Raw genomic sequence first — 72,089 nt, 5'->3', positions numbered from 1 at the left:
TTAGTGTTTGGGGAGGAATATCGGAACTACGGGGACACAGAAAGCCCTAAGTGTGCGGTAAACAGGTACTTCCAGTGGTGACACTGGCAGGAACCTAAACAGCTTAAGCAAAACCAGAAATCTATCGGTTCGTGGAATTGAATGAAACACCAGATGAACAGATCAACAACAAATACGTGAAATAAGAACATGGGAGTGCGGGTGGTAATTCCACAGGCTTCTTCAGCGCGGGGTGATCCCTGCTCCTGATTTCTGCCTCTCCTTTGTCCTTCCCTGCAGGCTGACTGCCTTCACACCGCACGAGACACGGCCCCCGACAGCTCCTGAGTTCGGCTTCTTTCTGCTCAGTCCCCAGTACAGGTTTAAGGCACAGACCTCCAATGCCAACTCTGAATGACAGCGATTGCTGTACCAACTCTGGCTGGGATGACCCCGAGATTTTCCTGCCATCTCATTAAAGACTTCTGGGGCACGTGCGACCTATATTTTACATCATTACCCTTATTTGATTCTTGTGCTAGTTAATATAAAGACAAGATCTATTCTTATATATTGGATTTTACTCATGTTTTATGCCCTTTGGCATAAACCAAATGGAATCAAATGTTTGATTATAAGTTGAATGTTTCAAATCTTGTTAACGTCACATAGAGATAAATAATATCATATTGTTTGTTTTTCTATAATATTGTATTTTCTATTTTTATGTAATAATATAATACGGATTTACTTTTTTTTTAGTGTTTATTATTGAAAGAGAGAGAGCAGGGGAGGGACAGAGATTTGAAGCAGGCTCTGTTCTGGCCGCAGAGAGCCTGATGTGGGGCTCCAACTCACTAACCATGAGATCATGACCTGGACCAAAGTCAGAGGTTTAACCAACCAAGCCACCCAGGGGCCTAATATGGATTTACTTTTTAACTGAAAAGCTTATTTAGAGAATGTGAGATTTCAGCATCCCTTAATGTTTCTTTTTTCTCTCATTGCCAATAAAGAAGTCATTAAAAGTAAAGAGAAGATCATTTTTTTCAGTTTATATGTTCAATAGTAAAATAGACTTTGTACTGTACCCAAGATCTGGTTTCCTTTTTTTTGTTGATGAGTCTCAAGTGAAATTTAAGTCAATGGGACCTTTGGAGATTGGGGTTGAAGTTAATGTTGACTTGGTGTTGGTGTTGACTTGGTTGTATTCTGGAACTTCTGTATTCTAACAAAGCTATACTGGTAATCATAATCACGAGAAGAATTATATTCATGTGATTTAAGTCAACAAATACACTCTTCAAGCTTACTCTTCAAGGCCTCCCCACCTCGAATTTCCTACTCACTTCTTGGTGATCTAACTTTGCAGAAAACCATCAAGGAGCCTATCAATCATTACATGTCCACATCTAGAATTTTCATTTCTAGGGAAAAATAATGCAGATTTCTGACTACTCTTAAGGGAATCACTTTATTAGTTTCTCTACTAATTTTTCTTAAATAAAAAATTACAAGAGGGAGGAAAGAAAACGGACTAAAATATCCAAGCTTTGTTTGGTATTAAGCTTCTAAAAGATTCATTCATGTTGTATATGTTTATAGGAGTTTAATTCAATCAAGGTCATAGATATCTCAATAAATTGTGCTTTGAGAGTTGAATAGTCTCAAATCATATGAGAAACTGATTACCTACCAGACTCCCAAAGGGTCAAAGAGCACACGTGGAGACCACAAACGGAGCGGGCATCTTCTCATTGCTTCTCACCTCAGACAGGAGGATGGTTTTACTGCTACAGAAAAAGAAACCTACTGGCCAAACACAGATAGATTCAAGAACATGCATCTTTTTATAATGCACACATGTGTTTTCTTTTCCAGTTCTATCTACCTCCCTCCTACCTGAATGCAGCTCCATCATTCTTACGGGAACATAGACACATTTCATGGGAAATGATGGAAATAAATCAACATTTTTTTTTAAATCAACAATTTTTCAAAGGACATCAAAAATGGTACCTCTCAGTGGTTTCTTTTGTTTTTGTTTTTCTTGTTTTTAAGTTTTAGCTGTACTAAGGTATGACTGACAAAAGTGTAAAATACTTAAAGTATACATCATGGTGATTCAACATTTATATATATGCCATACATATAATATATAATAATATAATATTATAATATATACAATAATACAATATATAATACAATAATATAATATATTACTATATATTATATACAATATGTTATGTATATGTAATATACAATGTATATGTATATGTAATGTGTAATATGTAATTTATAATGTATATACAATATATAATGTACAATGTATATGTCATATATAATATACAATATAATACAATACAATACAAATATATATATATATGTGGTAAAAAGATTCTTCCATCCAGTTAACACATCTGTTACGTCGTGTTCCATTTTTTTTCTGGAAATACTAATGGGTAAGAGCTCTGGCCAATCAACCTTACTTGGCTGGTACTCTCCACTTGCTCTGAGTCAAGTCAAAAGAACGCATGTGTTAGGCATCTTTTGGGTAGAAATAGCAAAGAGATCCCCACTTTTAGGAGAATCTGTCAGCTGAAAACAAAACCTTCATAGGTGCCCAAAGATCATCGTATGGATTTTCTCTCTAGTGGAATACATTTCAACATTCTTCTGAAAGACAAAAAGGATTTTCCAGATTTGTTATTAAATTGTTTTTATAATTTTATCTTTTTAGTGTTTATTTAGTTTGAGAGAGAGAGAAAGCAAGCAGGGGAGGGGCAGAGAGAGAGGGAGAGAATCCCAAGCAGGCTTCTCGATGTCAGCCCAGAGCCCTCATGGGACTCGATCTCATGAACTGTGAGATCATGACCTGAGCCAAAATCAAGTGTCCGATCCTTAACCGACTGAGCCACCCAGGTGCCCTGTCATAAAATTCGGTTTTAATGAAACATTATTCTGAAAGATCAAAGTTTTGCCCAAGACGTTATTACAAAATCAACTCGTGAAAATGTTATGGCAACAGCAATGCCAATGAATGTACCACGATGACTCGGGAAAAGATACAATCAATTCCTATGTTGAATGCCTGTTTTGAAATGCAAATTTTGTTCTGCCGCAATTAACGTGTTGGGGTAAAATTTGAGCACAGCAAGAATCTTGAATTTCATCTTGTGGTTTGCTTGTGGTTTCATCTGCAAGAAGCCCTAGGTGAACGTGGCAAATACAACTAAGCTAAACTGAGCTGAGTAGAAATACAGCAGACTCGCCAACAAGAGCATTTATCAGCTACCTCAGTCCACTCACACGTTAGGAGTCACGCCCGTCCACATGGGATGTCAACCTTCCCGTGACTCCAGAGTCACTGCTCTCCCACCACGTCATGACACGCAAGCTGTAGCAAGCCCACAAGCAAACTTCAGATTAAAGAGCCATATTTATTGTCTTTATGTATTGTATATGCATTTCTGTATTTCTTAATCCTTTAGGATATACAAGAGTATGCTACCTGCTTGATTCAGTTGCCATCCTTTTACGTGTCAATGACAAAGGTTTTGAGTGTTAAACACCTAAGCCTGCTTTTGCCCACACACTCTTTTAGTTTACGTGATTCTGCATACCAGGGTGACTTTTAAGAACATGAATGCCATGTTACAGCAGAACTGACTGTACTTGGGGGCACCTGGGTGGCTCGGTCAGTTAAGCATCGGACTCTTGGTTTTGGCTCAGGTCATGATCTCGTGATTTCTTGGGTTCCAGCCCCATGTTGGGCTCTGTGCTGACAGTGCGCAGCCTGCTTGGGATTCTTTCTCCCTCTCTCTGCCCCTCTTCCACTCATACTGTCTCTGTCTCTCCAAATAAATTAACTTAAAAAAAAAAAAAAAAGAACTGGTTGTACCTGTACTTTTCATAAGGAAGGAAAGTTTAACAAGATAAAAAAAATCGAACGACCCAACAACATGCTATAGACCACTCACTTATCTGACTAAGAGATCTTGTTCTATGATGATCATATGAAAAGTAGATCCATAGCTTGAGCCCAGACACATGTTACAGCAAGACTCACATGTAGCCCTAAATGTCACTGTGTTTTTCACGATCGAGGTAAGTCTTGTGCTTTCCCGAAGAACCTCCTTGAGAAAGAATTTGTACTACAAACATCAGGATAGGAGCAGAAGGGTGGATTGGTGAAAACAAAGGCTTAAAATCAATTTAAGGCCACTAAAATGAAATGAAATGGCTTGATTCACATTTGATCACTGGCCAAAACAGAGCCATTTGCAAATAGCCCATTCTCATATATTTGCAGAATTCAGTGCCCCAAATCACATTGTATGCAACACAGCACTGTTAAAGGACTTAGGCATTGGAACTGCTTCTATCACTGTAATGTTTTGGGAAGTGGGGGCAGTTTGTTTTTGTTTTGTATTCTTTGCTTCTTTATCTTGGGTACAAGAGAAAAAAAAAAACCTGGCAAACTAAACAACTAGTCTATTTCTTGTCTTGCTGAGAACTTAGTGTTTTGGTTTGAATTTACAAGGCAATGGTTTACTGTTACGGTAGGACAAAATTTGGGTTTGTGAACAAAATCTATCAGAAGCCAGTGATACAGCCACTCTAAAAGCTAATTATGTTTTTATCTTTGTTTGAGTGGGGCAGTGTAGTGCTTTTCAAAATACATTAAATTTTGTTCTAACTGTCAGAATATGGCAGAAAAAAAGAAAAATGCCAACATGCCTATCAGTTGAGATTGTCGTTAAACCTTTAGAAGAAAAATGTTTCCATCTTCCAATTTGCTCCCTTAATATTAGAAAGAAGGGTGGACTAGACAACGAGAAGTAAAGGGAAAGTTTCATCTTCTCTGCCGGTTCCATCGACTAGGATAAGACTGGGTTTTCCGGAAAGAATTATCAGAATCCATTATATGTGTCTGCTCTTTTCTCCAAGCCTTAGGCATCCAGGTCTTTAGTTTGTATTAGGTCTCACTCACACTGTCTTGTTCTGAGCAGAGCAGACCTATCACCCATTTGCCTTTGCATTTGCCCCAGACTGTGGATTGAGTTACAATGTGTATTGAAGCAAACTCCTTGTACCAATAGGCCACCAGTATACGACACCCATCCCAGTTGGATCAACACCAGCGAACTCCTCCCTAAGTCCTCCCCCTCCAGACTCAGTCTGGGTTTTCCTGTGACTAGAAACCTGTCTTGATTTCCAACGTCTTTCTTGAAGACCTTGTCATTCAATAGACCAAAGTACCCGGTCATGCCACCACAGCCGCCACCACCACCAATGACTAGGATCTGTCTCCTTGTTTTCCACAAGCAAAAATTAAGTAATCGTGAATGAAGCAGGAAAAGAAGAAAATACGACTATTTCCAAGAAGTCATCACATTTTGTAGGATCACATTAAAGGCCTAAACCTTGGAGATCTGATGACGAACTGATAGAGTTCATTCAGAAATCCAAAACAATATGACGCTCCAAAGTGGGCTCGGTAAGTTACAGAAGCTGTAAAGAAGAGACCAAAAGGTGTACATAAGCTACGCATCAAAGCGTTTTGAACAGGCAACAAGCCTAGCCAGCAGACCCAGAATAATATAGTCCATTGTCAGGATCTTTCTTGTGTTGGTGAAAAACAACAGACTAATTTAGCCTCTCACCAGGAAACACTGCAATACATCAAACTAAAGCCCTGTGTTCTGATGCAAGTTTCCTGATCAGAATTTGACTTCCCTTATGGGCTGACCCATAGAAGCCCATAGAAGGTACTGGTGCTGAGGTTTTGAGTACTCTGGTTCCTAGGACAGTTACAGCCTCCCTGGAAAATGTATAAATTTGCATTCTATGTCCATACGTCAGCCTCAGGGTCAATTAATATGAGCCTGAGCCTTAGAGATAGAAGATTGTCAACTGCCTGACAAAACCAAGCTTCCAAGTCTGTAGGCCTAGGCACCTTAATGACTCTCTAGGGTAATGCCTCCCTGGCAGGTATTAGCAAAAAAGAGTGCAGACATAAAGTTGTTTGAATGCGTGAGTTGTTTCTTATTGAGATTTCTAAATTCCAACCAGCTCATTCGTAGGATCCATATTGCCCTTGACTCACCTGACTTTGTACAGGAAGGGCCATTTGAATTTTCTGCTGTATAGACATCTAATTATTACCACTACCACCATCACCATGTTTGAGTTCTCAGTCACCCGTATCTTCTGAAATCAAATATAAATATATTTGTTGATATAACAGAAATGTATTCCTACTTGAGAATGTCCCCTGCAACAGGGTTGGTTCTCGCTTCTTCACCTGATCCCAACCCTCCTCTTTTGGTAAAATTCTACAAAGGATGCCCATACAGGAATAAATGGCATTTGTCTTCTTTTTGGGGGGGAGGGTGACATCAGCAGAAGAGGGGCAGAGGGCGAGAAAAAGGAAATCTTGAGCAGGATCCATGACCAGCACGGAGCCCTGTGCGGGGCTCAATCCCACGACACTGAGATCGTGACCTGAGCCAAAATCAAGAGCTCGATGCGAAACCAACTGAGCCATCCAGGTGTCCCTAAATAGCGTTAAGACAAAATTCTCAAAGATGTGTTGCCCACCTGCCTGTAGCCCTTTCTAGGTGGAAAAATATTGACTCTACTAATCATAATGTGTACCCCATTAGTGTCTGTAGAATAGTACCTATAGAACATTATAAACATGACAAATAACTTAAATGGGAAGGTCAAGTTCATTAAGCATGATAACTGTGGCAATGGAATACACTCTAAGTATATCAGACTCAAGTTCCTCCCAAGGGGCTGGTGATTATTGTCAGCCTGCTAGAGATAACAAAAATGTTCCGGAACAGCCTGGAAGTTTTCAGTGTATCCCTTATTACACTAGTCCTGGGACTATCTACCACTTGCTTCAGGAAGTTTATTAAAAAGTCTTAGACATACTAATATACCTGATTAAAAATTACTTTTTAGAAGGGAATATTTACCCACAAACTTTAATGGAAGGCTTTGCTTCTCTCTAACATGATCACTCAATGTTAGCTTTGGCTTTACCAACCTGTTTCTAAAACCCAAATAATTCCTGTTCCTTTATTTCATTCTCTTTCCTATTAAGGTTTTCTCACACCCAATCAAGTTTCCCCTTTGGGATTAGCATCCCTTTTACAGAACAGACACAGTACTGGGCTGTCTATAATGGTAAAAAGAAGTAAAAAGTTAAACCATGCCTTCAGTGACCTTCCAGTACACAGGGATATCAGGCAGAGTCATCTAAAACAATTCTATCTCGAAAGAGGAAATAAGTCAGTGCCAGGAGATTAGTAATACATAAAATGTATCTGTAGTAGAAGAGATAGATTATTTTCAAGTAGAAAGGCACTTAAATTTTCTTGGAAAAGAAAAGTTTGATTTGCAACTCAAAGGATGTGTAGGTTTTAGATGAACAAAGATAAAGGTGAAGGAATAGTGGGGGCAAAGGGGAGGTTGAGTGGGGTGGCAGGGAAATGGGATATGTCAGACATGTATGAGATGTGGCAAAAATGACTGCCAGAATCCATTTGTTGGTAGCCCCCTCGTGAATTCTCTGATTTTGGCAACATACCAACTCTGACACAGACACAGATTCATGCATTGCCAAAAAAGACTCCATTCTTCCCAAATGCATTGCTGAGCAAGGTAAAGTTAGCTGGAGATTTTGTAGGGAAGATAGGGAGTGAGGCATAGTGGTTTCCGTGATATAATCATGACTAGACCTCTATTCAAATGGTTTCTTCTCTGGGAAATTTTACTGCCAGAGAAGCCAAGATTCTTTCTTCCTCAGACTGTACCCCTGGGGCTCTGCCTTATGGCACCTTTTTCCTCTGTCTTTTCTTTGTTATGTAGAGGAACTTCCCTCTTTCTCTTACTATCTGTCTTCCTAAGGATCACTTCTCCCTTTGGGGAGGACTCACCAAGACCGCATCTTCAAACACTGTGCCATTTTGCTTTCAGATGCTAAAAAAATGGATTTCCCCTGTGTATCCCCATTAAGTAGGAAGGGAAAGCATTTACTTAGTGGAAGCATGAAAAGGAGGAATGGAAAGTCAGATTTTGGCCAAAAGGTAGAGCGTTCTTGGAATTCAAACACTACTCGGGACCCTTCTGAAATGGATAAGCAGGGTCACGTGATGAAAAGAGTGTTTTGTGGAAATTAATTCATGGGCTGGGGCCAGCTTCATGGGTATGCTGCCTGTGCTATCAGCCTCACAGGTCCTGGGCCCAGAGAGCCCCACACATGCTCTAATGCCCTGTTCTTGCCAGGTTAAAATTCTTTATTATTTCTGAACTGGGGGCGCGGAGCCTTTTCATTTCACACTGGGTCCCTCAAACATGTAGCTTTTTCTGCCACAGATAGGCTGACAGCCAGCCTCTAGCAAAACACCTGGTGCCTATAGTTACATATTTGCTAAATGAAAGAACTATATTTTTTCAATACATTGTGCGCAGGAAATTGAAAAGGGAACAGAATGCAGAGGTGTTCTGCAGATGTCCCAGTAGAGGGTAATGTGTGCTGAGAGGAGGCCACATAGAACACAGGTCCAGGTAGAGACCTGAGTATCAGACCCAGGCTCGAAGGTAAATGTCTTACTATAATCCAGGTCGGCTTTCTGAGCTTTGATTTCTCACGGGTAGCTAGGATGACCTCCAGACTCGCTGGGGACTTTTCTCTTCTTCTTCTTCTTTTTTTTTTTTAAGTTTATTTATTTATCGAGAGACAGAGAGAGAGAGCGAGAGAGAGAGGGAGAGAGAGCAAGTGGGGAGGGGCAGAGAGAGAGGGATACAGAGAGAATCCCAAGCAGGCTCCATGCTGTCAGCACAGAGCCTGACATGGGACTCGATCCCATGAACCCACGAGATTATGACCTGAGCCAAAAACCAAGTCAATGCATTTGGGAAGCATGGCCGCTCCCAAAGCGGCCTTGAAGTTGGCGAAGTGTCCGCCTCTGCCTTGAGTCTTGATTCACGTCCAAAGTAATAAATATTAATATATATTCAGCAAAATTTTACCGTAGAGGAGATATTGAATTCGGTCTGTGGGGTTGGAGCCATACGCCTTATTAAAGCAACCGAAATACCAACGTTGGTACCTACTCCAAGTGCAGTTCTCTGCCCCTGTTAAATGCACGGTTGACAGCAGAAACCCAAATGCAAACATACGGTTCCTAGTCTGGCTATTGAATCAAATCCTGACACCCCCATGTTTGGTTCCTCTCAAAATACACATTCACAACTACTAATATACTGTCGATATCACCGGTCTACCCACTGTGCTCCATAACTGGTTTGGAAACTGGCAGTAAGTTTTACTACAAACATTTTAATCTGTCGCTATCATTATTTATTACAGTGAAAGTTATTAGCTTCATACAATCAGATCAAACCTCAAAAGTACAAGAACATCCAGAGTCTCTTAAGCCCCCAAATAGGAAGTGTCCCAAGTAGCCAATTATCATGTTTTCTGCATGCCAGTGAAATGCCATTTCCAATAAAAAAAAAAAAAAAATACCCAAACTCTGTTTATTCCAGATCACGAATCCAGTATTAAATATCAGCCCATCTGTGCATTATGTTATTGTTTGTATATTTCTAATGAGCGGCACTGCTTTACTTACCTATTTATGCCCGTGTCTGGTCATTCTGTTTTTAACTTCATTTCCAAAATATTCTCTGTGTTGGTACCATTTCAAAATGTCCTAACTAATGCTACTTGCTTCTGCATCTTCCTCATTAAAATGAATAGAGACGTGAGGTTCAAGATCAGGACTAGAGAAGGCAATTTGGCAGATAATTTTCCCCAAATGGCAATTTCTTTTGCCTGTCAATGTAAAAGAGACCTTGCTCTTCCTCCCACATTATCCTTCCCCTTTTGCGGGCCACAGCGTCCTGTGCACTTATAAAGAAGTCATACATAACTTTGGTTTTCTTGGCAACATCACCTTCTGTGACCATTCCATTCTGAGGAATGAAACCTGGTTTGGTCGATCTCTCTCTCCTTTCAAGTAACTGGGAAAATATTTAGAAGCCAAGAATCGGTGAGTACGGCCACAAACATGATGAGTTTAGAAGGGCCAGGGGGCTTTCTAACCTCTGCTTCTGTCACTTTCCGGTCACTAATGATTGCAATCACTTTAAGAAAGGAACGCGCTTGTATTCAACAGGAAGGTGAAAGCTTACATTTTACTGCTCTGGAAAGGAACAGCGCCAGTGCCTTAACTCGCGGGAGAGAGATTACTACGCGCGCCCATATACGTATGGTGCCAGGTTCCATCACTCTAGCGGAAAACGAAACGCACCCATCACAAAGGAGCTAATTTAGAAAATTATGCACCCCCCCCCCCCCCAAACCTGGCTGGTTTTGGCAAAAGCCAGCCCTCAGAACGAATACACCGTTCGACCGGAACCCAGATAAATGGACCTGGTCTTATGGCATTCGCTACTGTGATACCCGTCCCCGAGGCCCCCTGGTCACCACAAGCTGCATCAGCGTCACTGTGCTCAGAGCAACCTGCTGCATCATGGGAATCGCCAGGCTCGTCAAGCTCTCCATAGGCCGCAACTGAAAAGAATATTCTATATGCTCCATTCTGAATTCACATGCCCCAATGGACAACAATATGATTCAGTGTTCCATGCACCACTGCAAGTGTGAGGCCATTAAACAACAAAACCTTAGTGAAGCAGAAAACAGATGGCCTTTAATCTCAGCTCCCGGGGCCAATAGGATGTTTGATCTCCAGAGTGGGGGAGGCACCCCAGAGGACACAAAGCAATTGATGGGACTGGAAAGAGAAGAGCACGAGAACATCTAGTTTTAGTTTTATCTCGACCCTTGAAAATTCTGTTACCTTCAAAAATTCTTTTTGTAACGTACACAGTAATACATGCATTATATATACATATATATGTATATAATAACTATATATGTATATGTACATACATGTATGTGCAGGCTATAGATGTGCATGATGGTTAGGTTTGGGGCCCATGCCCACGGCATAAGAGTCCGAGGGCAAACGTCGACCCAAACCTCTTTTCCCATCAAAATTCAAGACGTTGGCAAACCCGCTCCCACCACAATATTTCAGGGCACTTAGGCACATTTGGGGGGAGGCATTCTGTGCCAATTGTTTTTTTGTTTGTTTGTTTTGTTTCTTGGTTTTTTTCCAGAGCAGTTCTCAGGGAGACTATGTCAGGTTAGAAAAGGACGACACTCCCAGCTTCGCACAGGATTTTGAACTGGCAAACAAGAACAAAAATGGAGCCGTGTGAAAGCAGTTAGTGGACGACTGTATCAAGAGGAAGGTACGACGGAAGAGGGAGGGGGAGCAAATTCAACCTCTGGGTCATTGTAACCAGAGAAAAAATATGTTGCTATCAAGCTGATATCAATAGTACCAGGAATCTACCAGATAAATGTGGGACACAGACACAGCCAAGGTGTATCAGCGAATGATTCAAACAAGCAAAACAACCACACACACACACACACACACACACACACACACAGACCAGGTCAAAATCAGCACAAATATCCTAACCTAGACATCCTTTTCAGGGCCGCTCAACACTAACCTACGTACAGTGCTATCAGAATATCACGCCCTCGTTCCCCGCAGCACTCGTAGGGGGTCCACGTTGACGTTATTAGGCCCATCACCTGTGACTCGTTTTCCAGTAATATCCGTTCAGATAAAAAAAAAAATGTGGTCAGATTCAGAAGAAATTTCAAGTGCAATTAAAAGATATTTGAGCCTGTTGGCCCCCAGTCACATTCTTAGACACGGGGCATTTCTTGGTGAATACTGACGGAGGTTCATCAACATGTGACAGAGTCACATCTTAGAGAGCAGCCATGAAGCTTGAAGAAATGTCATTTTAAAAATGTGTTTTGCTCTACTGTGTCATTCTGTACTCTGTGATGCGAGGCTGGTGTACGTATTATTGATTTTTGTCATAATTAGGCCACATGCAACCCTAGAGTTTTGTCATCTCACGTCATCATTGTTTTTTAGTTCAAATTCAAGTCAGTTAACATACAGTGTATTCTTGCTTTCGGGACACTTGAACATTTCTTCATGATCTAAACCAGGGGGTTGACAAACCAACCTGCAAGCCAATGCTGTTCTGCCACCGGTGTTCATATGGCCTGCAAAGGAAGAATGGTTTTTACATTTTTTAAAGTTTATTTATGAATTTTAAGAAAGAGAGAGAGAGCGAGAGAGTTCACGTGCGAGCAGGGGAGGGGCAGAGAGAGAAGGACGTGAGAATCCGAAGCAGGCTCTGCACGGTCTGCACGGAGCCCAACGCGGGGCTTGATCCCATGAATCGTGAGATCATGACCTGAGTCGAAATCAAGAGTCGGAGGTTTAACCGACTGAGCCACCCAGGTGCCCCAGTTTTTACATGTTTAAATGGCTTGGGGAAGAAAAAGCAAAAGAAAAGTATGTTATGATGTGTAAAAACTATATAAAATTAAAATTGGCCAGGGCCCATTAATAAAGTTTTATTCGACACAGTTGTGCCCTGTACTTTGCACAATATCTATGAATTCTTTCACATTACAACAGCTGAGCTGAATTCCTGTAATACAGACTGATGGCCCCCAAGCCTAAAATATTTACTCCTTGGCTTCTTACTGAAAAAGCCTGCTGACCCCCAGACTAAGTGGACTGAAATCTGAGATCATGATTTTTCACCTCTTATTTCAAGTCTGGCTGCACCGGCCTTTTTAAAGCCTATCTGAGTCTTTTAATAATTTTTCAAAGGAGATATATTCAGAATGGCTTTCCTGTGATCAGGCGGGAAAAGTAAGGTAGATTTATCTTATATATCTAGATCTATTCTAATTGCCCATGTGGGTCATTTGTTCTAATGCCTGCCATTACTTTAATTAATCTTAGTGGGTAATTAGGATGCTAATTTATCCCACAATTGTGACCCTGCAGCACTTTATCTGATACGTCCACGAATGTACCTGAGCCAGACCTGCTGATTTAAGTCTTATCCAAATGAGCTTAAGGACATGTTAAAATAGAATTAGATTGGCAGAGGAGATATTTTGCCCCCCTCTGAACACTGGTGCGTCTGTCTCCCTTTTCCAAAATAGTATTCACAGGGGCACCTGGGTGGCTCAGTCAGTTAAGCCTCTGACTTCGACTCAGGTCATGATCTCATGGTTGGTGAGTGTGAGCCCCGCGTCAGACTCTGTGCTGATAGCTCAGAGCCTGGAGCCTGCTTCGGATTCTGTGTCTCCCTCTCTCTCTTCCTCTCTTCTGCTCACACTCTGTCTCTCAAAAATAAATAAACATTAAAACAATAGTATTCACACAAGGGCTGGGAAGTCCTAGATCAAGGGCACCTTCAGAAATACTAATAGCATGAAATTATTCCAGAAAAAAACATGGCTCTTCACTTTGCACATTACCTAAGGGGACAGCAGACTGTCACACAGCAACTCTATCTTCTTAAAAAAAAAAAAAAAAAAAAAAATCACAAGGGACAAAAAATGGCAACAAAACAAACAAGATGCGATTAAACATGTAGCATAGATGTGGGATTTGTGTCTTTCCTCTTTATGATTCCCGTCTCGCCTTTGATTTTTCCCTTCCTGGAATGTCCTCTTCTCTTTCTCTCCCAGCCAAGTGCTGCTTCAGGCCAGAGCTCACGTCACTGCCATAAAGATGTCTTTTCTCTGTCATACTGAAGCACACTGCATATGTCCCTATGAAAACACTTGTCACAGGATATTTCAGCTACTTTTTGCTGTGTTGCCTTTTTAATTTTTCTGTATCTTTAGTTGGATGATTAGCTTTTTAGAAGAGGACCCATGTGTTCTCAATACCAGCCCAGTGTCAGGTGCATAAGTGCTCAGTAAAAAGCAGTCAAAGTGTTGGGGCGCCTGGGTGGCTCTGTCGGTTTAGCGTCCGACTTCCGCTCGGGTCATGATCTCATAGTCTGTGGGTTCGAGCCCCAGGTCGGGGTCTGTGCTGACAGCTCAGAGTCTGGAGCCCGCTTTGGATTCTGTGTCTCCCTTTCTCTGTGCCCCTCCCCTGCTCATGCTCTGTGTCTCTCTGTCTCAAAAATAAAAAAAAATAAAATAAAAACATTAAAAAAAAGTAGTCAAAGCGATTTAACTTTTTTCTCTTTTACAATCTTAAATATTTCTTTCCATGATCAGCCATTCCTCATTATCATTCCCACTGGTGACACATTGATTTGACCCTACACAAGGCAAATATTCAGGCATAAAATGGAAAAACTGATGTGTTTCAATGAAGTAATTTATCATTAAAAGATGAAAATTCTACTTATAGTCCCACAGTGGTTAATTGTGAGAGGAAAACCATAGTGTTCTCTCTCTCTGCCCACCCAAAACCCCTGCTCGAAGTAAACACCTTGGTAGGAAAGCCTGAGACATCCGCGGCCCTTTCAGATACCACCTAGCGCTGCTTAGGAATGACAATGACCTCTCTCCTAGGTGCTATGTATCTGGGGAGAGGCTGTGCCCGCCCACCACAGAGGCGAGACTGTCGGCTCCCAGCCCCACACAGCCAGCGGAAGCTGAGAAGACCCTTCTCCTAAGCCCTTGACTCTCTAGGGAGTAGCACAGGATTTGAGGACGGAATGTAGACTGCTGGCCATCGTGGCTGTGTCTACACTGCTCCCGCCAGGTGACTCCGGCTGCAGTTCCAAATCCCAGAGTTGTGGCTTCTCCTGGTTCCTGGCCATTTTTCAGATCCAGACTTCCAGCCTTTCTCTGATTCCCTAGCAGTATTTGTCCAAAAAATTCCTGAGGTGACAGGTGCTGCCTTCTCTGGCTTACAAAAACAGTCCTGACCGATAGAGGTGGTATGAGACAAGGCTATGCAGGCTAAACTCGAGTCGAGCCAAGTACGGGAAAATGCCAATATATTTAGAGAAGGATAATAATAACAATTAATTTTTAATAGTTATTATTTATTATTTTGTATTTTATTATTATAGTTTATATATAGTAACCCTTTACTACGTGGCATTTAATCCTCACAAAAACCTTTTTTTTTTTTTTTTTTTTTTGAGAGAGAGAGAGAGCTCAAGGGAGCAAGGGGCAGGGAGAGAGAGATCGGGAGGGACAGAGAGAGAGAGAGAGAATCAGGGATCACCAGAAGTGGGGTTCATGTTTACCCGAAGTGGGACATGTGCTCACCCAACGTGGAGTACGAGTGCACCTAACGTGGAGCTCGAGCTCGCCTAATGTAGAACTTGAACTCACAAACCGCGAGATCATGACCTGAGCCAACGTCAGATGCCTAACAACCGAGCCACCCGGGTACCCAAATCCTCACCAAAACCCTTCGACGTGAAGTAATTCCCATCATTGTCATCTTCCGTGGATAAGAAAATGAAAGTCAAGCAGAGAAAGGATAAATCAGTGATGTAAGGTCATATGGCTCATAAGTGATGGAGGTTGGCTCCCAATCTACACAATCTGTCTTTATACTATTCATTCTTAATAATAATAATAATAATAAAATAATAATAAATATAACTATTAATATGAATACCTGAAATTTATTATGCATTTACCATGTATAAGCACTGATAATTTATTCTTCATGATCTTAAATACTTTATGAAGTCCCTTCTAATCTTATGAGGTATAATCCTTGTTTTACAGATAAGAACCCTGAAAAATAATAAGATTAATTGACTGGCCCAGTTTAGTAATTGGCAGAATCAAGGTCTGAGTCCAACCAGCCCCCACCCATACACACCCCCCGGCCATGAGGGACTCCCAGACAGCTTTGCCACTGCGAAGACGCAAGCTCGAAACCTACCCTTGGACGAACTAGCTATGTAACTTTGAATGTAATTTAGTTTCTTCACCTGTGAAATGGAAATCTCATTAACAACTAACATAACTTACAAGGTGTTTGTTTATGGAAGAACAATACGATGAGATTTTCAAGTGTTTTGAAAACTGCGATTGGTGTATACAGTTGTCGGATTTATTGTGACCCGTTCGTTTAGAACCCTGGAAAGCGTCGCCACGCTGTTTACTGTTGTTGGGTCGGGAGTACCAAAAAGATGCGTATGCATGGCGAGACCTATTTATGAAACATCACTGAGTGCATTTTAGAGAGCTAGAACATTCCAGAATGCCTCATAAAGCTCTCACAACAAAGAATTATCCTGCACAGAATGTCAATAGTGCCAAGTATGAGAATCCCTGGGTAAGCTCTTACATTGTTGTCATGTAGAACTTTGTTCCAAAAGAGATTTTTGGCTGAGAACAGTGCATTTCTGTTTTGCTCTGTGCTTTTTTTCCTGAAATGGCATCTGGAGATTTTAAAGGACACACAGCCACTTGAGCTGCATGCAGATAATTGCGAATTACCCAACATAATTGCTTTTATGCAGGACCTCTTGCCCAAATGACTAGATACACACGCTACAGATGAATCGCTTGATACACGATGTCAAATTTCAATCAGGCAAATTGAAAGGAAATTCAAGTGGGAAAATTATTGTGTCTTTCTGAGACATCAGAACAAACACCAAAATATTTCCTAATGACTCCAAGATGAAGGCTGGGGGGTGGGGGGTGGGGGGGAGGGAGTCAGGTGAAGGGAGAGGAATGAAAATATTTCCCAACGTTATCCCTGAAAAGCAAGAGAGGAAAGTAAAGCTCGCTCAGTCAATGCTAAGATCCCACTCCTAACCCAAGAGCAACCGTTTTTGCTCCAACCCCCATTTTTTTCTCTCAGTGCACACATTACAAATGATCAACACTGCGACTGAAACTCAAGAGTGTGCATCACACTGACTTCCTCTTCTCAGCCCTACACGGGATACAGAACTGCTGTTGAGATACTGATGATGCCACCGCTGTCCTTGGTCCCGAGTCGCAGTTTCTCCATCCTCGTCCCCAGAGATAGGATTGGCCCCAAGGCCCGTTTCAGCCCTGATGTGTGTTAATGTCCACAACTACTTAGACCATTAGCAGTTACCTACTAAGGCTAGGTTCCCAGACGAGTTTCTGAGAATACATAGGATGGGCCCACAGTTCACTGGGTACCCATACCTCCGCTAAAAACATACAAAAGCAAAATAATTCGTCCATGTCTTAAAACCTGTAACTACGTCATGTAAATGTCAAGGTAAGCATCAACATAATGTGGAAGTTATGTCGGAGATGGACATTGCATGATTAACCTCCTCATTATCCATCTATAGCATATCATATTGTATACCTATAAGATGGGTTAAAATATCTTGAAGCCTTTCCTAAAAGAAGAACATGATATTCTCTTAAAGCAGTTAAATACTGACACTAACAAAATTTGTAATAGGAAAGATAGAGTATCATACAATATCTTAAATTTTATTTATTTGGAAATGTGGTTGTTAAAAAAATTTATTTCTTTTTTCTAAAGACGCTGCCAGCTTTATTGTCTGATATTAGCTTTCATGTAACTATTTCCTAGATCTGTGGAATCATTCTGTAGAATAATATGAAAATTAGTAATGGGGGCTCCTTGCAGAAGACTACCACCTTCCAAGCCTGGCTCTGACATTTCTTAGCTATGTGATCTTGGACTTTCCTTAATCTTCTCCATCTTAATTCTTGTATCTGCGAACTTGGGATAATAATAGCAATTCCTAGGTTGTCATGAGGATCCAGTGATTTGTGAAAAGTGATGAGAACCATGCCAGGCACATAGGATTTAATCATATAGTAGTCGTTGTAGTAGTGGTAACAGCATTATTACCATTCACATTAGCATTTATATTTTCCATTCCAGACACCTTTCCTTGCTGCCAGACCTTTGCCTCTGCCGCTCATACTTCTTATAAGATCATGCCCTTCAGACATTGTTGTCCATATCTAGTGAATGCTATAGGAATCGCTGTCTCTCCCATGTTGGTTTCAACCAACATGGAAACGGGCTCTTTTTCATTCCCTACTTACAAGGGAAAATAGGTGACAAATTTCAATAGGTTATGCTGGAGGTCAGAGACCATAGATGGGGGTACAGAGTAGGAGGGACAATTTATGGCTCAGAGACCGGGAAGCCTCCTTCACTTGAACAGTGATATCACTGCTCCCATTACACATCCAACATTCCCTTCACTGGATCTACTCCAGTGGATCAACTCTACTCTGGATCTACTCCAGACATCTTCATGCTTTAGAGCCTCATATCAGACTCACTCCTAATCCCTAAGTAAAGAGATGCTTCTCACCTCACCTCTGTTTTACGTCCTTCTCTCCAGTCCGTCTTTCAAAATGACTGGCAACAGAACATTAAGTGCCCATGGGTAGCCTGGTAGTGGAACGGCCTAACCCTATAAACTCAAAAACATAGGTAACATTTCCTGTTTAAACTACCACTCTCCGAATCTAGAATAGATTCAGATAAAACTGGCAAGATGGGTCAATTTAGAAGAAAGAAACACTTCACTTTCAAACTCTTGCTACTTGGTATCCAAGTCCGTTCAGGACACACAAAAAAATTGAAATAATTCACATTGGTCTGTGTTATCTGAACTTACTGCTGGAACTCTCACTATCTCACCTTAGAAACTGAATAGAGTTTATTTATTTTTTTTCATTTGAAACTGAATAGATTTTAATAGCAAGGGATAAATGCATCATAATAATAGAATAGTTTAAAAGTTGGTATATTTCCTTGAATCTGGATTTTTCATTCCTAGCTATGTTCTCTTCATTAAGGTAGACTATACAAATTCACTTAATGAAGCTTGTATGCTGTAATATACAACTTTAGAAAAAAAAAAAAAAAGAGCACACCAGGAGGGAGAGAGAAAAGGAGAGGAAATATAAAAAAGAATAGACCCCTAATGCTTGTTGTCTTTGGTTAAATGAGCATCATTTTGAATCGCTACTTCCTTGTGAATAAAAAGCTAAAAGTAATCAAATATGATATGTCATAATATATGCTCCCATTCTTTCAAATGCTTGTATTTCCTTCATGTCCTTAGGGAATAAAGATTGAAAACAACATCTGAAGCCAAAAAAAAATCGTTAGTTAAAAAATCTTTCTAGTTAATTTTATTTTTCGGATTATATGTTTCCGCAGGCTCTACCAAAATTAAGGTTTGGATTTACGCCATGTTTTGGATTCTTTCAGTGCAATTACAAAACTACGTCGATCTAAGAATGAATATGGAAGAGCCCCATTTTGTTGAAATTAGCTAAAACACACACCATTTAAATATTTTTTAATAATTCTTCCCAGTAGTTAAATCATAGAACTAATGTATATTCATGTGTGCATGAGCCATGGGACAAGGATAATTAGTAGTACCAGCAGAAACCATGGCCATCGCAAACCTTCTGCTCTCCTCTGAGCCAAGTGATGCTTAGGACTCAGCCCCTTGAGTAAGTGGGAGGATTGGGCAGCTTAAAGATAGTGAGTCAGATGGGAAATAAGGATTCACATCCCTAGGAAGGAGCACAAACCATGTAGAACAGATGCCCACACAGATGGAGGAATAGGGGACGGCCAGTGACCAAAGTATCCAAGGGGCTTTGGGGTCTCTTGGACACAGTAAGCTAATTGAACACAACATTAGAAAAATAAGCAACAGAGTAGAAGCGTAACACCTGTGCAACCGTAGACAGTTCATTTAACCCACACAATCCCATTTCTCACTAGTTCAGTAAGGAAGTTACACTAGATAAACTGTGACCCTCTTCTGAATTATAAAATTCAACAATCCTGTACAAAGCACTTCCTTTTACTCATTGGTGCAGAAAAGCTGTCAACTATATTGGTTAGTAGAGGAAAATGGTGAAATAAAAGATAAAAAATCACCTATAATGAGCTTTGATTGTCATCGTAGGGGGACATTGATGGCAATAACTTCCTATTATGTTTTAATGACACTGTATTGTGAATTAACAATTTCATGCCAAGGATGAATTGGAAAAGATAATAGGCAACCCAGAAACAAATGAGGAAGAGAAACTAAAAAGAATAAGCAAATCTATCTTTGCATAGCAGCCTTCTCATAAGTCATTATAAAAATCCATCAAATATGAGCTGCTTTATCTTGAGCCACTGACCTTTAAATGTTTTTAAACATTTATTTATTTTTGAAAGACAGAGAGAGACAGAGCACAAGGAGAGGAGGGGCAGAGAGAGAGGGAGACACAGATTCGGAAGCAGGCTTCAGGCTCTGAGCTGTCAGCCCAGAACCCCAAGTGGGGCTCAAACCCACAAACCATGAGATCATGACCTGAGCCGAAGTCGGATGCCTAACTGACTGAGCCACCCAGGCGCCCCAAGCCATTGACCTTTAGATGTTGCCCATTCTGTGTTGATAAAAATTCATTCATTTATAAATAAGCCAGTATTTCTTGAAGCATTCTGCCATTATTGCTTCATTAGCAATGAAGTGGAAATGAAGACAGTTGCTAAAAGGGTTTCATGTAAAAAGAAATACATAATGTTTTCTAAGTTCCCACAAATTCAATCGAAAGGTATAGTTTCAAGATCATAAAGGAAAGCTAGATGACATCAATTTAGGCCGATGAAAATTATTAGTATCATATCCATTTCTTTGAACTCCATTTATTATGTAACCAATATGTTATTAGTCTACTGATCTTCTGTCCTGAGGTCACAGAATGTGTTTGAATTTGTGCCATTTAAAGAACGGAGGTTGGTCTTTCCACTTTCAGAAAGGTTCCTGTAGAATTATTTGTTCTCTGAGTCTCCATTTGTTACCAATTCTTGAAAACAAGTTGGATTATGTCAGCTGTTGGTTTTCATTGGCTGTAACCAAACAAGTCATATAGAATGTGGGCTCCTTGTGGTACACTGCGATAAAAAAATAATTGCCTTTTGCTTTTTACTTTGTATAGAAATGCACACATTATTAATTGAACTACTTTGACATTGTACTTTACGTTACTTAAACTGTTATCATTTTGGCACACGGCCTTCTCCTGAGCTGGCTGCAAATGTGTTACGTGCAAGCCGTAGGTGCTAACAAAATTCATTTTCTGGAAGGAATGAAAGCACATGCAATACGTCATCGTTTCTTTACTGGTATTAGAGCCCGAGACGCATACCTGGGCGAGGGAAGGGAAGAAGGGCCAGGTGTAAGGCAAATAATTTCCTGGAAGCTCAGAGGGCTTCTTTCAAAATGTAAGGAAAAGGGCGAAAGTTCTGAGGAGACAAATACATTTCAACCAGGTCATTTTCTTCTGTTCTTTCTTCGGTGTCTGGATGACTTCACTAACAACTTTGTTTTTCTTGATCGGTTCCTTAGGATGCCTGCAGTGTTAACTTTACAGGTACTTGAAGCAAAATGTTCAGAGTTTCATAGAATTCTGCAAAATTTCATTTTACTTTGTCACCAAACAAGTGTCTACTGTGCATAGTTAGACCCCGAAAAGTCTTTCCAAATATCCTTCTCTGACTTTGCTCCCAGAGAAAAAAGTGTCACGGTAGACAAAGCAGAAAAAGAAAAATCCTTTTGAAAATTCTTCAAACGCCAAACACCGCTGACAAGTTTCATCTAAAGGTAAAGAAAAATAATTGGAGGCATAATACGTCAGTTTCTCCGATCCCGCTTCTATTTAGCAAAGTCCTTTCCCCTCTGGTGCTACCAAAGGAGAAAACTCCATTCAGTATTTGTTGATGCTGGATACGCTGGTGGGAGCTGATCAGAAGCCTTTCATGAATATCTTGAGTATCAGATTGTTTTTAAGACAGTGCTGGTCACCAACGGAAAGAGGCCGATGAGGGCTCCTGGGTTTCTCTCCTGCAATGCTACAATCACCAGACTGTTAACACTGAAAGAAGCTTCGGATTGAATTCAGCTCTGCATACAAGAAGGCAAAAATAGTTACACATCCATTCACACGTACAGTTGTGTACCTGCGCTGCAAACCAAATCAAGTCTTTGACCTTAAAGGCGCACAGACCCCCCTTTGCCTAGCGCGTTCATTCCAAGAAGATGTGACAATATCCTAGCAAGAGGATTCAGTGAATGAGCTAGGCAGAATCAAACTGCAAGAGCATCCACACACAGCTGCCAAGGACACGATGGGACTCCTCAGCCTACACCACTATCCGGCACATCGGTCAGGCTCGCTAGATTCTTACACCTCGTTCGCTTAAGAATGCTCATCACTGCATAATATTCCTATCAAAATTCCAATGGCATTTTTTTTTACAGAAATAAAAAAAACACACAATCTTAAAATTTGTGTTGAACCACAAAAGACGCTGAATAGCCAAATCAGTCCTGGGGGGGCGGGGTGGAGAACAGAGCTGAAAGCATCACGTTTCCTGTTTTCAATATATACTCCAAACCTAGAGCGATCAAAACAGTATGGTGCTGCCATAAAAATCGACACATGGGCCAATAGAACAGAATTAAGACCCAAGACATGAACCTCTGCATATACAGTCAACAATATTTGACAAATAAACCAAGAATACTCGGTAGGGAAAGGGTGGTCTCTTCAATGAATGGTGTTGGGAAAACTGGACAACCACAGGCAGAAAAGAGAAAAGGGACGCCTATCTTTCACCACTCACAAAAAATAATTCATAATGGAGTAAAGACTAAACACAGGACCTGACACCACAAAACCCCTAGAAGAAAATCAGGAGGAAAGTTCGTCGACCTTGATCTTGTCAATGATTTTTAGATATGACACCAAAAGTACAACCAACAAAGGAAAACAATAAGTAAGTGGAATTATGTCAAGCTAAAAAGCTTCTGCGCTGCAAAAGGAACAATCAATAAAACGAAAAGGCAATTACAGGATAGGACAAGCAAACCATGTATCTGATAAGGGGTTAATACGCCAAAAATATAAAGAACTCATACAACTCAGTAGAAAAAAAAAATTTAAAAATCCAGTGTAAAAATGGGCAGCACTAAGTAAACATTTGTATCCAAAGAATGACCAGCAGGTACATGAAAAGATGCTCCACACCTATAATTATCAGGACAATGCAAATCAAAACCACAATGAGATATCATCTCACACCTGTTAGAATGGCTGACATCCAAAGACAAGCAGTAACAAGTGTTGGCAAAGATGTGGGGAAAACCCTGAGCACTGTTGGTAGGAATGTAAACTGATGCAGCCACTATGCAAAACAGTATGGGAGTTTCTCAAAAACCTTAAAAATAAAACTACTATCTCATCCAGCCATCCCATTCATGGGTATTTATCCAAAGGAAATGAAAACAGGATATCCAAGAGATATCTGCACTCCCATGTTTATTGCAGAACTATTCACAAAAGTCAAGGTACAGATACAAAATAAGTGTCCATCGACGTATTCATGGATAAAGAAAATGTGCGATATATGTCTACGTATATATGTGTATATATATATATATATATATATATATATATATATATATATACACACACATACATATATACACACACATATATACACAATGGGATATCATTCATCTATGAGAAAGAAGGAAATCCTGTCATTTGTGACAACATGGATGGACCTTGAAGGCATTATCCTAAACAAAATAAGTCAGATAGAGAAAGACAAATACTATATGGTAACCCTTACATGTGGAATCTCAAAAGCTGATTTCATAGAAATAAAGTGAAATAGTGGTTACCAGGGATTGGGGGTTATGGGGGGCGGGCAGGAATGGGGAGATATTGGTGAAAGGGTACAAATTTCTAGTTATAAGATGAATAAGTTCTAGGGATCTAATGCACAGCATTGTGATTACAGTTAATGATATACCATATTATATACTTAAATGTTGCTAAGAGAGTGATTTTAAATGTCCTCACCACAAAAGAGAAATGGTAATTATGTGATGTAATGTCTATGTTAGCTAACACTACAATGGCAATCACATTACAATAGATAATTATATTAAATCAACACATTATACCCCTTAAACTTACACAGGGTTATATGTCAATTATATTTCAATAGAGCTGGAAAAAATATTTCGAGCCAGCTCACATATTTTGAACATAATTATTTCTCCAACATCTACTATGCAAATTTTTAAACTTGCTAATATTGATGAGGAAAAAAGTTAGGGAGCATACTTTTATTTAGCCATCTCTGGAGACATCAGGCTTTGATTGGTTTTTCAAATGCTAACCAACTATTTCTGGAGTATGTATTTGTGGTTAGAATACTACAAATGTTAATTAATTGACCCGAGGGATAGAATATAGCCTGTATGTGTTTGTATATGTCTCACTGACTATGCCAAAGTATTTCAAAATAAATCACATTCAGTATAGTCATTTCCAGAGATTCAGAATGAATCCCTCACTCAGCACATGTTATGGATTCTCTGGACATTGCCCTATATCTGATCTGAGAGATGTGAATTAAGGGTCACTGAATTAGTCCCTTTTCCCCCAAAATCCACCACCCAATTACTGTAAATGCCACAGAGGAATAATCAAAAAACACTCCTTGAATTGAATTGAATTGAACTGAATTGACTTAGAAAGAACAGAGGAATTGAATTGAATTGAATTGAATTGAATTGAATTGAATTGAATTGATTTAGGAAGAACAGAGTCTCTCACACTTCTTTAGGCTGGAACTCCAGAAGAGCCAACGACCCTTATGAAGGGTGAAGATAGCCCTTATCCCAGGGCTCAGGCTTTCCTTTAAACAAGATTTCAGTTTTAGGAAATGCCATCAAATATTTTATGATTTTAAAGCTCTGAAGCTTTAAAGAAGAAATACCATGTATTTTTTTCTGCCTTATTTTTTTCTCTGCTCCTCCTTTAAAAAAAATGTTTAAAAAAAAAATTGCCAGGATTCTGCTAAGAAAAAAAAATGTTTTCCAAGGAGAAAAAAACTATTCACATTTGATAGCTCTTGCTGTAAGGATGTTCAAGAATCTGGAACAACCTCCCTCCAAAGCTCATTGACTTTTACTGCTGGCAGACAATTGGATGGTGACAGGTCCTTAGTATTTAGCTTAGTGGGACATTTCTGCTCAGCTCCCAAACTACGTGACTCCTGGGAAACCTGCCAAACTTGAATGTTTCCTGCCAGATCTAATCAATTTTACAACCAACCTCTTCTTAGTTGGAGCTGTATTTCTCATACCTGACTATTGAGAAGGGCCGTGGTGGAAGACAGAAGCTTCTTTAGTTGCTCACCGTCAGAAGGAAAAGAGATTAAATTCACCTCATCCTCTTGGTATTTAGCAGCAAAAGCAATTTAATTTCAAAATCAACATTCGCAGTGCATGGTGTTTAGTGTTACTGTCGATATTCAGATATGAGACAGGGATCACCTAACAGTGCTATACAAATCGGTAACCACCCTGCCTGTTTATGCCAACACTAGCTTCTTTCCTACCTTGCTTGAAAAGATCACCTTTAACCCTACTTCAGCTCACATCATTCTCTATACAGAACACGAGCATTAAATAACAATAATAAATGAAGCTGTAGTCAGATTGTTCATGTACGCTCATCTCTCCCACAAGCACACAATTTTTTTTAAACCAAAAGGTTCACAATTGTATCCTTAGCACTTAGCACTGTGCCTGGCATGTTGTCATACCCTTGACGGGTCCAGGAGACTTTGAACATCACACATTTATTCCTATCCCTGCTAGACAAGTTCTGAGTCCAACAGATTTACCCCGGAACTCCTTAGGTCCTAAGGATATAGTATCCAAGCAATGGGATAAATTCCTCACCAGCAGGAAAAAAAGTTGCTTCTCTCAGAGAAGATGAGCAGAAGAAAAGGGTTGGGTTTTTCCAATGGCCTGTATCGAAATGGCAAGAACACGCCTAGGTAGACTAGAAATGGCATGAGTTTGCAGCCAGGTTAAGAAAGGTGCCTGGCAATTTGGAGCAAGTAGGTCAATAAGAGGAGGAATGACACCAAGACAGGCTTCACTAAATGTCACATAATGTTTTCTGTTGGTTCTGGCATTCAGGTACCTTCAGGAAGAATGTGAAAGCAAACAAAATAAAGAACCAAAACAAAGACCCTGCTGTACCTTGTCTCCAATGTCATCGGGCTTCTAGATGTTGATCCCAATGACCAAGAGGAGGGTGGTGCCAATATTGACCTGTATTCCCAGAGGAAGGGTAAATGTGCAGCGATCAAAACCTCTACACGACAGACATACTCCCTGCCTGTGGTTGGGTTGGTGGATGCTGAAAAGCTAAAGCCCACAGACTTGGTAGGTGTGAACAAAGGCTCCTATCTGATCCTGGAGACCCTGCCTACAGAGTCTGACTCACGGGTAAAGGCCATAGAGGTGTATGAGAGACCCACAGAACAATACAGTGACATCGGGGGCCTGGGCACCTGCTCCCTGGTCTCACGCTGGTTACAGTTCATAATAAAGGAGGGCTTCGGGTCCCGGGGGGTACACACACACACACACACACAAAAAAAATAAAAACAAAAACAAAAACAAAAACAAAACAATGGCAAGTGAAAAATGTAACAAAATAAGATTCTCCTGATCTAAATAGAAAATGTAAATCACTACAGTTAATCCAGGACAATTTTCTTAACTCTGCCACTATTTGAATGCTAGATTAGCTATTAGCCAGCCAATTAATTATGCTACACATGTGAAATATGATAGATGACAGATGATAGATAGATAGATAGATAGATAGATAGACAGACAGACATATAGTCAGATAGATAATCTACCATGACTCCAAAACGCATGGTGGAGTCTAGAGAGTATTATCCTGAGTGAAATAAGTCAGTCACAGAAAGACAAACACCATATGAGTTTACTCATATGTGGAATTTAAGAAACAGAACAAATGAGTTAAGGGGAAAAGAGAGAGAGAGACAAACCAAAAAAAAAATAAAATAAAATAAAAACAGACTCTTAATTATAGAGAACAAACTGGTGGTTACAGGAGGGGACGTGGGTGGGGGATTAAGGAGCGCACTTGCGGTAATGAGCACTGGGTGTCGTATACAAGTGTTGAATATTGTACACCTGGAAGTAATATTACACTGTCTGTTAACTAACTGGAATTTGAAGAACAAGTTAAAATTGTAAAACAATCATTACGTGGACCACACGAGAACAGTTGCTTGAAATTAAGCACTTGAATGGATCATGAACAAGGTAACAAGCAACATCCAGCTGTGACGCGGAGACCTGATTTCATAGTTTGCTCTCAAGTGGCTTCCCTTTCAGTTCTTACCCGTCACAGGAATGAGATGAAAAGACGAAGGCTGACCCCTGGTAGCCTAATTTTGATGTGCTCAAAGTCCAGAGAAGGAAAGAAAGCACAATAGTAAGAGGACAGAAAAAGAGGCGCATACCCAATCAAAAGAAGCTGTTTGATTCGAAGACCTGAGAGTTAGCATTTAAAGACATTGACTGTTTGAAAAATCACTTCCCATTCAAGGCATTAGTACGTGATTTTCATTAATGTGCCGAGACCTAAGCATTGTGGCCATGACAACTAAGAGGATGGGAATGAACCTTCCCTAAACCATTGCGGCTTCAGAGTATAGAGTTAGTTGTCAGATAAAATTCAGGACTCAGCTAATTTAGTTTTTATGTTTTATTTTTTTTTAGAGACAGAAAGAGAGAGGGCACAAGTGGGAGAGAGGGACAGAGAGAGAGAGAGATTGAATCTTAAGCGGGTTCCACGCTGACCCCAGAGCCCATCACGGGGCTCAATCCCATGACCCTGGGATCATGAGTCTAAATCAAGAGTACTGATGCTCAACCCACTGAGCCACCCAGGTGCCCTGGACACTCAGTTGATTTTGAATTGCAGGTAAATAATGATTTTTTAGGATAAGTCTATCCTAAATATTTCATGGAGTATTCCTATGCTAAGAAATTATTTGTCATGTATCTAAAATTCAAGTTTTACCATGCACTCCACGTTTTCATTTGCTAAATCAAGTAACCCTACCTCTGTGCCAAGCTGTACCTGCATTTCTAAGCACAACAAAAATATCACGTAGCTTGTCACAAAATTACAGTCAAATGCTCAAATTCTGATGGATATTCAGAGGTCAGTATGTTTTCCCGTCATTTGGAGCAAAAACCAAACCAGGAACAGGGCCTGTATTTTAAATTCATAACCACAAAGAATATTTTAAAAAAGCAAACTCAGGATTCTTCTCTCCCTCCAGTACCTGAAGTCCTGGCCATGCGGTTTCCCTGGCTTTTCCCAGTGGGACAGCAATGAGGCATGAACTTGCTTCATATAATTCTAAGGCAGGGAACACGATGAGGAATGTGGGGTATTCGCCTGAGTGCAGAATTTAAGGGAAGGGACCAAAAAACTCAGTTGTCAAACTAAATACCTTTTTAATGAATCATTTTTAATGAAAGTCAATAGAAAAATTTCATGATGAATAAAGTATCAGAAATTTAAGTGAACGACAGAATCCGGCCTCACATGTTAATGATTTGGCCCCCCACTTGCCTCCCCCTGATCCCAGCCCTGGTTCTTAACCTTCAAGACACTGACAGTCGCCCATGTCTACCTCGAAGCTCTTCTTGGCTGTTCTGTTGATCGCGTTCTCTGCTCAGTGTCTGCGTTCCAGCTACATGTGTCGTTACTTTTGCAAGTTGCACTGAGATTCCCTGGAACCAGCCTGGGCCACTCGTACATCGTCAGGCTGTGCAGTTGCCCAGTGGGGCCTCATCTAACGGGACCCCATTTTCACTGTAGCCGGTACAGAGGAGGACAGTTTATTTGTGTTCTAATCTGTGCTCTACAGATAAACACTGATCCCAGTGTTTTTAACATCGAGTCTTAAGTTGTGATGCGAGTTTCACCTTTCCGCCAGAAAGTGCTGTCTTTCAATGTGCAAATACGGGCTGTCTGCTTACCCGCATGCCAAATGCAGATAGATCTGCTTTCCGCATGGTAGTGTCGACCACATAAACAGCGGTGCAAAGCGACATCATGCAAAGTGATCTTATGAATCAAGGTGAAGAATTACGATTGCTCCATAGCTTTAAAAAATTGTTGGCAAGATATTAAAAGTTTCTGGGGCGCCTGGGTGGCTCAGTCGGTTGAGCGTCCATCTTGAGGCTCAGGTCATGATCTCGTGGTTGGTGGGTTGGAGCCCCGTATTGGGCTCTGTGCTGACAGCTCAGAGCCTGGAGCCTGCTTCGGATTCTGTGTCTCCCTCTCTCTCTGCCCTTCCCCCGCTCGTGCTCTGTCTCTCAAAAATAAATAAATATTAAAAAAAATTTTAAGACATTAAGACTTCCTTACTGTTGGTTATACCTGTATAGAAATGAAAAAAGAGAGTAAAATTAATTTATTTAAAAACTGAATTTAATACGTCAGAAACATGGAAAATGAAAATTTTTTTCATTTCTTTGTTTAAAAAGAAAAAGTTACCGTGAGTAGTTTGAACAGCGTTTGCTTTGTCCTCGTCAGATGATCTACAATACAGAGTATTTTTCTGGTTTCTGCGAACTGTCGTTCTCTGTTCTGTTTGCATCTGCTTGCAACATTTTTTCCTTTACGCTTTTAAATGTTGTGAGACAGCGCCGAGAGTTCCTCTAACTCTGAAATTTTTGCTGGTGTCACTTCCTCTGAGACCTCACCTGCTTTCCTCATTTGGATGGGTACGTTCTCCACCACTAAGTCACTCTGGCCACTCCAGTTACTCTGGAGGCTCTCCACTGGTGAGGCATCAATGGTCCCACGGTCAGCCGGTCCTATACCTGCGCGTAACTCGCCATGGGAATTTCACTCTCAACATTATCGCTCTGTGTTTCGTCACTGAGCTTTCATCTTTGTGGGCCAATTTCCTCTACCCGCTATCTAGCTTTGTGAAATGTCATGTGGACGTATTCCTGAAGTCAAAGAGCGACACAACTACTACATCTTGGCTCCTGGTGTGTGCACCAAATAGCCGATGGCCAGTGGCCAGTCATCAACAGGCTCTGGAAGAAGGGACGTGGTCGGACACCGACCATGACATCCGTCGGTTGTGTATGCAGAGAGTTGTGAACTGCAGAGCAGGCAGTGAAGTTTCTACACTATGCGATCGCACACAGTTAATAGACTGTGGTAACTGAAACTCAAACCACACTGTAGTATTTAACTAGACTGTGGTAACTGAAATTCATGTATATTGGAACTATGCAAAGTAAGGACTGCCCATATTCTAATCTCTCTCTTAATACTCCTTCTAGAATTAAAATAGAATTGTCCAGGGGCGCCTGGGTGGCGCAGTCAGTTAAGCGTCCGACTTCAGCCAGGTCACGATCTCGCGGTCCGTGAGTTCGAGCCCCGCGTCGGGCTCTGGGCTGATGGCTCGGAGCCTGGAGGCTGTTTCCAATTCTGTGTCTCCCTCTCTCTCTCTGCCCCTCCCCCGTTCATGCTCTGTCTCTCTCTGTCCCAAAAATAAATAAAAAACGTTGAAAAAAAAATTAAAAAAAAAAAATAGAATTGTCTGGATATAAGCCAAGTTACATCGCTGAATTTAGCAGGCTTTTCTCCTATTCCCAATCAAAGTATGTTTTCCACGAAGTATATTTTCTAAGTTTCTCCACCACTTTCTTTGGAAATGATACATTCTCATCAGCTTGTCCCTACTAACATACTCATAGAGAAGGATAAAGGGGATTCCCAGGGCCCTGTCTCGCTCCCAGACAACATGTGCAGATTACTGTCCAACCTCTCAGCAACTAGGCTGAGACCATCCCCATTCCAACCTCCTTGCAAGACGGGGCCGAGAATTTCCGAGTCTCCCCTGAAGTGAGGATTCTGCACAAGAACCATCTACGAAGCAGACACAGCTGCTGCGCCTTGAAGTCAGTACGAAGAGCCTCACACCTGCCTGCCTGTGGTCTTCTGCGGTGTTAGCAGCAGAGGTTTCTAAAGGTTCAGTCCCTGGGGCACCGAGTGCCAAGAAGCGGCGACAGAGACAGCAGTAGATTTCCACTGGAAGAGACCCATGTCTGGATGCAGCACACGAGCTTGGTTATTTGGCACTCCTGGAAATTATATAAGCAGCCCTACATCCCATAGTAAATCCCTTTCTGCTTTAACTAGCTAGACTGGAAATTATTATCTGCAACAAGCATCCTGAGACCCAGGTGTTCATTTGCGGACTGGCTCGAATGATGCTACATAGCCAACTAACTGCTCTCTTTCCTGGGTAGATTTTCCAGAGATAAAAACAATTTAAGTGAGAGGCCAATTATCTCAGACAACAAAGAAAAATTTGTTCTACCCCAATCCAGGGAACTATATATATATATATATATATATATATATTCTAACTTTAGTTCATCAAACTTCTTTTTTTAATTTTTTTTTAATGTCTATTTATTTTTGAGAGAGAGAGCAAGTGGGGGAGGGGCAGAGAGCGAGGGAGACACAGAATCTGAAGGAGGCCCTAGGCTCCGAGCTGTCAGCACAGAGCCTGACTCGGGGCTCGAACCCACCAACTGAGAGGTCATGACCTGAGCTGAAGTCGGGCGCTTAACGACGGAGCTACCTAGGGGCCCTTCATCAAACTTCTAAAACTTAAATCACTGACCCAGAAAATTCAGACATCTTTAAGTTCAAAGGTGTTTTGGTTTTCTTATTTGACTAAAAATTGTCTTCCTAGGGGCACGTGGGTGGCTCTCTCGGTTGAACGTCTAACTTCAGCTCTGGTCCTGGTCTCACAGTTCGTGAGTTTGAGCCCCACATGGGGCTCTGTGCCGACAGCTCAGAGCCTGGAGCCTCCTTCGGACACTGTGTTTTCCTCTGTCTCTGCCCCTCCCCTGCTTGTGCTCTGTCTCTCTCTCTCTCTCTCTCTCTCAAAAATAAATAAACTTTAATTTTTTTTAATTGGTTTCCTGAACACCTAGATTTCCATTTCCTACCATGATGATTCCCTCTTAATACTAGGACCCGTATCTTCTGCTTGTTGCTTACTATACAAAGCAAGCAACTCAAAACAAGGAATGGAGGTGGAAAAGACAACAGTAAGAAACTGGCTAAGGGGCACCCGGGTGGCTCAGTCAGTTGGGTGACCGGCTTGGGCTCAGGTCATGATTTCACGGTCCATGAGTTCCGCTCCCACGTCGAGCTCTGTGCTGACGGCTCGGAGCCTGCTTCGGATTCTGTGTCTCCCTCTCTGTCTCTCTCTTCCCTTCCCCACTCGTGTGTGCGCTCTCTCTGTCTCTCTCTCAAAAGTGAATAAACATTAAACTTAAAAAAAGTTAAAAAGAAAAGAAAAGAAACTGGCTGGCCATAATTAGTTCCACAAGAGAAGATAATACATAAATAAATTTCTTTAAAAACGTCGTGGAGACCTTTACCTCCAGTAAAAGCTTAGGTGTATTTTTTTAGTCTAGAATATCGAAAGCGTCTTAGTCTTCACCATTCTCCCCATGGCCACGTTAACTAGTGCTTAAAATCAGAGTTAACCAATAGAAAGACCTACAATTTTATCCAAGTTTTTTTTATTTATTTTTTAACGTTTATTTATTTTTGAGACAGAGCATGAACGGGGGAGGGTCAGAGAGAGAGAGAGAGACGCAGAATCCGAAACAGGCTCCAGGCTCTGAGCGGTCAGCACACAGCCCGATGCGGGGCTCAAACTCACGGGCCACGAGATCATGACCTGAGCTGAAGTTGGACGCTTAACCGACTGAGCCCCCCAGGCGCCCCATTATCCAAGTTTTGATACCAATTACCTCCGTGCGTGTAGGTCAGTCATTGAACCCCGAATCTCAATTTCCCAATGTACAAAATGAGGACTATTGTATAAATGGCTTCCAAGGTTTCTTCCAGTGCTAACTTGGTTTGTTTCCATGATGCTGAATGTAAGATTTATATGAGCCAGAGCCAAAAAAAAATGTCATCGGGACTATGAACTTGTATGCCCGTCCATGAGAGAGAAAATAGATACCATAAGGACAGAAGCATTCAGTTCTCTATAGGATTTCTACTAATAGTATAGTTCATTCTGCATTATAAATTTAATCATGTTCTCTTTATCAAAAGCATGTGTTCAGTTACATGAGTTATTTTTAACTACTATTTGTTGGGTAATCGCTAGCTCTCGAACATTGTCAACACTCTATGCGTATGAAGTCATTTGTCACAACCCTATGGGGCATTGTCCATTTTTTACAGACGAAGCAACCAGAATAGAGAAAGTTGATGCAAGAAACAGAATTTCTGAGGAGAAAGTCTGGGACCTACCCCTCACAGTGAGACTCCAGAGTCCATGTGTTTAACGCCAACCCAAGATTCTTTATTCCTCACTAATGATAATGTATGAAATAATATAGAAACAAGTAAAATAAAAATTGTAGGTATGTGTAAAACTTTTTAAAGATCTTTGGCATGAAAGGCTAACATCTGTCACACGCTTTAGAATATAAGCTTTCTTTTTCCCTTTGAGACTCTAAAAGAAGATGTAAGATGACTTAGTCGAATCAGATAATTTCTGACATTCCTCTTAGCTTTAAATGTCTTTAGGCTAAGAACCCTTAATAGCCTTTCTTTACTTATTAATTTCCAGATTCTGTGGTTCCCTTCCTGTTAGAAAACACTTCCCATCTGACAAATTACCTTCTCATCTCGTCTTCATCTTACAGCCACTATGGTGACCAAGAGAAGCTTTTCCTTCATACAATGACAATCTTTAAACCCCCAAGTGACGTCTAATCAACCCTCTCCTTATACGTTACCTATTTGCCTGGAACAGAGATGACACAGTGGTAAAAACCACCCACGGCAAGCAACAAGACAGAAGGAGTGTGGCACCCTTACACCATAGGGCTCTCAATATGGCAGCACCAGACTCCCTTCCTTGGACCTTACGTGACGAAACAGTTTGTTCCATCTCGCTGAAGCCACCATAATTTGAGATTTTCTGCCACATGCAGTATAATTTAGCCTTAACTATACACAAATATTTACATATGTTTTTTAAATATTTGAGTAGTAGAAACTTTTGTGCTTCAAAGTAATAACGTACCTTGATGATATTTCCAGTACAAGAAATATAAAACTACTTCATTCTTTTTAATGGCTGCATCTGTTCAATTAATTAAAAAACCATGTAGAGAATGAACCACGTGCGCCCATTCAATGTTTTGTTTTGTTTTGTTTTGTTTTGTTTTGTTTTGTTTTAACCATTCCTCATTACAGAAGGTTATTTCCCAGCTTAGGCCATTATGAACAAAAGCCCCAGTCAACATCCTTGACCTTGCCTCTTTCTACACCTAGGAAAGCGTTTCACCAGCCACCAGTCTGTCCTGTAACTTCTGAGTCCAAAAACATTCACGTTTTCATTCCTCATAGAAGCTCCAAGTTGCCTTTCTAAACAACTTCCTAGTTCATTCTCCAACCGGAGGTATGCCGCGTACAGGTAGAAGTGATGTGTATCAGTCAGATCTGCCATTTTTAAATTGGATAGCCCCCCAAAGCTTGTCTTTTAAAGACTAAAACTTCCCTGTACCTTTTCTTTTACTGTGTGGCAATGTTTTCATACTTTCCGTTGTCAAGGTAGCTCACACCAATGTATCAATATCCTTTCAAACTATGCCAGACAAAACTGTTCATATTACCACAAATCAAGAGTTGACAGCCTTTTTTTATGAAGGTTCAGAGAGTAAACATTTTAGATTTTGTGGGCTAGATGATGTCTGTTACAACTGATCACCTCTGCTACCAGAGCACAAAGGCAGCCCTAGACACCATACAAAAAAATGAACGTCTACGTCCCAATAGAAGTTTATTGGAAAAAACAGGTAGTTGGCTAGATTTGACTCATGGGCTATGGCTCGTTATAAATTATGGTCTTACTGTAATTTACCTTGATCCAAAAAACAGAACGGATAGAGAGGAATTAGGTGTGCCTAGGGGGAAACGAGATTTAATATACAGCCTACCATACTGTGGCTGCGCACTGAATGTTTATTAAATAATAAATGGGACAGTTATGTATGAAGTCTGGGAGTAGTCCTACACCTAACAGAAAAGGAGAATACGTCTGAAAAAAAATACCGCAGGAGAAAAAATTAGTAAGAGAATATCTTCTCAGTGTTCTCACTAAGATGCAAGAATAGATGTGTTATATAAAACTGAAGTGGGAATTCATAGAAGAAAATATGTTGAGATGAACACAAAGATGAAGAGGAAGCTGGTTAAAGAACTCAAAATGCAATCACAAAATGTAGGTCTACTTTCAAGGCAATAAGGCACAAAAGGGGATGTATCCGATCACAGAATTCTGCATTTTGTGATTACAGTTGAGGTTGATCCTTTTCTTCCTAAGTGAACATTTCCTTCTGGTTTCCCAAAGATTAATATGGACTCAGAAAAGCTTAAAGTGAGTGCCTGCCATATGCCAGACACAGGAATAAGGAACTCTCTGTCATTGTATCGTTGAATTGCGACAACCAGATGAATTCTGGAGGGTGTTTTCTCCATTGACCGAATCACAACATGAGAGCTGAGGGGAGTTCAGAGAATTGTCACAAAGCAAGTGTACTACTTAGAGTGGTGCTCACTGCTCCAAAAAAAAAAAAAAAAAAGGACTCAAAACCCTTTTGATGCATATTAAAAACCATTTTATATTCTCCCATGCTTTTGTAAGTTGACTGGCAGGTTCCCCTGCCTCCCATGATCATTACTGAGGCTACAATTGTCTGAGGACTTGACTGAGCGGGAACTTTCACCTGCTGCAAATTTGCCCTGGCTCTTGCATGGGAGGTGAGCTGACGCTCTCAACCAGAAAGACACAGTTCTTCTCCTTGTGGAGTCTCTATGCTGCATGAGCTTCTCCCAGTAGGGCACCTGGGTCCCAAGTAACAGAAAGTGAAAGGTGCTAGACCTCTCGCAGCCTGAGCTAGAACATCTTTTCCATTGCATTCTGTAATTCAAAGCCAGCCGAGACTAACACAGATTCAAGAGAGGACAGATAAAGTCTACCTCTTGAGATAAGGAGTGACAAATGTGTACCAAGAACAAAGAAATTATTGGTGGCCATCTTTGGAGAGAACTATCACACAATAATCCATAATACTATATAAGCAAGAAATAAACATAATACAAATTCCCACTTAAATGACAATCCGAAGTGAAAGGTTCCTGGCCATCAGGCAGCTCCCCTCCGTGCAATAATTCAGGCACCAAAGCCGATCACAATTGACAGGCTCACAATCATTTTTACCGAACAAAAGGAGGAAAGGAAAAAAAGACATGGAGAAGGCACCCCACTGCTTAAAAGCCTCAGAGGAAGTGATATACATCACTTCCAATGACTACCCATAATCAGGAAGCACGTAACCATAACCAAATATGTTCAGGGTTAAGAAATACTCTTAGTCACTGACCAGAGAGCCATTCCATACATTTTGCTTTCCTCCCCTCAAAAAACCAGCCTGGCTAATCATCTTTGCCAACACTAGTGAGGGCAAAAGCCTGAGCCAGAGCCTAGATCTACATCATTCTAGAACATTCTCTCTCCATTATGCCTAGAAGAAAGAGGGATGCCTACTGTAAAAGACTTTGAGGGAAGAGAACAGATAAACTAAGTAAAAAATACACTATCATAATTATTGCAGTTATGATATACATTAAGTACTATGGGAGAAGAATCTGGCATTAAAAAAAAATAGTGGCTGAGATGAGGTTAGAGAAATAAGAAGGCAGATGGGGAAAAGACATTATATGTGATCATGGAAAACCATGGAAAGATTTTAATAAAAGAATGACACAACAAGACTGCAGAAATATCACCCTGTCCACATTATCCAACATAGAGATTGAACAATGGGTCCTCAATTGTACCTTAAATTCTTTTATCAGAACAAAGTCATGTATCCGGGGGATAAGATCTTCTCATGAAAAGGATTTAAATTATCTCTAGTGTTGACATCTTGTATATCATTTCCATTTCTCTTAGAACCTGTCTCTGTTATTCTTTCCGGTAGAGACATCATTCTTCTTAGTAGAAAAGGCAGAAGAAAATCAGACTTGAAAAGTGTTTTTGTGCTTGTATGTGTGTGCGTATGTGTGTGTGTGTGTATGTATGTTTATGAAAAGACAGCTTGTTCTTTTTGTTTCAGACATAGCTTTCTATATCTTTTTAAATATCCATCGCATTTTTTAACATTAATTCGAACTGAAAGGACCAAGTAAGGTATCACAAAGCCCTTGAGGTAGGTTTGGAAGAAGAAGCTAATGGGCTGATAAGGAATGAAGGGCACACAACCATAAAATTCCACATCATCTCTTTGGAAAGAGTGGGGAAGTTAATTATGGGAGGCAATGGGGATGAAACTAACCTTATCATGGTAGTCATTTCACAGTATATACATGTATCAAATCATCACTTTGCATACCTTACACCTACATATTTTACACGTCAATGATACCTCAATAAAGCTGAAAAAATGCAGAAGCGCTAAAGACTTTGTGGAGAGTCATCTTATCCGAGCTGTGTTTTAAGAAGGTAACTGGAGGGGCGCCTGGGTGGCTCAGTCGGTTGAGAGTCCGACTTCGCTCGGGTCAGGATCTCACGGTCCGTGAGTTCGAGCCCGCGTCAGGCTCTGTGCTGACAGCTCAGAGCCTGGAGCCTGCTTCCGATTCTGTGTCTCCCTCTCTCTCTGGCCCTCCCCCCGTTCATGCTCTGTCTCTCTCTGTCTCAAAAATAAATAAAAATGTTAAAAAAAATAATAATAAATAAATAAAAAGAAGGTAACTGGAGTATGATTTGGAAAAATATGAGAATTAAAATGAAAATACTGTCTTAGTCGTTTGGGTGCTATAACAGAATACAATAGAGTGGGTGGCTTATAAACAAAAGCAATTTATTTCTCCTATTTCTGGAAGGAAGGCCAAGATCAAGACTCTGACAGATTCAGTCTCTGGTGAGAGCCCACTTCGTGGTTCATAAATGGCATCTTCTCACTGCCTTGTCACATGGTGGAAAGGGTGACGTAGCTCTCAGAAGCTACTTTTACAAGGATATGAATCCAATTTATGAGGGTTCTGGCCTCATGATGTAATCACTCCCTCATGATGTAATCACCTCCTAATACACTGGGAAGTAGATTTTGACACAACCTAATTAGGGAGACACAAACACCAGTAGTAGGCACGTAGACCGCCCAGTGACGAATTTATTAGTTACGTAGATAAGAGATACTCAAGAAGGGCTGGACGAAGCAGTGGCAGAGAAGAAGAGTGAGAAAAATCTGATCACTACAAAAGTTGGGGAAATGGAAATCGACAGTGGGGTCTCCACTCAATGAAACTCAAAGAACGGTAAGGCCAGGAATCCCGATGGACACGCTGGCGTTAGGAAGGTTTAGGACGCAATTGCTCTTAGCTATTTGAAATAGAGGCTTCGACACGGTATCAGTATAAAATATCAAGAAAAGGTTACAAATTCACAACTGGTGACCACAAAAGAGATTATGGTTACAGACATTTGAGAGCAGGAATAGCTGGTCCTGGCTACTGAGAGTAGTTTCCTAGCTACTGATTCCTAGAAACTGGGTTTCGGCACTACCTTCTAAGCACGAGTTAATAAAATTTCCCACATATATGGAATTTATCTGCTTGAGATTTTAGGTATAGGCAGCGTGTGTGTGTGTGTGTGTGTGTGTGTGTGCGTGTGTGTGTGTTTATGAGTCTAGGTTGGTGAATGTGTAGGCATGCACATACACACACATACACATTTGCATTCCTGGCTGATGTAAGAAAAGAAACTAATCAGAAATAAAGACTGTAAAAATTATTGACTCAAAACTTTCCAACTTACTGGTTTAGTACCCCGGAACCCTCAGCACAATAACAGCCGAATTGTTCACAGCGAGGGGTATATTTTATTTCACAGTAAAAATTACCACCTAACGATTTCTTTCTAGTGCTATCGCTTGACATTCACTTGTGCTACCAAGGATTACCGCACAGCAGAAAAAGCACATAGTTAACTTTTTCTATCCCACAGTCACAAATTCCTACAGATCAAAGCTCTGACTACTGAGTGAAAAGTAACATTTGGACATGATCATAAAACTAAACTCCTGTAAACTCTTATGAAATTTGAACTTAATAAAAATAATCCCCTGCATATAGAAACCTGCTGATTTACATTTTAATGAAAATGGAGAGCAAAACTTAGAAAAAATAAACTTTTAAAAGCCTATGAAAATAAATTCACTTCAGAACCCAGGTCTGGAGTTCTGAAAGTTCTTCTGGTCTTTGAAAACACACACCCTCAGAAATTCTTCTGAGACCTAGAATTCGTAGACGTACTTCGTTCTGCCTATCCCTACCCCTTATCTCTCTTTTTTTAATCCTAATTTACAACATTTGTCAAGCCCAGATAGGATGAAAGTAATGTAAACAGGCAGCTCTGGGCAGATTTTGTCGTAAAAATAGAAACTAAAGGCTTGGAGCTGTATCTGAATCTCGTTTGCTTGGCAGTGATGTAGATGTTCAGACAGGACAAACTTTCACTGGAAGGTATGGCTATAAATAAAAATGTTCCAAAGAGAAAGTAACAAAATGGCATCTCTTCTCCTGTGAGCCACCAGTGGGCCTGGATCCTTTCCTCCTCTCTGTTAATCAGACTCAAGTTGGGCTTCCGAATCGCTAGATGAAAGACATTTAATAAGTCCTAGTTATAACCTGGAGCAAATCCCCTCACTATTAAGATGAACTGACCCATTTTGTAAGTAATCAGGAATTTAAGGAATTTAATTTAAAAGTAGAGGAATTTAATTTTTTTTTAATGTTTATTTATTCCCAACAGAAAGAGAGACAGAGCGCAAGCAAGGGAGGAGCAGAGAGAGAGGGAGGCACAGGATCCGAAGCAGGCTCCGGGCTCTGAGCTGTCAGCACAGAGCCCCACACGGGGCTTGAACTCACAAACTGCGAGATCATGACCTGAGCGGAAGACAGCAGCTTAACCAACTGAGCCACCCAGGGATCTCCCCCCTCTTTTTTTTTAATGTTTGTTCTTCAAAAGTGAAGGAATTGAAAGGCAATTCATTTTTTTTTTAATTCATTTATTCAGTTGGGGAGAGAACAAGAATACAAGTGGGGGAGGGGCAGAAAGAAAGGGGGAGAAAAAATCCCAAGCAGGCTCCACACCATCAGCCCAAAGCCCGACGCAGGTCTCGAAGCCACGAACTGTGAGATCATGACCTGAGCCAAAGTCTGATGCTCAATCAACTGAGCCACCTAGGTGCCCCAAAGGCCAATTCAGTCAGTAGTTGGTGCAATGAAGGACTTGGGGATCAAAAAAGAACCTTCTATTGGCCCAGGACCCATGTCTGTCAACTCTAGCTCACAAGTTACCGGCCTCTAGCACCTTGGCCTCCTCCCCTATGGCAATAATCATTTCAACCCATTTTTATTGGGATAAAAAATCTTTTAGATAACTTATCTGCCAAGTGATTTTTAGGGGCATCCTTGGCTAAACGAAGTTCTAAATCATGAAGAATGAATAACATTTTCTCTCTTTCTGGGGAAGAAGACCCTTTTTTTCAACTGAAAATGTACGTGATCCATACGTTTTAAGAACTAGAAAGCTGAACAATGACGGACGGTGAGAAGAAAAAAGTGATATCAAAGGTTGATGGCAGATTAAGGCAGCAGAGTCAGGATGTGACCCCAAACTCCCATTATCTAGATAAACAGCACATTGAACTAGCCGGTTGCAGATGAGGAAGTTGACTGAGAAAGAGACACCCTGCTTTGGCTTTCAGCCTGGGAGCTCTGGTGCAAGCGGTCGGAAACCAGCCTCCTCACCCAAAGCTGCCTTCCCAGCCTTGCAAAAGCTACGGTCCCCTCCACCCCTTTTATGAGAATTAACATCTCCTGTCCTTTGTTTAAATACAGAAATATGTGCAAATATAGGTCCTTCTTCATTTTAGGAATATAAATAATGTACTTAATGAAATGCTTCAAACTACGCACACTACTCAGATAGTGTTCTTCGCCCTTCTATGAAGGTCTTCTAATATTGAGAGGTCAGTGGGTGTGGCCTTCCAGATGATTACAGGTGCTAATTTAAGGAGCTGCAATGCCACTTCAAGTTACCCCAAAAGCTAGATTGGATATAAATTGTCAACCATAGGTTCTGACTAGGGAGCCAGCCCCACAGACCCTATTTCCCGGCCACACGGCTGACAGAATTCCCGTCTCACCAAAAAACAAATCAGATGCCATCACATACCCACTTTTACATTTTCTTTGATATGTATTTATTTATTTTGAGAGAGACTGAGAGAGCATGAGAAGGAGAGGGGCAGAGACAGAAGGAGAGAGAGAAACCCTAACAGGCTCCACGCTGTCAGCGCTGAAGGCCGATGCGGGGCTCGATCTCACGAACAGTGAGATCATGACTTGAGCTGAAATCGAGAGTCGAACCATTAACCGACTGAGCCACCCAGGCACTCCAACTTTTATGTTTGTTTGTTTATTTTTAATAGAAGTATAGTTGACATGTAATATTATATTAGTTTCAGGTATACAACACAGTGATTTGACAATTGTATCTGTTACGATATACTCACCACAACAATTTTGGTTATTATCTGTCACCAGAAAGCTATTATGATATTATTGAGTATATTTCTTATGCTGTACTTTTCATCCCCGTGATTTATTTACCTTAGAACCAGAAGTCTTTAGAGCTCAATCCCCTTCATCTATTTTGACTTGCCCCTCCGGCAACCACGAGTTTGTCTTTAAATTTATGAGTCTGTTTCTCCTACTGTTGTTTGTTTTGTTTGGCTTTTGCTTTTCAGATTCCACCTATCAGTGAAATCATACGGTACTTGCTGTTCTCTGTCTGATTTATTTCACTTAGCATGACGCCCCCTAGGTTCATCCACGCGGTCACAAATGGCAGGATTTCATTCTTTTTTAGGGCTGAGTAATATTCCATTGCCACATTTCTTTCTTTTGTTTTGTTTTTGCTTTTTTGTTTTCCTTTCTTATTGAAGTGTAGTGGACACATCATGTTACGTTAGTTTCTGATGTGCACAAGAGTGATCTGACAGGTCTATATGTTATGCTACACTCACAACAAGTGTAGCCACCATCCGTGACCACACAACCCTGTTACAGTACCACGGACTATGTTCCCTCTGCCGTGTCTTTTATCCCCATGACATACTCATCCCATAACTGGAATCCTGTATCTCCCCCTTCCCCTTCATCCAATTTGCCCATCCCCCTACGCCCTTCCCCTCTGGTAACCATCAGTTGGTTTTCTTATACCACATCTTCTTTATGTGTTTATCTCTTGATGGATATGTAGGCTGCTTCCGTACCTACCAACTTTTACGTCTCCATCTCCTTCCTGTTGCCTTAAGGACGAATTCCAAACTTGGCATTCTATATGCAATTCTTCACAGTTGACCCCAACTTGCCATTTCCACCTCACCTCCCAAAAGTCCCATCTTTCTCACAAAATCTCGGCTCCAACTAAAATGACCCTTCCCTTCCATTCATAACTTCACCTGTCCTATCATCGCTACTGGGAATAAAATAGACTTCTTCGTTCCTTGTGGCAGAATACGCGCTCCTTTGTCATGTCCCCGCTCAGAGTTCGTATCTTTCATCGAGACCGCCCCAATGACTCTCGGCAAAAATAGTTAGTCTATCCTCTACTCCCACGATATCTTTCTATAGCATAGTTACAAAGCTCAAACTGGATTTACATATCCTAACGTTCAGAGTCTAGGATTTCTCCATTTACCATGTACAAAGCATTGTGCTGGATACAAAAGGAATACCAGGATAAGAAAGACACAATTCCTGTCCTTAAGATGCCAAAAGGCTGGTACATAAGGTGCTATTAATTGTAGGCATAATGAGAATCCCCCAAAATGTAATCAATACATTATTGGAGTCCAGTGATGAATAGAATTATATCTTACTGTAATCATATAAAACTTACAAGAAGACCTTCAATTTGAGGTGAGCCAGGAAGCTTAAGTAAAACTAGTCAAGGAGAATTGGGTTAAGGGAGAGGAGGAAACGTGTCTGGGAAAAGTAGACGAGGGGGAAGATAAGGCAGAAAACTTTCTGAGGTCTTCCTCGACCATGGTCGTGCAGTCTTAAGAAATTTGTCTCATTTCCATAGCAGCCAGAAACCTTTAAAGGCTTTGAAGCGAGGAAATCTCAGGATCAGAGCCTCCCTAAATTTAGGAAAAGGTCCCTGTGAAACTTTCAGGGATTAAGAAATTATCTGTGCCAACTTTCAAAGGCAGAAGACATATTATGAGCACTGATTTATATTGTTTGATTCAAACTAGTTTGTAGCTAACAAGAATAATTATCCCCAAATGATTCCACAAGCTGATTCAGCAGAGGTAATATTAAGTACAAAATTAAAAACTTTAATTGTACTCTTTGGCCCTTAAAAGTAGATAAAATAACATATGTGCATGTTTGAATTAAGATAAACAGAGAAAGAGGCTGTTGAGATGTCGGCATAATTAAAAAACTGGTTAAGTAAAACGAATTAATCAAACCAATTAACACTAAGTTATTGAAGCAACTGGTACTATGAAACTTTTGTTTTTAAGATTTTGTTTTGTTTTCTTTTCTTTTCAACTGGAAATCATGGTTAGGGAGTCTCTTCAAGCTCGTGGTTTTAGAAAGACAGTCAGATGCAAAACAAATATACCTCCAAATTTCTGCTTTAACTATTACACCCTTAAGTTAAATATTGATATTCAAAATAATGATTCCAAATAATATTTTTGTATGTTTTATTATGCAGAAGTTAACATGGCAATTTGTTCTAATACAACTTTAAAAAAATTCTCTGCTCAGGAGGGCAAAGTAATGACTTTTGAATCCAATGGGAAAGCGAATCTTCAGCTAGAAAAGCAAAGATTAGGCAGATGGACTTTATCAAAAAAAGAAATAGAGGCCTGAAAGGATGATGAAGACTTCTCTGTAAACAGGAAACACTTTAATTTTGCAACTCTTAAGCCGATAATTTTACCGTTACCCAGTAACATACATTTAGTCACAGGGCTACTGAAAATGATTTTTTTCATTCAATTAATTGCCCTTCCAGCCTTGACCAGCCTATTTTTAACAGTAACCCCAGCTGCTTATGTTCATGATCAACCTAGAAATAAACCTAGTGCTATATCAGTTCTTTGAGTTATAAATATTGGCTCCTGCTATCTACAAGGGAAAAGTAATTGTATTAAATCATTGGCACTAAAGAGGACAAGCCTAAAAATTCTACTCATTTTCCCCCTGAACTCCAGGAACACCTGTCAATCCTAACCCAGGATTAAACTAGAAAACTTAGAAGTTAGCAAAAAATGTATGACTTCACCTCCACTGAATTTCCTCTGGTTAAGAAGGAAGAGTAACCGTTAAGGGAAATAACCATTTGCCTCCTAAAGGCATGACTTCTCAGCCATTAACTCAGCATGTCAGTAACTGGGGAAAGCGTTCGTAGAAAGTTATCTAAGGAGATCTATGTATGCATTCACGCTTAGACACATAAAAACCGTAGAGACAGGCACCAAACCACATACCCAGATATTTAAAGAAGTCACGCACAACTAAAATGGCCGAAAATACAGAATTTAATACTGTGACTGTAAGTTTTGTTAGAACAACATTAGTTGGATCTATCATACCAAGATCCCCATCAAAACAATTTCCAAGTGGAAACATGGAAATCATGAAATCATGTAGACGCAGCAAGATGACTGAGAGCCAAACGAGAAGTACTGAGTGTATTATGCACACAGCACTAAGAAGGCCTATTTTCAATGATCAATAATATGAATATTATTACAATGAATATTACAGTGTGGTTCTGGTGTTTTTGACCTCTTCCCCAACAATGTCAAGGTCTTCCCCTGGAACGAGAGAGTGTCATCTCGGTGAGATCTTTCCACAGAGGCTGCCAGCTCTCTACTTCATTGCTTGTTTGTATATCTTTCTCTCCTTCACACCAAATTGATCGCTTCCTTCTATTTAACCGATACACCGAATGCATGCTGTTATTATCTGTCAGAATTGCTCAAAATCCAATTTTTAAAGTATATGCCTTCTGCCTCAACCACTGGTGGTGTTTGCTTTCTCTTTCGGTTTCTCTTGACCCTACTTTTTTTGTTTCTAATTGCAACAATTAGAAAATCTGTGCAACGCCAGAACCACGAGAGGTACCACACTCCTGAGCAACTCCCTTGGAATGCAAATGTGTTTTGCGAAGTGTTCTGCCCTGACTGTCAAAGAAAGAATTCTGTATTTTTTTCATAACTTCAGAAGCATAAAATAGATATCCTTTGAGGGTAACTTAAAATATCTTTCCAATGGTCAGAAAACTTTTCGTCTCTCATTGTGTCCTATCTCAAGTCGCAGAAGTGGCTGAAGTTATAACCTAGTCCTTAGGATGTATTTTCAAAATTCCAAGTCTCCCAGGTGTAGATAGAAGATTGAAATGTTTTCCTTGGGGAAGGGACTAGATTTGTTCCTGTAGCAAATACCTGTTACATAACAAATAGAACATCATCGTCTGTTCCACGCAGATTACCAACACACTTTTGTCAAACAACGATTACACACTGCAGAAGGTAAGACCTGTGCTCTTAAAAAGTTGGTAACCTGTTTGTAAAGACAAGAAACAAATTCAAAAAAGATAAACAGTATGAATGCCAAATGAGGAGCGTCAAGCTTTATATGTTCAGAGCCCTTGACAAAGTACTCTCATATCCATTATCATGTTTAATTCACACACGTTAACCTCAGAAGATTGGCGGCTCCATAATAAAAAAGTTAGCAAGGTCCACAGACGTGAAATTAGTCGCTCGAAGACATAGTTAATAAGTGGCAAAGCTGGAATTATTTCTAAGTTCTTTCTTTGCTAAATACAGAGTTCTTTCCACTGTATCTCTCTACCAGTTAGGGTCTAGTGAGGGAAATAGAGACAATGCCAAAAAGTTCCATAGAAGGAATTTGACCTGGAGTTACTGATTGTAAGAGCTTAAAGGTCAAGTGGAAAAGGTGAGGCATGCCTGAGATTAGCAACAGCCAGCATGCCTTTAGGTCTGGAAGGACACAGAGATGGTGTAATGATGTTGCCACCACCCAGTGGTGTAGCCCAGGGCTGTCTGGAAAGAACTAGACCTAGTGAGAGATGCCTGTTAGGGCTGAGACGATGATGAATGGGCTTCGTGGAGGAAGCTGGAATCTGAGAAGTCACCACCTGAAGCGTGTGGCAGAGAAGGCAGAGGGAATACAAAGAAAATAAAACAGTAGAAGCAAAGAATGAAAACCTAGTGAGGTCATTTCCAAGCAGTTAACCTGATACAACACAGAGGGAACATTCTGGGGAAATCGGATCAGGAGTTCTTAGGACATCTTAGTGATTAAGCCATTCATACTCAAACTGGTCCTCAGACACCTCTCACCAAAGCTTACATGATTTGAGCTATCTCAGGAATTCCCTTGCCACTTATGTTTTCCTGAGTGATCTCTTCACTTCTCCTGGATTTAAATTTTATCTTATAAAGGTAATCCTAAATTTCATACTCCAGCCTGATTTCTCCTCTGAGCACCAGGATCTGGAGGGAGTGACAGTATTTTGAAATAGGAGGAGAAGAGATACTATTCTAGGGATGTGGTGGGGAATTTAAAGTCAAAGAAGAAAATAAAAACTAGGGCAACAAAACAATTATGGATGCTGGACAGTATAAACGATCTTTCATAGACTTCTAAGTGATGCTAAATATTACGAGAAAAATTAAAAGGGTGAGAAAATAATAAATGGAAACCTACATGTTTTAGATTGGTCAGAGGGGCAAGGAAGGTCTTTTGGAAACTAAACTGAACCTGAGAGATGAGAAGGGGCAGATTCCAAAAGAACTCTGTTTGGACAAAGGCAAGAAGAGAGAGTCAGCTGAAAAATAAACATATTTCAGACAGAAATGCCGCACGTATGAAGGCTCCAAGATGAGAAGTCTCATGGTAGGCTTACAGGACCAAAATAGGTCCCGTGTTCAAAGAACCCTGTGGCACATGGTGAGGTGGCAGAGATAGGCAGGGGTGAAATGGTGAGGTTCGCCACCATCTCTAGGCCCATTTATAGCTTGGATCTCAATGGCCCTTCACCATCTACCTCAATCTTTCCTCTATGGGTTGATCTTCTATCATTACACCCACACACCCTATGCTATAACTCTAGATCTTTTCTTCCTCTTGGCTGGAACATTTTCTTCTCTTATCTGCCCTTTCTCTACCTTGTAGTCTGTCATTTTCATGCCCCACACCAAACAGCAAGAAGAGGCAGTTGGTCTGTTCTCTGATGCCTCCAGTATAATACTCTGTTCATACCTCTATTTTAATGCTTGCAGCAATGGACACGCAATTTATCTTCTCTATGCTACTAGACTATGATAGCCTGTAGTCCCTTAACCATACATTATTCATTTTCATATCCTCAACGCTTAGTCTTGGCAAATATCAGTAAGTGTTCCTCGAAGAATGGGAATATTTGGAGGCAAGAGATCAATATTACCGAGCTACTATATTGCACGTTTCGACAGATGTAAGGTGTATGGATTCCATCAAAAAGAATAATAATCATCAATTCCATCTTTTAAAATCTCTGCGTACAGGCTGAAATAATTTGCATTTCTCTGAGAAAGAGAAACTTGTATAAGAGGGTCTTGTACATTTTCTCGGTTACTACCTCAACAAAACTAACGATTCTTTTAAGCCATTCTGAATCTTTGAAATATTGACATAATGTCTTCTGTTTCCTGCATTTGATTCCTGCTCTCTGTTCCCCATTTTCATAGTTCTTCATATACCTTCATTATTTGGATGATATTCCACAAACGAGGAAAGCTGAGGTGGTAAAGTAGACAGACACAGGCTATATAGGCAAAAGGCAAGTCTAACTACTTCCTCCATCCTTGGCAAACTGTATGAAAAAGCAAGGCCTTTATCACCATCCAGTTCCACCAAAATACTAGCAGTAGAGGATTTCTTTAATTCTATAGTATATCCCTCTATCCGCGACGGGTAGAGCTAGCAACTGACCTGACCACTGGAAAATGGAGAATCCTTAAATGTCAGTTTGGATGGAATTCGGAAACATGGGAGAACACAAGCCAAGAGCAATGTTGCTGAAAGGGTCATGCCAGGCACCCATGAAAGAGGAGCTACGTGGGTCCTTAACACAGCCAAGGCTCAGGAGTGAAAATGAGTAAAGGAAATCTCCTTGAAAATGGAGCGAAGGGGGAGCTCTCCTGAAGGGGGAGCTCTCGCACAAGTACCACTAGGTGCAGTCAGCACAACCAGTAGGAAGAAGGAAGATAATTCTTATCTTTAGGAGGGAGGACACTTTTCACATAGGAATTTTATCTCCTGCTTTCAAGAAGAAGGAAGGTCTCTTCTTGTGTCAGCAATAACACGCCAACCACGGCTTGCAGCCAATGAGAAACTGCCATAGCCTCAAACTCTTGTTCTTCTCCAAGGAACTTTTGTTCAAAACAGCCCTCCCTAGGGGCTCCCGGTGGCTCAGATGATTAAGCATCTGACTCTTGGTTTCAGCTCAAGTCACGATCTCATGGTTCTTGAGTCCAAGCCCTGCATCGGGCTCTGCATTGACAGCACGGAACCTGCTTAGGATTTTGTCTCTCTCTCTCTGCCCTTCCTCTGCTTGCTCTCTCTCTCTCTCTCTCTCTCTCAAAAATAAATAAATAAACCTTAGAACAAACAAAAAAGCCCTCCCTAATTTCTTCCTGAAACCTAATAAAAGCCAATCTTCCTTTTTTGTCTCTTTGGATTTGCCTGTGGTTTGCGATGGTTTGCTTGTCCCAGATTGCAATTCCTCTGCTATTCCCCAATAAACTCATTTTGCTAGTAAAATAACTGGCTATTGTATTTTTAAGGTTGATACAGGCTTTCCTTGGATGGTAACAAGGCATCTACAGACATTGGCTGGGTTTCCATGCCCTCATTCCCCAGTGTTGGTCACAGACAATGCAGGATACCCCAACGCTGACTGAACTCTCCTAATTGGCCACCAGGTATGGTCCTCACACCCAAAGACCCACAAATCTTTGGCAAGGCTAAATCCCATCAAACTCATTCCTACTCCCAAGAAGCCAGGACACTTTCACCTAATCTCTCAGCAAGTCAAAGTCAAGATTTTATTTTATTTTTTTCCTTTCCAACTGGTTGTGATGACAAAATCTGTATCTTGCCACCTTCTGGGCCTTCTGGGATGTTCCCTATTGATTCTCAAGAGCATTTCTTCTCACAGCAATATCAAGGTCTTATAGACATTTACTGATTCTCTTTCACACATTCCTGGTACAACAATCACAACTCCACTCCCGGCAAAGTAGAAATGTCCTTGGTCACAGGAAGGGACCCATACAAACAAGTACAGAAGAAAAAAGCACAATGATTAATAGATAACATTTCAAAAGATTATGTCCCTGTGTATGGAAGTTCTCAGCCTTATTACCCACCCTGAAAGTGGAGATAATATCAGCCTTCTCTACTTCATGAGATCACTGTGACAGTCACAAGAAATAATGGTTGAAAATATGTAAATGGAGTCTCATCGTAGGCAGGGATTTGGTTCATAAAGAACACAATAAAAACCCTATTTTTTTTTTTAATTACCCTTGAAAATTTCTTCACTTGTCCATAAAGGATAGCATACAAGTTTTGTGCCTAAATCTCTGTGCCATCATTCTTAGGCATACTAAATGTTGAGAACCACTGAGCTAGATGGAAAAAGAAAACAAAAGGAAAATCTATATGCAGATTTTCAGACATTCAACCCATGTTGTATTTAAGAAAACTATCAAGCCACAGACAATGACCAAGAAAAGGATGAAAATTTTACATGCTCTTTTTTGCCTACCCGGCTTAGTCCCACTGGGTTAATATTAAGCCACTATAATATCCATAGACTGGCAGAGGAGGGAGATTTGTAAAGATTTCAAAAACAAATAAAGAAACAGTACTGCAGTCCATTGCTTTCTAGCATGGCCACAAATATCAGGGAGACACCTCCGCAAAGCCTTAACACAATGTGACAAAGGAGTCAGCTCACAGTGTAGCATTATGACATAACGCCCAGTGACTGGGCTTAGACCAAGCTCATAAGCCAATAAATATCAATGCTCCTCTCTGAAAGAGCCCAAACCAAGGGTCTGCCATCAACAGGCAAGCCAGTCCTCTCGCCCTGAGCTACACCTCTCACTATGTGAAGACATTGGCCCCAGCCGTTCAACAACTTCTTACTCTTAGGATCTAATTGTCTTTAAGACTCAGACACCAATAACTCACTTCTCACTTCTCAACTCAGTGCCAGGCCAATGGTGACAGCCCATAGGAGCTCCTAGCAGTGTGGACACAGCTGGCAGGCATTTTCCTCTAATCACAACCACCTGACACAGAAGACTTATGGAGTTTTCTAGTGCCTTTTATCCGGAATACTTTAGATGAGTGTAGGAGAGCTGAAAGTTAAAACCTTCTTAGAAATTCCACTTTAAAGCACTGGCCAGACCTTTTAGAACTGGAGTTAACTCTTTTCATATCAGTGGGAAAATAGGATGATACATGCCCTACATTTAGCAATCACTGCCGCTCTGCCATGACATGTAAACAAAGATCCATCGTTCCGAAACCAGCGTGCTCGCTTTACCTTAAGGTAAAAACCTGTTCACTGTGGATCTAATGGCCATTAGTAATATGGTTCTTCCAGATCTCACAGCTCTGAATTTTATCTTAACCAGTATGGGAAGGATGTAAGCTCTGAAGATCAAGAAATACTACCTACACATACCAAAACATAAATGGCTAAGAGTTTAGAGACATGGGGCAAGGAAGGTGGATGTTGCTTCAAGTCAACAAAGAGGTAAAGAAATAAAGAGGTAAGGAAACCTTTGTGATACTAGAACTGTTCTGTGTCTTGATTTGAGTAGAGGCTACCCAACTCTATGTGTGTGATAAAATCACATAGAGCTTTATATACACGCAACTGAATGTATGTAAAACTAGTGAAATCTGTGTTTTGAATTGTTTTTTGAATTGGCCTATTGTCAGTTTTCTAGTCTTGATATTGTCTGTAGTATGCGGGACATTACCACGAGGGTAACTGGATGAAGGATGCAGGGAAACTACATTCTAACCCCTAGAGGTCTTTATTTTTGCTAATTAGTAGGCATGGTTTACCATATTCAAATTAATTGCTACAATATCAGAAACTATATGAATAGCCATTTAATTTCATTAGCAGAAATGCTTAAGACTTATCGCACTTTCTGCCCAAAGGTATAGCAAATAATAAATCTGGTAGATGTAAAAGCTTTAAACTTCATGCCTGAGTGACTTTTAGTCCGGTAATGTCCGACTCCGGTTATTCTCCAAGAGTGGTTTCTGAGCTATCAGTATTAGGAATCTTGTTAGCAATGCAAATTATCTGTCCCTCCTCAGGCCTACTCCTGAAGGACAGAGGAAGGGCAGGAATCTGTGTTTTAACAACAAAGTCTCCAGATTATTTTGATGCACATGAAGGTTTGAGAACCACCACTGTGCACTTTCCATTGCTATAAGACATCTGGCAAACGTTCATATTGAAAAAGAGAAACCAAACAAACACGCAACACTAACTTCTGGCATAGGTTACATTTTAACATCTGGCCCTCTCTGTCTCTATTGCGCCTCTCTCCGCAATCTTGAATTCCTGATCCTCCCTGAAGACTGAATCCCATCGGGCCAGTGCATAGAATTCCAACTTTCTCATTCTAGAATAATTCCTAGAGGCTCCATGAAAAAAATTGAAGGTAGACCACGTCTGATTCCCTGGCATCTGATTTCATTCAGTTAATGTTTGAAAACCAGTGTCTTGGCGATGGGAAGTGTTCTTCACATCCTTACATTATAACCTTCCCAATAAATATTCATTGATTATACGTTTCATGCATCCCTGTTTGACTCTAGAATTTCTAAAGAAAACTGTTCATTGTCAAGCCTAATGGTGTATTCTGGCATGGGTAATTCAACTCAAATAATCTCAATGTTGTTTCTGCTGAAACCAGACTCTAGCACGGCTGCTTTGTTTTGTGTTGTTTTTAATGATTATTTGCTTATTTGAGAGACAGCCGATTTTCTTCTTAATTGTATTCTTCTTGGGCTCATATCAGCATGGGTTCACAGGGCCAGGAATGGGTATCGTTAGCCTACAACATTCTGAGTGACATTAACAAGAAAAGACAGCACTAAAATTGGCTACAATTGATCGCAAAAATATATTTCCGTATGTTCATTTTAGCCAGTGTCCCACAGCAGGGAAGTCACCCGGTCATTTGCTTCGACCCACCCCCGTGTTGATAACAGATGTGTAATTGTCCCAGATGCTCTAATGTTAATGACTTAAAATCACATGTACTTAGACTGGTAAAATGTAAGCCTTTAAAATGTAGGGCTTTGAGAGAAGAAATTGAATAAGAATGGCCGTGGGCCCAAACTCATCCCTGTAGTTACTCAAAGAGCTATACTGTCTTTCCAATGTAATCTCAAGATATCTCAACAGAACTAGAAAAGTAACTCATAGTTACAAAATTCAGATCTTAGAACTATGCATTGAGAAACACTTGAAATTATAGTAGATATCTGTCTGTAGTGTAAAATAAACCACCACCACTTTGAAGGCAAAAATTAGGGTAAAATGGTGATGAATGGGAACAAGAATTTCATTCTCCAACATGGTGGTAGGCTTCAGGTAAATGATACCTGAGCTTAATCGATTTAAGAATTTATTTTCATTTTTTATTACAAAATCAATATTTGCCCTTTGAGAAAAAAATTAAATTAAGAAAACCAGAAAATAAAATTAAGCCAAAATAAATAAATAAATAAATATGACCCCCCCATAAAATCCCCCCCAAAAGGAAAGTAAGAATGTTCCTGCTCCGTCTTTCACAGGTTACATGCCCCCTGTGAGAAAATGTTAGACCATGAGGGAGGGCAGGCTGCATAGCAATTTAGACAGAGAGATGCAGTTCTTGTTATAATAAAATTCCTTTGCCACAAAGCATCACAGCAAAACAAATACAGGAACTCAAATAGAACAATAAAAATAATATGAGGTCACTGAGTCCTGTTATTTATAACAGCAGAAATTTGTGTTTGTTATGAGAAAAGCAGTCATGGGCACAGAAGGAAGGGTGCTCGGGGCATGCGTGTTCCTTCGTCCATTCCAAAAATATGTACTACATGCCTTTGAAGTGCTGGGGATATAACAGTAACCAAGATATAAACTCTCTGTTCTCAGAGATATTACAAGCTAATAGGAGAGCCCAGAGGTAGATTTACCCTGGAACTAAGGAAGCAAAGCTTTAGGGCTTTGGGTCTTTGCGAGAGACCTTGTACCTCATCGTGCACTCATGAGTTTGAGTTATTTTTGCAAGGGTCAGTAAAATTGTGTCATCTGCAGACCCCCACAAAATCTGGACTCAGCCTGGATTAGATAGATAATAAGCAAGTGAAAATAGAAGATAATTTCAAGCACTGACAAGTGCTGTGCAAGAAATAGAAGAAGTTGATTTGATAGAGAGTGAGAGCACTATTTTAATATGGGGGATCAGAGGAGGATTTGAACTAAGACCTAAATGAAAATGCTTTAGAGGGATCTGAATGAAAAGTTTTTAAACACTACTTCAGATTGAGTTTATTGACATATCTAACATGCATTAGATAAAATTGACTCTTGCGGCACAGTGATATTAAATTTAGAGAGATTAATTGTAACTTTGCAAAAGTTAGGCCTTAATCATATTTTGTTTTCCACAGGTATGTTCAGTAGAATTCACGAGAACTGATCATGTTTATGACTTCCAGATTTTGTAATAAATGTATTAGTATTTGTTCTAGTTATTTTTTTTTAATTTTTTAAATGTTTTTATTTATTTTTGAAGGAGAGAGAGACAGAGCGTGAGCGGGGGAGGAGCAGAGAGAGAGGGAGACATAGAATTTGAAGCAGGCTCCAGGCTCTAAGCTGTCAGCACAGAGCCCGAGGCGGGGCTCGAACTCACGAACTGTGAGATCATGACCTGAGCCGAAGTTGGACGCTTAACCGACTGAGCCACCCAGGCGCCCTCTGTTCTAGTTATTTTTATTATGATATTTCGTGGCTCTTCTCCATGAAACATTTGAAAGTGTTTTCAAAAGCAATAAATAAAATATATATTGTATATATTATATTCTAGCAAGTCTAGGGAACTAAATCATTCTGAATTAAAATATAATGTGTGCATTTGTATGTGTGTCTACTTCTGGATTTATAAGTGTCTTCATTATTCATTATTGTCTACATGGGGAAAATAAATAAACAAAAAATGTATCGAAAGTGAAGAGTAGAATTAATATCCATAAAATCTTTAAAGGACTTTTGTGTCTTGTGCTGTAAATGCAGTAATCAAGAAATAGGAAATAGGTTCTAGACACTGTTTTTCAGCTCTAATAGCAATATAAGAATATTAGCTGTGGTATTTCATTTTCATACTCATCAAGTAGTATTCTTTATATCTTTTCATTTTAAGAATTAGAGTTATGTTACTATAAGCTCTATGTTAGTGGTCTTTTTTCACGATGTTTTCTCCAGCATAAAATGCTTACAGTACAACAGCTATACTTCTGAGTTCTGAGTTCAAAAGTAAATACTATTAAGATATTTCTTACCTAATGCTAACTTTCAAATCAGCCCATTTCAAGATCGGCTCCATGGAGAACATTTTTATGTTGCTATAATTTATTATTCAAAAACTAGCTTCCATCAGACTCACACCTAACTCCAAAATGACAATTCCATTATAATAATGAGTAGCATATCGATGTTGCAATGAATATGTCCAGAGTTGAAAAAGGAGAAAAATTTAAAATAAAAAGAGAAAGAGAAAGAATCACAGGAAGAAAGGAGAGGAAAGGGATTAATAGAGAGATGGAACTTCACAGGAAAGGAAAAGCTCAGGTTTGAGGAGACATCAGCTCTCAGACTTTCTTTGCGTTTTCTTCTGTTGATGAGCCAGACTCTACTCTCTGTTTACTTAAGTGGTCAACTCCAGTGCTGGGGCCTCAAATTCACCCCTGAGGTCAATGCAAGTCTTGTGTCTTTTCATTTCCTTTTGCCCTACCCAACAGCTACTTTCCCACAGTCTCTTCTTGCAAAGCAACCAAGTCCCCGGTCTACAATTAAACATGTGGACTCCTCCAAGTCTTAGAATTTCTATGTCATGAATTCTGTATGACTCCTCAGAATCAATTCTACACCCTGCTTCCCTTGAAGGCATCTCTGTTTAATTAAAATAACGGTCCAAGAGTACTAGTGTTGACACTATATTCCTCCAAATACAATAATTATATGTTGAAAAAGCTTGATAGAACAGAGTATCTCTATAAGATAAACAATAGTGTGATAGTGTTACTCCCTCATCAACAGATCTATATAGTCTCCATATAAGAAGGGAGACTTTACCATATAAAAATTCTAGTTACCATAATATTTCATATCATAATTCCAGATAGTCTACAGTTATATGAGTTCTCTATATATTAAAATAGAGAGAGAGAATGTGTCAACTCTGTTTAAAGTTGGAAGTGCTGGTAACTGGATTTTATTGACCTAGGTGCTCAGAGAAACAAAGGAGTACATTACCAAACAGGAAAAACTTAGAGGAGCAAAGAAAGAAATTTGTTCATTGGAGTTAAGAAAAAGAATTCAGTTGTTAATGTATGAGGAGAGAGATACAAAAAGAATCAACTTAGCACATTAGAGTTGAATGAATTTTTTGACACGCAGGAAAAACTTATCCTGAACAGAGATAATGCCTCCGATTAAAAGCGACCAAAAAAGTTGACTTGTTTCATGCCTTAAGAATCAGATCTCTGTGGGTAACTCTGGCCTCTTCCTATGTAAGGTGTGGTCCACGGACCAGCAGCACTACCATCAACACGGAGCTTGTTAGAAGTGAGGAATCTTGGGGCAAACCCCACACCTACTGGGTCAGAACTGGTATGTATTTTAACAAGATACCCAAGTGATTTATACAGTTAAAGATCCCGCAATCTCAATAATAAATAGACCGGTACATACACAAATGGGTTGTGAATGTATTTGGCTAAGTAATAGTTAATATGACTTCATAACTGGGATCTGCCATATTATTGATTTCTAGTAACCACTGAACAGAAATTACTTGTATAACATACTTTAGATATATCATGAAAATTACATAATTCAATGGGCTTGATATTATATAATAAGAAAACCATGTGAGCTAACAAAGGTCATTTATGAATTAATGTGTACATCTGAAATCTAGAACACAGAAAGAGAAAGAGTAGAAAAAATAAAGCTTTTGTTTCGCAAATGAATTCTGGATCTGGATAAGAAACGATTGGTGTTACTAGAGAAGATGTTGACATTTTAACATACAAAGGTGAATTCTCAGCTCCTAAAGACACCTCTGAACATACGACAATATAATTATTATACACTTAAATGCCAAAAGTTAGCCCTTTTGTTTTTTAACAGAGGTTATCTAATTGCAAAGACCTTTTTGTGGTGTTTTAGACTACAGCTGCATCAATTCCAAATCCAGTCCTCCTAGATTCCTTTCTAGATAATTTCATTTGTTCCAGTAGATTTCACCCATTTTTTTTCTTATTCCTATATTTTATCTAAAAGCTAACAATCTACTTAGAGCTCAAAATGTTAAGGGAAAGCCAATAGAAATAAGAACCAATACTGTAAAATGGTGTCACCTCTGTGAAGAAGCAGTTGCTCAAGAAATTAAAAACAGAACTACTGTATGATCCAACAATACCACTTCCAGAATTAAAAAGAGGTAAAGAGGTAAAAGCAAGATCCCAAAGAAGTATGTATATGCCCATGTTTATAGCATCGTTATTCACAATAGCCAAAAGATAGAAATAACCCAAGTGTTCATCGAAAGATGAATGAATAAATAGAATGTAATATACACATACAATGGAATATTATTCAGGCTTAAAGAGGAAGGAATTTCTGACACATGTTATAATATGGGTGAACCTAGAGGACATTATGCTAAGTGAAATAAGCTAGTCACAGAAAAAGACAAAGACTCCGTGATTCTACTTATATGAGGTAACTGAAGTAGTCAAATTCTTAGAGAGAGAAACTGGGAGGGGATTTCCGGGGGTTGCAGGAAGGGAAAATAGAGAGTTCTTGTTTGATGGGCACAGAGCTTCAGTTTTGCAAGATGAAGAATTTCTGACGATTAGTTGTACTACAATGTGAATGAACACTACTGAATTTCACATGTAAAAATACTTAAGATGGGGAGTGCCCGGGTGGCTCCGTCGATTAAGGGTCCAACTCTTGGTTTTGACTCAAGTCATTATCTCAAAGCTTCGGGGGTTCAAGCCCTACACGTTGGGCTCTGTGCTGGTAGCTTGGGGGCTGCTTGGGATTCTCTCTCTCTCCCTCTCTCTCTGCCCCTCCCCGACTCACACTGTCTCTGTCTCTCTCAAAATAAATAAATAAACTTAAAAAAAAATAAAGGAAAAAAACGATACAGAGGACATCATACTCAGGTGTTTATTGCAGCATTATTCACAACGGTAAAATACTAGAAGAGTATGATTAAAGTTCATCACTAAGAGAAGGGCTGAGTACTTTATGATACATCCACACCACAGAATAATAGGAAGACACCAACTTACGGCTAATCAGTTGGTTTGGAAGAAGTTCCACGAAGTATAACTGAGTGAAGAAAGTAACTGGAGAACATCATGCATGTAATTTATCACATTTTGAAATGCAAGCTATCAATAATTTTAACAATCATCATCGTCATCATCACATACATTACTGAACTCTCACTGTATACCAGGTACTTTTTTAAGCACGTGGCACAGAAAAATTCACTTCGTCTTCACAATATCCCTGTTAACCTCACTTCACAAATAAGGAAACGGAGTCACTGAGAGGTTAGAAAGCGTCTCTAAGGTCCCAAGGCAAGCACCAGCAAATTCAAGAATTTGACCTCCAGAAGCCTGTCTTCCAGTGTATGGATGTGTGGATGTGTCTTTCTCTGTGTGATTCCAGATGAAAAATGTGGAATGATGTGGAATGATGTGGAAGCGGCTGATGATGTGAGTTATGTGACGTAGAGTCAGGAATGCTAATGTAGGTTAAAAGGGAAGGAACGGAGGGGTTGAAGAAAAGGAAAAAGAGCGAAAACCATAAATAATATGACCACGTTTATGTACTTAAGCAACATCACCTATGTGTAAGGGGAAATGGTAAAATTTTTTTAAAACGACAAATTTATGTTTTGTTTCTTGAAACCTCAGCAATGCTATTTATGAAAACGCAATTTGAAATGATCAGACAATATGATAGACAGATTTCTATAATCCCATCCGTTTTCTCTATTTGAATAATTAAACGGACATCAGATATTTGTGCCAGTTTACGTACGCCTTTTACCTTGTTTCAAAAGACTGTGATTAGTAGTTTCAGTGCTTTCAAAAATAATAGCGAATATGAATCTATGGTCGATGGAGTGATAATAGGTGTTTGGGGACCTAACACCTATGGATGGAGTGATAATAGGTGTTTGGGCAGGCTGGGGTGGGGAACAGCATGCTTCTTGGTCAAACCAGTATGGAGGGAGGATACAGGGTTAAAGACCTTTAAATAGATCATTTGTACCTCAACTCACTCTGTTATCACTTAATATGCTAATGTTTTTACCAATCTCCAAAAGGGACTATGAACCATGCTTCACTTTCTATCCTTCTTTAGCTAGAGGACCCACCCCTTTTATTTTTAATACCATGCCTGTTAAACATTGTCCAAAAAAAAACGATTCCACGAAGCAGAATCTAGGAGCCAATTACCTATAATATAGCTTTTCGTAACCTTCAAAACTGCTGAAAAAACTATCTGCTGGAAGGAGGGAATGGGACGGATAAATGGACAGTACACACAGGTTTTACTTTTTGGTTTTTTTTTTTGTTTTTTTAGTTCACCAAGTCATGTTTCTACATTTGCTAGTTTTCCATGCACAATATATTGATAGCAAAAAAACAAATTTGATTTCAGCCAAAATCATTTACCTTGTTGAAAATAAGGGGTTTGCTCACACAATAAGTCAATGTATTGTCCAATAATATTATAGTACCTAATTCCCAGATACGAACTTCCTATGATTTACAAACTGGCCTGTCTAAAGCTATTTTTCTGTTAATGTCCATTTTCTGTCCTTTTACTGTGTCAAAAGTTTTGTCATCAAGCCTTAGTAGCCTACTTCAAAGTAATGAAAAAGTCCCACAGTAAATCAACTAAAACCCCTATAACTGTTCTAGTCCCATCATTATCACTTAGGTAATAGTCAATCCTTCAAATTTGCATGAGATTTATCCAATAAGTATCTATGTTTAAGGCATTTCAGTAGGGGCATGGGGATCCTAAAACAGATAATACCCTATATTTCCCTTAAGGAGTTTATAATCTACTAAAGGAAGCAAAAAATCTATACAGTGACTGATATATGTTTAAGGAAGTAGGTATTAAACAAGAAGAGAGAGGAAAAAAATATTGTATAACTTGGTCAAAGAGATCATTTTTTTTCTACTAAGGAGCTGCCTTTCTTGGAGGGTAGACAACCCCACTGCAGGCAATACTAATGTGTTAAGGAATCTTCTCTTAAAAGGCTGCTATGGAGGCACTTCCTAAAGCCTACAGCCCACTCTTGAGAGAAGCATGGATATTCTTGTTCTTTCCATTTCATTGGGTTTTTGGGAGGATCCAGTAAGAAACAGATGTGAAAGAATTTTAGAGATTTCCTGAATATAAGAGGATTTTATGGTTAAAACTAAAGATTGCACTTGTTTCGTGATTTGTAACAATCACCGGAGCTCCATGACAGAGACTCCCACTTGTCCTTCGAAATCTGTCTTCCCTTCTTCTCTGCACGTGCCCGCTGAGCCTCATCGGTAGTTCTAAGTGGCACCACGTGTTGAAGTTCTACTTCCGGGCCTCATTCTCAATGTCACGGGCACACCTCATCCACAGTCTCTTCTCCTTAGTGCCCTGGAATCCTTTGAAACCAGCTTTGCCCACGGAGATGATGACACGAGGGGATGATGGGATAATGGAATGAGAACAAATCTGGACCCCTAAATAAGGAACAGTGTGGAGGACAGCAACTGGCCCAACCAGGCCTGTTGTGTGAGCGATACATAAACGGGAACTACTGAGTTATACTATACAGCAAGAGTTCTACTACCTGAGTTTTCGCCCCAGGTTGGCCACTGCTTAACTGGGTGATCTCAGATGAGTTGCCATTTCCCAATTTCTAAACTGAGAGCATCTGGCTAGATCAGTTTTTAACAACTGTGATTCACAGAACTCCAATTATCACATTTTTAAAATTATTTCAGAGGGCAGTTTTGGTGGAAGAAGGAAGGATGGGGGCATCCAAGAAAGTATTCGAGCAAAGAATTCTGCAATTAAAAGTATTTATAGAGAACCGCTAGGCTATAAAATCCCAAAAATATATTCACATTCTGAAATGCTATGCTTGCAGGTGTTCAACATTGTTTCTCGTTAGTGACCATGGATTTCTTCCTTGAAACACCTGTGTGCTTTTCCTCATTTGTCCTTTGTGATTAGTGACACATATTTCATAAGTGATCTAAGTTAGTCATAGAACCCATGATTATAAAATGTAATTTTCTTTTTGCAAATTAACTAGGCTATCCAGGGATCTAAGATATGATCTTGACCTCATTAATATTGTACTTGAACCAACTTAGCTAAAAAAGTAGTAAGACCTATCTTAATGCATTTAATGAGTTCGTCAAAATCTGTTTGGTGCCTCTTATTGTTTGTTTTGGAAGAATCCCGAATGAGTGACAAAACTAATTGTCCCACCATGTTTTAATGGTTTTTTGACGCAATACTCCATCCCATGTCTCCTATAATGGTGCCCATTACACGTCATTCTGCTATATCGGCAAAGTCTTTCGACCCATTGATAGTCAAAATCTGATCAATCTGGATACCCAAGATTGCTTTCAAGACATAACGCTCCTTGGGGTCCAAATTTCATTCTTCTTGATTATACAATATAACACTCACTTGTAACTTATGTCTAAGACTCAGTCTTCACACTCATACACTTCCTATGATTTTATTGTTAGAACTAAAGATTATGCTTGTTTCATAATATGTAAGGAGAAAATCTTATTTTTAACAACTTCTCAATACTCACTCTATCTTTAGACATTCTCAATTATCCTTCAGTATATTTATTGTTAAAAATCTAAACCAGGATTGACAACAAAGCTCAACCAAAACTGGGAGCTCAAACTCCCAAAGCATTCCAAGCCAATGTCATGGGATTTAATCCTTAATGATATACTGTTTTGTACCCAATTGTTATTCTAAAGAGTCACGATAAAAAATACCTACAAAAGGAATGGTGTTCCCTTATGTCATGAATTAAATGTCATGGAATTTCATGTTCTTTAGAACAGTGAATAATATTTATATCAGTTGTCATAACTTGTAGCCACAAGTTTCAGAAAAGTCCGTTAACAGCCGATTAATTCAGATTAATTATTTTCTCAGGAAGCCGGGAGTCTGAAAGTAGCCGCGGTAGCATTGGTTGGACAATGGAGTCGGGGTTGGCTTCTTTGGACTGCACACTGTTTTCATCCTGGGGGCAAGAAGGATAAGTCGACAGCAGGCATCACGTCCTTGTTCAGCTTAGAACCGGTTAGAAGAGTCCGTGACATCGACATGTGATCTTCCAAGATAAGCTTAAGTTTCCCATAAGACCTACTGCAGGCATGTGTATCTCTTCGGGAGAAGCATGGCAAAGGACCGTCCCAGCCTGGCCAAAAATGCAGGCAGCTACTGTTGCCTCAGCAATTGAGGCAACTGTGCCTCCAGTTAGGTTTTCTTTTTTTTTTTTTTTTTTTTTTTTTTTTTTTTATGTGTATTTATTTACTTTGATAGAGAAAGAGAGCACAAGCAGGGAGGGGCAGAGAGAGAGGGAGAGAGAGCATCCCAAGCAGGCTCCACTGTCGGCATGGAGCCCGACACAGGGCTCAGTCTCAGGAACCTTGAGATCATGACCTGAGCTGAAATCAAGAGTCTGACACTTAACCGACTGAGCACCCCCCACCCCAGGGAGCGGGGGGGGGGGGGGGGGGGCATTTAGGTTTTCTACAGGCATCTTTACACACGTCTTCTTTTTACTGCTCATGTTCTGTTCTTACCATGAAACGTAGCCTTTCAGAAACTCTGTAGCAAACAGAATTCTAAAAGGTAACAAGGTGCCTTCCTCTAAATAGCCTGGGTGTCACTCCTGGGATGAGACTGGGAATCAGGTGACCGAGGGACTCCGAAGAGATTCTCTGCACTGGCCTGATCTCATGTGAGCCCTTTGGGAGGGGTTGGGCCTTCCTGAAGTCACACGGATCCCAAATCTGGGAGTCTGCACGTGACAGAAAATCTCCCGTGTTGGCTTGAAAAAGGGACCCAGTGCCAGAACTCTGAGCTGGGCTTTCTTTGAAAGTGCCGAGTTTGTGGAACTCTGTTATATAGCTAATCTCCACCAGCAAGTTCTTCACACCTCGAGAGGAAGAAACCTCTGCGTGTATGTGTGTGTCAGGGTACATGCGCGTGTGCACCCATAGGCACACGCATGTGCTCGTCTGTAAATAGGGCTCAGTAGAAATTCAGCAGCAAATCTGCCCCCAATTTTGCTCAACACCACACTGCAGGTCGCTGAGCCCACCACCACAGCCCCACATCATAACCCTCATCAGGACGGACAAAGCCAGCGCACGGAATGGTAGTGACACGGACGTGTTAGGTGAGCCGCCCATTATACTCGTGAGCCCCAGGGCCAGCGACACGGAAAGAATTCTGACATGGACAGATTTCCAGGGGACTGACCAGGGGGTTTGAAGGACACATCTGGCAAAGAAGGTGAGTCCAGGAGTTAGAAAAGCCCAGATCCAAGAAGGGATGAAAGAGAAAACTCATTATTTCCTCCTGCAACTGAAGAAGACAGATAACAGACACCAAAAGAGAGAGAGAGAGAGAGGAAGTGGAAAGTGGATGAAGAGGTTCAGGGGATACAGGGGCGCCTGGGTGGCTCAGTCGGTTGGGCATCCGACTTCGGCTCAGGTCATGATCTTGAGGTCCGTGAGTTCGAGCCCCGCGTCAGGCTCTGTGCTGACAGCTCGGAGACTGGAGCCTGCTTCAGATTCTGTGTCTCCCTCTTGCTCTCTGCCCCTCCCCTGCTCGTGCTCTGTCTGTCTCTGTCTCAAAAATAAACATTATAAAAAAAATTAAAAACAAGAAGTTCAGGGGATACAAATCCTGATGTGTGTGTGTGTGTGTGTGTGTGTGTGTGTGTGTGTGTACAAGGAACCACTGAACTACTCTGAAGTTTTGTCGGTCGGCATTCCTGAGGCAACCACGAAAGGTCTGATCCTGACCATGGCAGGCACAGAGGTCTCCCAGAACTTGGCCATTGTCAGTCCTCAGTGGCCAAGGTCTTGGTTGGGGAGGGGGTTGGAGAGGCCCTGGACGTGTGTGAGAGGTGGAAGAATGCAGCCCAACTCAACCCAAGCATCTGAGGGAGGCTGTTCCAAGGTCAGGCTCCAAGGAGCAAATCCCCAACACCAGGCCCAAAAAGACCATGTTCTTCTCGGCCAAAACCAGGAGCAACAGGTTGCTCAAGGAAAAAGCACTGCCTCCAGACTTCCTGTCCCCTGAGACTTTGGGTGGTGCAGCTTCTGTATCTCAGGCTGCCGTGGATGTACCTGGATTTTAACATCTTTCTGAAAACTAGGATATTGCCCCCCCCCCCATTTGGGGAAAAGTAGGGCTTAAAAAAATGTTGAATGCTGCAGGATATGCAGATAAAGAGGCATTTCCAAGTTAGAAAAAGAAATCTAGATTTTATTTTCCTGATAAATCTAGATTGATTTATTTAAAAAGAAATCAACTCACTTCTCATAGTTTTAATGAGTCCTTTGTTGCATTATCAGCCCACATCAAATTGTTGCTGACATCACAAATACAGGATTGCGGGTAGAGCTTCTCTGATCCTATGCACAGGAGTTTCTAACTTGAGTGTGGGCCCATCGTTTCTCATGACAATAGTGGAGGTTCGATCGTGGTGCTTATTGCTTTGAACTTGTGTTTGCTTTGTATGGTTTGGAAGACTGGAGTCTTAGCCCAGAGGAAATATGTTTGTCAGTTCGTTATTGCCATGAAGTCTCAAATCTCAAAGCTCACCTTCTTTTGCTATTCTCTGGACAATACAGAGAGCATGGCTTCGGAAAGCAAGATCTTCAAGGACAGTAAAGAGAAAAGGAATAAGCCAAAGAAATGCCTGTGAGAGAAGGACTAAGGTTTCTTGAAAATCTAGAACAGGAAGCTACTTTATCACTGCCTTCTCCTTCCAAGTGGCTCCTTAATTAATGGAAAGTAAGTTATGATACTTCCCTTTTTATTTCCCCCCAAATCTGTAATTTTGAAGGGTCCTTACTGCAATTAAGTCTCTTTGGTCTGTAGGTTGTCCCATGATACTAACATGAAATGTTATAAAGCTCCTCCCATATTCAAGTAACTTACAAAACTATTACACATGATCGGGACGTAGTTCATTTCCCGAAAGCCTCCCTGTCATAAACGGTCATGTAGCTCAGCACCCTGATTTTGCCCTCCTTCATAGCAAACATAAACCTGTCCATTCATAGCTTAAACTTGTCTATGGTGTACAATTTTACCTTCAGTCGCCATAGCTCTTAGTTCTTTCTAAGACTATCCCCTAGATGATATGCCTTGGGGTATAGTGAAACTAAATTGCTTAAACAGTTTTGGCCACGTGCTGTGTACTTTTTTGCTTTTTTGGAAAGTGGGGCAGAGTATTAAGCTTATCCCAGAGTGACAGTAAACTCTTCAAAATTACACTGTCAAGTTAGTCTCTTTATTTGTTATGCATCATTTTACCAAAATAGTACGAACCGGAGACCACATAGTCCTAGGACGGCTCCAAATGTATTGTGAAGTGTACTTTGAGAATGGTAATGAAGCTCCGGGGGAAAGTTTTATTGTTCATAGCACACAATAAACCATTCGTGACACCATTGCACAGATTTCTCCGGGAATGGTACGAGATGATATAGATTTCCTTCTGGGGGGATCACGGACGTATAACATTACATTTTTTTTTAATTTTTTTTTTTTAACATTTATTTATTTTTGAGACAGAGAGAGACAGAGCATGAACGGGGGAGGGGCAGAGAGAGAGGGAGACACAGAATCGAAAGCAGGCTCCAGGCTCTGAGCCATCAGCCCAGAGCCCGACGCGGGGCTCGAACTCACGGACCGTGAGATCGTGACCTGAGCTGAAGTGGGAGGCTCAACCGACCGAGCCACCCAGGCGCCCCACATTACATTTTTTTTAAAGTACCGGCATGTGGGAAGATTCTGAACCTTTTCAGTGAAGCCATTTTTCCTGTCTGAGAAAACACTGCTGACATCCTGCTCCTGGGCTGGCTTCAGTGGTCTAGTGTTACGCAAACTTCACGGAACCCATGAGTGTGAGAAGTGCCCGGAAGAACAAGTCAATGGTGTCTCCAGGGTCACCATCACCACTACCTGCCAGATGGTGATCCCCACCTCCACCTGCTTGGGTTAGGCTTCCCTTGCCTCCAGCTGCCAGAACGCCACAGGTATGACTTGTCCACCCAAAAGAAAACATCTTCAAAGATTTCCCCAATGTACCTGGGGGGAGGAATGAGCTGCGAGCAGCATAAAGATCGGTAGAACTTGAATCCCTTACTTCTGTCCTTGCTCTAAGCGCTTTATTTCCCGAGACAGTCTTCATGGGTCCACGGACTCTTCAGAGAACCTCTAACCTCCATCTCTCACCTTGTTTCCTGCTCTGACTCATTACAACCATTAATGTAGAAAGTGGGTAAAGGAGAATTGTACAGAATACCACGGTGTGAAATAGAATTTGCTGATCCTTGCTACAGGTTGAAAACCTATTGTAAACAAAATGCCAAAACAGTTAAGAGTCTGTGAAAGGCCCCAGTTGAAAGGCAAAGAGTAAATGTAAGAAGAAGCAAAATAATATTTTGTGTGGAGGGACTTTGGGCTTCAGAAAGGGGAAAATGGAGGTTATTACCCATTCGGCGTTTGGGCTGTACTGCGGGGCCTGTTATGTCTTTTTGGCCTGTATCCCGCATTTCAGGGGACACATGGAGAAATTTAACAGACTGCAATAGCAGGACAGATATCCAAATTGTCCTGTGAATGTCAACACAGATTTGAGAGTAAATTCCAGGCCTTTATTTTCTAATGAAAAAGTACTGTTTGGGACAACGCATGTACAAGTAGAACATGGAATAATTTCCCAACTACCGCTAAGCCTGCTTAGACTCGTTACGACAACAATTTCTCTCCTGCCACGGATTTACCCACCTTTTGATTTTCTAGGGGGGACTCTCAGCAAAACGACTAAAATCAAATATATTCTAATACGATGCTTTGAGATAAAAGCACCACCAAAGTCTCAGGGGACAGGAAGTCTGGAGGCAGCGCTTGTTCCTGGAGCAAGAGGCCCTTCCTGGTTTTGGCCGAGAAGAACACGGTCTTCTTGGGCCTGGTGTTGGGGATTTGCTCCTTGGAGCCTGACCTCGGAACAGCCTCCCTCAGATGCTTGGGTTGAGTTGGGCTGCATTCTTCCACCTCTCACGCACGTCCAGGGCCTCTCCAACCCCCTCCCCAACCAAGACCTCTTTTTTAGTGATACTGCCCTAAAGTTTGCAATATCTGTTTACAACTCAGTCCACTTTCAAACAGCACTACACCTCTTTATAGGTAGTACAGCTATGTGATAACGACAGAATATTCCTTCCTCCTTACCATTTCTTGTATCATCGCTATCATTCATTTCCCTTATACATAAACTATTACCATCAAATATGTTGTGGCTATTGTTATTCAGAACAAACTGTTCCCTGTTAGGTCCATTAAGAATAAGAAAAATGAAATTTTGTTTTGTCTTTACTCAATCCTTCTCTAATATTCTTCCTTTTTTTATATATGGACCCAAATTTCTGGCCTCTGCCATTACTTTCCCTGGGAAGAATTTTTTCAGCATATAGCAGGCAGTTTATAAACAAACAAACAAACAAAAAAAACATACTTTCAGGGGTGAGAACCTCCTATAAATTGAAAATTAATCTCTGAAAACCAAACAAGGGAACAGAAACACATAAACGTTTGATGGAGATCAACTATTCAGTTGTCTCTCACTATAATGAGAGATTGAATTTGTCTCAGCTCCTTTTTATTCTTCATTTTTCTCTTAAGGGCCATGTGGTTCTTTTACCTACAAGTTAGAGAAAGGCCTAACCCAACAGTGTCTAAAATGGAATGGTAATGGGAAGCCGTATCCCTTAGGAGGTTTGCAAGATAATCAACTGAGACATGAGGGGAGAAAAAATGAAAACATCTATTGGTGTTTGTTTTTATTTAAAAATAAAGAATTCAACATTTACTAACATTGAATATACAAAATGACCTAGCACATGAACAAACAGTGAGTAAAGAGATCTGTGTTGGATTCTTCACAAATATTTTACTGATGAGGTACACGTTACAAGAAACAGGCACGACTAGATCGAACTCCAAAACTCCAAACCAGAGAGATGTTCGTAAGTGGAGTCATCCCCTCCCTCCTGCATGGATTAGACAGCATCCCACATGAACTCTCACAGGCGTGGGAGAAAGCAGCCCATATTTCACAGTGCTCCAGAGGAAAATTCCAGACACTTTGTTTAACGCATTTAGCTGCTTTCCAAGCCTCAATGTCAAGACAATTTTTGAATTGTTTGGAAAAGATAAAAGCATTTGATTTTTTTTTTTCTGCTGTGATGTGGCATTGTTCTTGATCCCATTACTGTGATTCTTGTTCTAATATCCTTCATAATGTTTCTTTAAAAACATTACTTGCCTTTCTATTCTATTCGTTATTAAAGTAAATAATAGAAAAAATTATGCTAGAATGTTCACAATTATCTTGAAAAATATTTTCAAAAGTATTCATAACAACAGAACCTTATTGGATGCAATTTATGGGGTCCTGGCTGTGAGGAGTGTTGGAACCCTCAAAAAGATGATGTATCCCTAATTTTCAAATGAAAGAAAGAAAGAAAGAAAGAAAGAAAGAAAGAAAGAAAGAAAAGAAAGAAAGAAGAGAAAAAGAGAAAGAGAAAGAGAAGAGAAAGAGAAAGAAGGGGGCAGAGGAAGGAAGGAAGGGAGGAAGGAAGGAAGGAAGGAAGGAAAGAAAGAAGGAAGGAAGGAAGAAGGAAGGAAGGAAGGAAGGAAGGAAGGAAGGAAGGAAGGACAGAAGGAGGAAAGAAAGAAGGAAGGTATTGTATGGCTGTTTTCTAGATCTTTGGCCTCCTTTTTAAAGATTTATCCTACTACACACTCAAAAACTATGTTTCAAGAAATATTTATTGAACATTTTACTACATGATAGGTAGGCATCATGGAGGAAATGGTATAAATATGTACACAATTCAAATCCTCCCTTCCTAGAGATAAAAAATCTGGTGTTTTGAGCTATTGTGAATTCTTCTATTCTAGCCATTTGGGGGAAATTCCCTAACCCCCATAGCCTTTCAGAAAACCAATCAATATCTTCATGGCGACAAGTTTACCATGCATAGTCACAAACTTATACTTTCTACTTGGTTTGTGCGATTGTGCTGCTCTAATTATGACACAGATGCTTCCTGTGGATACATGGTTGAAAATGTCTAAAGTAGTCAGAGACCATAAACTTTTCTCTTTATTTTTACAACATCTCTTGTGAGGTATAAAATAGGTATCAGCAGAAGTTAGAGCACTCTGATGACTCTAAATAAATCCAGGATTAAAAAAAAAAAAAATCACTGTGCTTACAAGCTATTTTCATGGTTCCTTTTTTTAGCTCCACAATATGAAGGAAGAAAACTATTTTGAAAAGAAGGATGAGTTTCCTTCGTGGTAGAACACAGGGGTCAACGGCCTAGAAAGGCTCATTCCAACTCTTCATTCTACTAGATCTGAATTGATCCTGCTCTCCAGTGGCCATCTCCACCTTTTAGGGAGTGTGGAAAGATCAAGAGAGAGGAAAGTAGAGGCGAAAAAAAGAAGGCATGGGGGCTGGGAGAAGAAAGGGAGGTATCTTCTAGAGGAATCAGCCCTTAGAGATGGAAACCCAGAATTCCAACAGTGCCCTACACTCTCTGTTCCCTAATTCTTCCCATCCAAGCAATCCGCATCCTTTAAGCCACTGTTTAGAGATCCCTAACAGTTCTCTGCAAGCTTTCCCCAGCCCTGTTCATCTTAAAACTCTCCTCCCGTTCCTCAGATAAGAATCAGCTGGAGATGTCAGCGTCTACAGGATTTATATGCTTAACTTGTTTTAGCATTGGACATGAGATCCAAGGAGGTGACAATCATAGCATACCAAAAAGCGAGTGTGTTTATTCCTAATGGCTTTCATGTTGTTGACTGTAGGATGTATTTACCATGGACAGCATGGGAAGCAGTGACTGTTCTATCACAAATAAAATTTTCTGGGATATAGTAAGACCAATTTAGATTTAACATCTTGGTTGGTTGGTTGATTTTTTTTTTAATTCCTATTTAGGTAACATTAGTGGGTATTCTTAAAAGGAAAAAAAAAAATCAGCAAGCTAAAACAAAATTAAATGGAGGAAAAAGACACCAACAGATATTCCAGAATACATCTATGTTTAATTTTTTAACATTGTGTATTACCATTTATTCTTCTAGTATGCATTTAGTGCTCCCTGAGATTACAATGCTATTCCTCCCCCTCTCAGCAAACCATTTTGCCAGATAGATGATAGATGATAGATGATAGATAGATACATAGATGATAGATCAATCCATCTTGGGCAATGAGAATCAGCTGAGGAAGTTTGTATCTACAGGATATCTATATCATCTATATCTATCTATCTAATATATATGTATGTATACATATGTGTGTGTGTATATATATATATATATATATCAGCATATATATTGTATAAATGATACATTTGATATATATAATAAAATAAACCATATATATCATATGTAAGCTATTTCAGTTCCTACCCATAAAGATATTGACATCTGTACCCAGATTTTCCCTTCTCTTGTGTCCCAATGACAGTTTCCCACACTCACCTATGAATTACTCTCTGCTGTGTTCTAAATCCCACATTATCCTAAGGACATCACTCATTTCTAGATCTCTCTTTCCACCCCTTTACTCTCTATTACCTTTATACCATTAGCATTTAAATGCTGCACACAATGTCTTCTGTCTTGAAAATGAGTTAACTCCTTCCTCCTCACATGCCCCATAGCAATCACCATTTACGTTCTCCTCCCACTCAAGAATGGGGCTCCTTCTAAGAGTTGTCAGTCCACACTGCTTCCATTTTGTTAATCCTTATGCATTCCTAATCTTTCCAAAATCTTCTTCCTTTGCCATGCCATTGAAACATCTCCCACTTCTAAGCAGCACTTGGCAATTGTTGACCACTCACTTCCTTCCTTTAAAAAAAATAAAGTTTTCTTCCTGGGGCTTCTGGGTTTCCAAGCTATTCAAGGTTGTGTTCCCTCTCAACATACTTCTCAGTCTCTTACTGAAGTTCATTGTCTTCTTCTTTCAGCTACCTGCAAGGGTGCCAGTGCTCCCATATGCTCTTAACCCCATCTTCCCTTCTTTCTCTTGTTCTCTTGACAACCTCGTTCATTCTTGCCTCTCCATTATTGTCTCTGTGCTAATGGATATACCTCCCTATTTCTCCTTCTGCTTGCAGTTCAGAAAATATTAAAAACCCAGGAAACACACCCAAAAGAAGAATAAAAGATTATTCGACACACCATAGTTGTGGTCCCAAAGTTGGAATTTTTTTTTTTCAAAACATTGTAGCAACTAAAGGTGCATTACAGACTTTGGTTGGAAGGTCTTGACAGAAGCAGCATTCTCACAGAATTTGTTTCTGAAGTTGGAGGTTGAGATATCACCCAAGTACCCATTATATGTGTATTAATACGACAGAGTTCTCTGACACATTTCCCATGTAGACTAAAATAATAGACTAAATAAACTCAGCATAATCTAATATTCCACATTCCAATATCATAAATTGTCCCAAAAGTTACCTAAAGAGCAATTATTTACAGTAAAGGATCCAGTCCAAGATCACATATTGCATTAATTTCTATGTCTCTCCTTCAATCTGAAACAGTTCTTCAGTCTTTCCTTGTCGGTCAAGACACTGAAATTGTTGGGTAGTACAGACAAGTTATTTTCCAGAATGCCACTCCAGTGGGGATGGTCCAACATGGTCCTTCATGAACACTCAGGTTGTATGATACAGTGTCTTTAGGGAGTCCGTTCGGGCAGTACATAATGTCAGCCTGTCCTAGAGACAGAAGAATCTTGAAGTCAACAACTGATGAGTCCAGAAAAAGGGTAGACGGAAATATCTTGTACTATTCCTACTTTACTATAAGTTTGAAATTATTTCAAAAGAAAACAATTTTTAAAAATGGAGAATGGGGAATGGGTGATTCAGATGACAATGACCATAAGTTGATAAAGACTCAACCTGGATGATAAATGTGTACATGTACATTATCTAGCTTCTCTACTTTTGTCTCTGTTTCAATTTTCCATAAAAAAAGAAGTTCAATTTTAACTTCTGCCGTCACTAAGATGGCATTCCAATTTACGAAATAAGCACAGGATTTCCAACCCAAAGGATCTAAAGTGAAAATTTAACCCGATTCCATAACTTTTCAGTGAGACTAGAGAAAAGGTGACTTTTCCATGTTTCTTAATTTCATACCTAAAGGTATTGATGAAAGTGGTATCATGTAGACCGGTGCATAAAATAGGAAATTCAGCAAGAGCTGACTGTGCGTAAAGCTTTCTCCGAGGGTTCA

The sequence above is a fragment of the Panthera pardus genome, unplaced genomic scaffold (assembly GCF_024362965.1).
Source record: "Panthera pardus isolate Hobbes unplaced genomic scaffold, ASM2436296v1 HiC_scaffold_2, whole genome shotgun sequence".
Lineage (NCBI taxonomy): Eukaryota > Metazoa > Chordata > Mammalia > Carnivora > Felidae > Panthera > Panthera pardus.
This window is presented reverse-complemented; position numbering follows the sequence as displayed.